Here is a 72,089-nt window from a genome sequence, read left to right on the forward strand (position 1 = left end):
GGGTAAAGAGACTCACCTTATCGAGGAGATGGGTGGCATGTAAATTTAATACATAAAATTGAGCCTCAATCTTCAAACATGATACAACAACCAGGAAACCTCGTTTTGGGGGCTCACAGTCATGTTCCCTCAGAGCCTTGGTGGAGCAGTGGGCTAATGCCTCCTTAAGTAACACCAGCTGCCTGCAATTAGTGCAGGTTCGCATCCCACCAGGCTCAAGGTTGACTCAGCCTTCCATCCTTCCGAGGTAGGTAAAATGAGGACCCAGATTGTTGGGGGCAATTAAGCTGACTTTGTAATAATGCCGCTGGGGTGTGTGTGAAAGCCCTAATAAGCAGGCATATACATAGAATGAAGGCTACTGCTAAGTTTGTAAGCTGCCCTGAGTCTTCGGAGAAGGGCAGGATATAAATGGAATTAAAATAAAATAAAAAATAAAAAAAATTATCTGCTGGAATTTACATCTCAGTGGTGATCGGGAAACAAACCTCTCTGTGTCTCTTTTTATGATTTCTGCTGTTTCTTTTCTTTTTCTTTTGTCTCTCACAGATACCCCTTCAATACATTTTTTTCTTTGTCTTCCTCCACTACTCCGTCACATTCTCTCATTTTGACTCTCTTGGCAAATCCTTCCATTTCTTTTTCTCTACCACCTAATTTATATGTCAATCGCTTCTATTTTGGGCTACTCCCCACTTGGATCTAATCATACCAGAAACATCCCATGGCTCCATCTTTGCTTTTTCATGTCCTCAAGATGTTGCAATCAACTTGTCCTCAGCTCTTCCATGAGATACCCTTAAGTTCTTCCTAATAGTATCACTATTTTCTCCTTAAGCCAAGAGAAGTTTGTTGGTGGTTTCAAGTTATTTCAAATCTGACATGATTTGCTGCCCATCATGTTGACAGTAAAGGGGATCAATCTAGTATCTATTATCATTTCAGAACTGTGCTCACATTCTTCCTTCCCTTACGTTTTTATGCACTTTTCTCTCCTCTTCCCTCCCTTTCCCCTTCCCTTCTTTTCTCTGTCTCCAGCCTTTATGCTTCTCTGTGCTACCTTTCTCCCCTCTTCTCTTACACATATCTTTTCTCTCTTTTGAAAAAAAGCTAGATAGACAATGATTGGGGATTCTGATACTATGTAATTTCTAGGTTTGTACCATTAGGGCATTAAATAATTTACCTGAGCAGAGAAATCTATCAGTTTTGGAAGAGACAGATTCTTCCCTTGATTGGTGTCCAAGAAATCAAGCAGGCTTCCTGTCCAAAAATAAAACAGCAATAAAAATATAAGGACATTTATGGTTGAAATAAATATTCATAAAGGCGGATGTGAGAATACTTTATTATTTAAGTCAGTTTTCAGTTGATATTTGAGTTCAGCTTTAGGCTTTGGTTCTTGCCAAGGGGCGAGAATTATACCACTTAATTAGTGATTTTTTTAAAAAATCAGATTTTAAATGATTTTGTAATGGTTGCATTAATATATTACTAGGTTAGGAATTGACTTCTTAGAATATTTTTCAATTTTCTGATTCTTCAATAAAATTTTGTTCATATATGTGAATAGATTTACTATCAGTGTAGCCTGCCTATGGCAGAGCCTTGGCTTAGGTAATGATATTGTCAACATTACTCAGTCCCTTTTTCGGGAAACAGCTAGAGGAAGTTGAAGGAGAAAGACAAGATGCTTCCCCCAAAATAGGTCTCTGTTAACCACAGAGTTCCTGCACTCAAAATGTTAAGAAAGGTAAGGATGGAAAAACTATAGCCTTTGTGTTGTCTTTGGGCAATTTACTTTGATAGTTGCTTGTATTGTGAACCTTTCCCTGTGAACAGGGAAAATAGACTGCTACAAATATTTGAGGCTCATTAAGCAAACCACAATGCTTGGGGGGGGGGAAACCCCTACAATCAGGTTTGGCCTGCTTAGTTCAGATCTATAGCACTGATAGAGATCCATTAGAACAGGGGTCTTCAAACTTGGCACTTTTATGACTGGTGGACTTCAACTCCCAGAATTCCTCAGCCAGCGTGCCTGGCTGAGGAATTCTGGGAGTTGAAGTCCACCAGTCATAAAAGGGCCAAGTTTGAAGACCCCTGCATTAGAATGATTAATAAGACATACTTACCATTGGTCATGTATTCTGTTACAATATAAATTGGCTGCTGGGTCACCACAGCATACAATCGAACCAGCTTGTTATGCTGAAGTCTCTTCATCAAGTTGGCCTCACCCAAAAAGGCATCGGGGGCCATGCTGCCTTCTTTTAATGTCTTGACTGCAACCTTCACATTGTTCTTGTAGTAACCTGCAAAGGGGGGGGGAAATTAATGACTATTCTATAAAACAGGTTTGTGGGCAAATGGTGGCTTTCAAACCTAAAATCAGCAGCCCCCAGAACACTCCAAATCTGCCCTGCCACCTTTTGGGAGCAAACCATTGAATAAGAGTGTGAAAGTTTCCATAAAGTTTTCATAGGAAACAAAATAAAAACTGGGGAAAGGGAAGGGCTTTTTAAACCATGGAAAGATTTGAAAGTGGACAGGGAATCATAAATTCCCCCAAACACATTTTCCTCATTAAAAATCTTTCTTTTGAATGTATGGCAAGATTTTGGAACTGAGGGTGTGATCATTTATTAGAACAGACTGCCTGTTACTTTAGCATAGCTATATCTATTATGACTGGCTGTGGCTGATCAGAATTTTTCCACCAGCTGCTATCTGGTTCTTTTTTCTTTAAATAAAAATACCACAGATTGAAACTAGACCCTTATTTTATTTGCTTGTTAGATTTATATTAAGAAATTCAAGATGATTTATTTAAGAAACACAAGGCTGGCTCAGAACCATTGTATGAAATGAAGCAACATAAAAACAATACAATAAACAAAGCAATTCAAGCTAATCTTCTTTGTTACTGTCTTCAAGCTTCAATCTCAACTTACCTCAGTGTTGGGGGAAGATCCAATACTTTGGGACCTTCTGGAAGGTTGAGAGGATGGGGCCTGCTGGATTTTTTTTTATTTTAATTCCATTTATATCCCGCCCTTCTCCGAAGACTCAGAGCGGCTTACAAGCTTAGCAGTAGCCTTCATTCTATGTATATGCCTGCTTATTAGGGCTTTCACACACACCCCAAGCGGCATTATTACAAAGTCAGCTTAATTGCCCCCAACAATCTGGGTCCTCATTTTACCTACCTCGGAAGGATGGAAGGCTGAGTCAACCTTGAGCCTGGTGGGATGCGAACCTGCACTAATTGCAGGCAGCTGGTGTTACTTTAGGAGGCATTAGCCCACTGCTCCACCAAGGCTCTTCTCAAGGGGAAGGTGTTATTAGGGCAGGGGCTGCCATGGAAAAAGCATGCTTCCTAGTTCCCACTTGGTGGCAACATTTAAAGGAAGGGACCTGGAGCATGCCTAATTCTGCCTTCATTTCTACTACAATTGATGATGATTCCTCCCTATTTGTCAGGACACAGCCAATGCTAAGCACTTTTTCCCACTGAGGAGCTGAAGGATTCTCCATCCTTCCTTCAGCTCCTGACCACTACACCACTGCAAAATTAACCATCCCCCCATGTCAGTCCCTGTTCTACTCGGTTGCCTCTCATTCAAGTAACCTTAATTTCCTGGCTTTCTTCAAGGAAGGATTTGGATGACAAATCCTAACATATGTAATATGTATCTTGGTGGTCCTTGAATACTGTTGGAAGAAAATGACTAAAACACTTCAACACTGGAACAGCTAAAGTGATTTGAGGCTATCCTGTATATGGGTTGGGGAAGAGGACAGAACATCATGGGGACACAGTAGGGAGGAAGAAAAGGTTTCCGAAGGCTTATTTGTTCCATAGGTAATTGCCAGAGGTGTCCACCAGTGTGGTGGTAGTAAAAAATGTAAAAATTGTTTCTGTGATTATAAAATCAAAGCCCTGCCCCCTTTTAAGAACACATACAGAAAAGGGGTTTGGTTTCAATTATACAGATGCTTCTGATTTTTTTTAACTCCCTTCCCTCCTGCATGGATATCTTTGTTACTTACAGTGGGAAGAGGTTCTAAAATTACTCAGATTTAAAAGAAAGTACACATCCAAAACAGGCCTTAAATAAGACTCTCAGGGAGTAACATTAGAAGAGAATTATCTATCTTCTCTGTAAGCTTTCTGGTTTTATTTATTTATTTATTTATTTACTTTTGGGACTTATATGCCGCCCTATCTCCCGAAGGACTCAGGCCGGCTAACAACAATAAAAATACAATAATACAAAAGTTAAAAAAAAAGAATTAAACTAGCACCCCCAGTTGTGTAGGTGTGGCTTGTGTACTGTAGAAGGTAGATCAGAAGGGGTCTTGCTTGATCTGATAGCATTATTTTAATGTTCTTAAATGGATTGCATTTAAATATCATTACTTTGCCATTTTTGTAAGCACTTTATAAAGTTGAAACCAAATGAAAGCCTAATATCTTCACACAGGACATTACTTCCTCTTCGCATCTCATGTAGCCTTCAAGTGAAAAGCAAGAGCTCATATATGGAATGGACAGTACCAAACCTTTTTCTTTCTCTTTTAATTAGAGTAGAAGTAAAAGGATAGGAATAAAATACCAATGAGTAAATAAGGGATTTCATAAAATCATGAATGTTATAGTATCAGTCTTACCCATCCACACCTCACCAAACTGGCCTGCTCCTAGTTTCTTGATGAGTTTTATGGAGTCTCGTGGGATTTCCCATTCATCAGCAGCCCAGGGTATTGGTGGAGTCAGAGTCTTGCACGGATATCTTAGCCTCTGGCACAAACCGTTCTCATTAGCTGTGCAGGATGGCACAAAGAGGAAGTAGGACAAACCAGAGATAAATTTTCAAAGAATGAGGTAACAAAAATCACTTGGGCAGTTTCCTATTGTTTTGAGGTTGGAAAAGCCACTGCTCTCCCCAAATTAAGGAGGAAGAGAACTTCCAGATCCCTTTTCTGAAGTTAGAGAAAGAATCAAGATAAGCAGAGATTTTCACATTTTGCTGCATCACCTTGCCCACTAAAGCTTTTGATCCTTTCATAATGTTAACAGTAGAACCCTGATACCAAAACTTTATGCAATGGGGTAAATGCGTGAAATGCATGGAATCATCATCATCGATCACTTGGTTCAGGGAACAGGAATTATTCAAATCAGCTGCTCTGTGCAGGTAGGATTTGTATGTGAAAAATACTAATGCAAACGGACAGTTTCTCAGTCTTGTCCTCATTGCAGCCTTCGCAACTAAGAAACAATATCTTTGGGACAGCATTGATGGGTTTCCATTTCCTCTCCCTTTGAGAGAAGTGGAAGGGAAATAGCCAAGTAAGTTTTGGGAGTACAGGACAAAAATAATCTGGTATCTGAAAAAAGAGAAATCTAATGCAGAATTCAATACAAGATGAAAACTCTTCTTGGACTATAATTCTACACATCGGCTTTTACTGAATATAAAGTGTGGGTTTCTCTTAAAATAAGAAGTTAACATTTAAGTCTTGGTTTGATTTGCTAAACAAGGATAGGTTCCTTATATTAGTCAGAAATCAGTGCTATTTCCTGTTCTTAGTTCATATTATATTGATGACTTAATTAGGTAGATCTAAACTACAGTCAGCTTTTTTAATGAATTTTATTTTATGTGCTATTTATCTTTTTCTGTTTTATTTTTCTTGATTGTACTTTTAAATATCTAATAAAAATCAATTTAAAAAACAATAACATCCATACTTTTTCATATGCTTACATTGGCCATCTCAACTCTTGGATCCTTATTATTTTTGGACAATCTGAACTGGCTTGTGTTGCAAACTGTTCTGCTTTCTTCATATGTTACAAAGAACCCACAGAACTTAAACTAAATTGTTCTGCTTCTATGGAACAGTCTCCGCTTTATGTCTTATTATGTATGAACCTGACAGGTTTCAGAAGTATTCTTACTGGAATAATGCTTGACAAGCTTTTGCATAGAAGGAAATGTAATCCAGGGGCAGATGTAGTATCCACCTTGGTCCATAGTGGAGATTTTGTAATGCTTAACAATATCCTCTTGAGAGGTGATGTCTCTAACAGAAAGTGAAAATGCACCTGGAACAAGAAAAAAGGGGATTATTTATTAGTGCTTAAATTGTGCTATCAGAAGGAACAGTCTATCATAGAGGGGGTTATTCCAACTTATACTTCCAGGGCAGAAAATCTCAGAATTCTCATTAGCTGCAGCTTTCTGGGAAGTGAAAGGTCACCTTACCTGAAAGGTGCCAGACTGGAGAAAAGTATTTTTGAATTATCAGCAACATCTGAATACAGTGTCTGATTTCATGTGACTAGAGAAAAGTACTGAATAACAAAAAGGAGACTAGATAACCCTAACCCATCCAAATATGCATATATCTATAAAAAGGTAAAGTTTCCCCCGCACATGCGTGCTAGTCGTTTCCGACTCTAGGGGCCGGTGCTCATCTCCGTTTCAAAGCCGAAGAGCCAGCGCTTGTCCGAGGACATCTCCGTGGTCATGTGGCCGGCATGACTAGACGCCAAAGGTGCACGGAACGCTGTTACCTTCCCACCGTAGTGGTCCCTATTTTTCTACTTGCATTTTTACGTGCTTTCGAACTGCTAGGTTGGCAGAAGCTGGGACGAGTAACAGGCGCTCACTCTGTTACGCGGCACTCGGGATTCGACCCGCCAAACTGCCGACCTTCCGATCGACAAGCTCAGCGTCCTAACCCACTGAGCCACCGCGTCCCTGCATATATCTATATCTATATCTATATCTATATCTATATCTATATCTATATCTATATCTATATCTATATCTATATCTATATCTATATCTATATCTATATCTATATCTATATCTATATCTATATCTATCTATATCTATATCTATATCTATATCTATATCTATATCTATATCTATATCTATATCTATATCTATATCTATATCTACTGTATATCTATCTATCTATCTATCTATCTATCTATCTATCTATCTATCTATCTATCTATCTATCTATCTATCTATCTATCTATCTCCTCAGTTGTGTCATTTAATGTGAATATTCAATTAATCCCTGCTGGTCTGGGATGGATGGAGGCACAGATTCCCTCTATTCCTGACCATTTCAATTTCAGCTCTCTTTGCAAAGCAAAATATTCTATGGTCAATCAATCAATGTATCAATCAATCAGAATAGAGCTGAAAGGGATCTTGGAGGTGTTCTAGTCCAACCCCTGTTCAAGCAGAAAACCCTATACCATTTCAGACAAGTGACTGTCCAGTCTCTTCTTAAAAATCTCCAGTAATGAAGCATCCACAACTTCTGAAGGCAAGCTGTTCCACTGATTAATGGTCCTTACAGTTAGGAAGTTTCTCCTTAATTCCAGATTCCTTCTCTCCTTGATTAGTTTTCATCCATTTTTTTTTGCCTGGCGCTCTGGTGCTTTGGAAAATAAGTTGTCTCCCTCCTCTTTGTGGCAATCTCTCAAATACTGGAATACTGCTATCACATCTCCCCCAGTCCTTCTTTTCTCTAGACTAGCCAAACCTGAGTGAGGGTTTTTTTTCCCTTGAAGTTGTGGGAAGAGATTAACTATGGTAGGCCAAAAGCAGCCAGATTTGAAGTAATCAGCTCACAAAAGCTTATGCCACATAATAAAAATTATAACTTGAAAAAGAGGCCAATTCTGAATGTGCATTTCCCCTCCCTGCACTTATCCACAATCAAGCCTGAGATGCTTCTCAAATTCCATTTCCTGCTTTGGGCTGAGATTTCTTTTATCTGACTGTTGCCAGGGCTGTGACTCTTCCTCTTCTTCAAGGTTATTCTCATAGATCATTTTATAATTTCTACAGTACCCACATCAAGAGTTTTGGGCCAGATCTCTCTCTCTCCTCCTACCATCCTGTCAATACTGCCTGGAAGAAGGGAGGAGAACCACCAAAGCAAGAATGCCCATTGTTCCTTACTCTCATAGGTGGTCCTGAATGATACTATAATGGAAGGCATCAAAACCACTAACCAATCAGAGAAAGCTAAGACAGTTGCATCATTCTTGAGCTGGTTCCCCAGAAGTTACCAACAAGGATGATCAACACAGTTTTGGTATTGTTTTCCTGTCTAAAACCAAACTAAAAAGGATTTAGATAATTTCCTTCAGAGCTATCTGGACCCACAGCCAAACCATCTTCTCAACAACCTTTCCTAGAAAGAAAAGATTGGAGATTGGATGAAAATTATTTCAAACTCTTGGGTCCAGTGACAATATCATGAGGAGGGATGTACCATCACCTTCAAAAAAGGTGGGACCACCGACTCTGCTATATTACCGTATATCACCTCCTGGATGGCTTGCACGAGTCAGGAGAAGCAAAATTGAATAAACAGTTGCTTGGGGTTTTGTGTCCAACTCTTCAAGAAAGAGAGCTAATCACCCCAGCTAATCACACAAGTTCAGTTACCTCAACAGCACTTGACCAGTTCCAGTCTCTAACTCTAGGAGAATCCGAGTGACTTACCCTCAGATAGCTAGAATAATTCTCATAAAAACTCTGCAAATGATCTTGCCACCTGCCCTTCTCCAGTCACCTTTAAACAATCTCTAGACTGCTATCTGTGGGCAAGATCCAAATGAAAGAAAATAACATCTTTTTCTGGTTTTTATTACTATGATATACCCCTAATCTGGGCAACTCATGTAAATTTTACCTTTATATACAAAACAATTTTACAACTTCTTACCTGGAACACTTTCACTTTCCCTTATCAAAAATGAGCCTACACTGTTGCCAGGCATCATTAATAAACGTTCAGCATCTTTTCTGTTAAGGCCTTTAAAAAACCATCTGAAAAAGAATGCAAATTTTTATAGAATGATTCCAACTTTTTTTTCACACTTGGCAACTTCAGACTTGGCTCGGGTATTTTGGGAGTTGACATTCACACATCTCAAAAGTGTCAAATTTGAAAAACATTGACCTTGATCAATAATTTTTAAAATAAGCCTGGAAATCCAGAAAATTGCAAATTATAATTGGTTTTCCCTAGCTTTTCACTACGTTTTATAGTGAAAATGTTTAAAAATGTTATTTAATGCTATGTAACCTTAACAATTTATTTTTTATATGTTTTGTACTGGAAATTTTTCAAACTTAATAGGCAATTGCACTAGTTTGTTCAGAAGAATATATTAAATTTCTCCTGAAAATTCTCCATTTCTTTAATTAACAGCTTCCTCTTTGCTTTCATTTTTATTTCACTTTTGTTTCCCTGTGTTTGTCCTTTAAATCTGCAGTCGCACAGCCCAAACACATTTTTCTGAGATAAGCTCTATTAAGCTGAGTGAAGATGCATACAGTAAATAAGCTGACTATGTAATAATGCCACTTGGGGGTGTGTGAAAGCCCTAATAAGCAGGCATATACATAGAATGAAGGCTATTGCTAAGCACATTGGTTTGTGCTTTAGATTGTAAGCCGCCCTGAGTCTTCGGAGAAGGGCAGGATATAAATGGGATTAAAAAAAATATACATACGATTGCTTTTGTTAATTGGCCCCTGTCCCTTATAGGGTCAGCCACATTCCTGAATCAGCCATTAATAATACAGAGATTGTGGGTGAAACTTTAATTTCTTCCTTGCAACATCATAACATCACAAAAATGTCAAGAGCTTTCCATCTCTCAGCTTCCTGGCTTTCTCAAACTTACTCTTCTTGTTCCAGGCTGTTGATGTAGACCACAAAATTGCTAGGAATGTAGCCCTGCTTTCCAGTAGTAAGGGATTTTGCTAACCACCATTCCCCATCACTGTGAACAAAATACAAATGTAAAAAAATATATGAACAAATGAACAAATAAACAAAGTAGCTTGAATAAAGAATTAAATTTTGTTTAGTCCATGACATATAGGAAAGAAGCCTTATGATTCCTTACTATAGGACAGAGGCCTGCGAGTGGCTATTATGGCACTGTGGCTGACTAGCACTGGGAGGAATGAACAGATACCTGAAACCTCTTTTTGAACATTACCCTAGTGGCAATAGCAATAGAACTTAGACTTTTATATTGCTTCGCAGTGCTTTACAGCTGTCTCTAAGCAGTTTACAGAGTCAGCATATTGCCCCCAACAATCTGGGCCCTCATTTTACCGAAGGATGGAAGGATGAGTCAACCTTGAGCTGGTGAGAATCGAACTGCTGGCAGTCAGCAGAATTAGCCTGCAATACTGCATTCTATTCACTGTGCCACCATGGCTCTTGCCTCAAAAAATTAGTAAAAGACTCCTAAAAGTTCCTCTCCGAGGAAACCTTTAGTTAAAGGCAAAAGATTTATGCAATCTGAAGAGAAACCAGACTATGTCCCAGGTCAGATGCAAATGAGCAAAACAAGCATAATTCAGGAGTTTTCTATCTGTTCTGTATTTGAGAAGTATTTTTCTGCACTGATGGAAAAAAAGGAATATTGGGGCATGATGGAATCAGTTGAAAGCCGGTAAGTTCACCTACCTGCAGAGGACTTCAAACTTCTCTCCTACGGTCAAAGGCAGATCACGATCACTCATAGAGATAAAATCATATTGTGCAATTACACATTGCTTGCCTATAGCGTGAGAAAAACAGAAATATTGATTGGGTCTAGAGTGGAAAGTGGTAGTAAGATACTACCACTCAGCAATCTTGCAGAGAAGTCACATTCTGTAAAAAAAGGGGCACTGAATAAACACCATAATCCCATACTCTTGGACTGCAGAGCTATCTGCATTCTCCCGGATTCTCTCCTCCCCCCACCTTTTTTTTGTCTATTCCAATGTGACACCAGAGAGCACAGAGCATGTACAGTATGTGTATGGAAATTCTCAGTCATCCAGGACATAGTCATCCCAAAGGTGCTTTTTTTTTGCTTCCTCAAAAGGCAAATGGACTTTCTTGGTTTTTTTTTCTCATGAAAATGTTTCACTTCTGATTCAAGAACATCAGAACTGAAGAAGCTTTTTGGATGAGAAGTGAAATGTTTTCAAAGGGAAAAAAAAATCAAGAAAGTCCTGTTATCTTTTAAAGCACCTTTGGCACATATGTGTGTCTTTGCTGTAGATTTTGCATCACACTGTAAATTATCACAGAAAAGGGGATTAGGAAATATAACACTGAGAAACAGTTAAGATGTAAGAGAGATTCCAGTCATATGGGGCAGCTACAAAAAATGGCCTGAAGAATTCTAGGCAAATGATAATTAGCCTTGAGATACAGCACACCAGGTATAAAAAGTACAACAGAATCAGTCTAATGCAAGGGGCTTCAAACTTGGCCCTTTTATGACTTGTGGACTTCAACTCCCAAAATTCCTCAGCCAGGCATGCTGACTGAGGTATTCTGAGAGTTGAAGTCCACAAGTCATGAAGGGGCCATAGTTCCCCCATGCTGGCTGAGGAATTCTGGGAGTTGAAGTCCGCAAGTCATGAAGGGCCATAGTTCCCCCATGCTGGTTGAGGAATTCTGGGAGTTGAAGTCCCCAAGTCATGAAGGGCCATAGTTCCCCCAAGCTGGCTGAGGAATTCTGGGAGTTGAAGTCCACACGTCATAAAAGGGCCAAGTTTGAAGACCCCTGGTCTAATGCTTACTAAAATGGCTTCTCCTTGTGCTTTTGCCTTCCTCAACCAGATGGTCTCTATGTTGGGGATTATTAAGATCATCTCATTTATGTTCTGCTTTCTATTGTCATTTTTTTGTCTTATATTTATTAAGAATTCTACATAAAGTAAGAGACAAATCTAAAGAAGGAAGGAAGGAAGGAAGGAAGGAAGGAAAAAAGAAAGAAAGAAAGAAAGAAAGAAAGAAAGAAAGAAAGAAAGAAAGAAAGAAAGAAAGAAAGAAAGAAACCCAAAGTTATGCAATATGATTTTTTTTATTGTCTCTTCAACCAATAATTGCAGTCTTCTAATCCATCCTCCTCTTGAATGAGTGAGTTACATTCTCACCCAACATGAGATGAGATGGTGACAGCCACATCATCATTTAGTTCGTTATTGTTCAATAAAGACTTGATCCCATTAACCTTGATTTCCCTCCAATGCCTGCTCCCCAGTAAAAGAGAAAAAAAGTGTTTTTATAATTTGAGCTTGCTGGTTAATTAATGGATGGGGAACAAAATATTTTTCTAAATATAGGCATTCATGAGACAGATACTTGTAAATTTCACTTGCCTGACCTTTTCAAATAAAAACACTTGCGAGCTTCTCCTTTTCAATGCAAGCTCACACGTCTCTGGAACAATATATAGTTCTGTGAGAACAGAGCTGGGTATTTCTTCTTTGGGATTTAGGAACACAATCAGAATCATTTTGCAAGTCAAAATATTGAATAGGGGAAGAAGAAAATTTGATTTTACGCTCGCCAGCATTTTGCAAACAAAAGTAAAAGTACAGATATTTTTCCCTATGAGAAACTAATGTCTACACTCTTTCTCTCCTTAATCCATAGTACATGTTGCTAATGGTGTTTTTCACTTGTTGTCTGTTGGTTGTATATTCAGTTTCTCTAGTAAACCATTTATTATACTTTTCCATCTTTCAGAAGTTTATTTCACATGAAGCCAAAGTCTGGAATTATTTTCATATTGGAGCAAATAGCCACAATTCAAATGCATTGCTCTTAACTTTGCTTTTAACTCTGGTTTATCTTTATTTATTTATTTATTTTTATTCCACTTTTTATGTTTTATTGTAAACCACCCAGAGTCATTTAAGTAAGATGAGCAATGTAGAAGTGCATAGATATATTAACGAGTAAAATTGTTCTTATTTCTCTCTTTTATTTAAATATCATTACGTGTTATTTTATTTGTGCAACTGTTGTTGACGTCATTAAGCATCATCTGGTAAGAATCCACGATAGATATTCAGAAATAAAGACACAAATCCTTTTTACCTTCACCAAGCTGGTCAGCAGAAGTGATGGGTAAATTCTTGCCCTTTGGAAGAAATAAAAAGAGAAGCCAAGCATTACTTAATTGCATTGAAATTGGATGTCAAGGATACATTTGTATATAATTCTATTACCAAATGTTGTCTGGGAGCAAAATTCAGCCTACCGAGAATTTATTCATTCCAGTTAATAGCAGAAGCCATCTGTTTATCTGGAGAGAGCAAACTGGGCCCCTTTGGAGTTGACTGAATTATAGTTTCCAAGATCCCTCATTTCTGACCAGGTTATGAGAAACTGATGGAAGTTGATGTTTAATATCAAGTGGAAGATTACAGTTTCTTCCCTCTTGAAATATTACATTATGCTGAAATTTAGCCAGAATCAGCAAGCAACCATATTGAACAATTTTTTTTTTGCATTACTTACCAGTAAGCAAGTATGAGAAGATATAGGTAGACCTCATCTTACAGCCAAAATTGAGCCCCAAATTTCCAAGCAAAACATTTGTTAAGTGAATTTTGCCCCATTTTATGACCTTTCTTGCCACCATTGTTAAGTGAATCACTGCAGTTGTTGAATTAATAACATAGTTGTTAAGTAAATATGGCTTCCTCATTGATTTTGCTTATCAGAAGGTGGCAAAAGGTGATCACATCACCCCAGGATATTGCAATCATCATAAATATGAGTTAGTTGCCAAGCATCTGAATTTTGATTACATGACCATGGGGATGCTGCAATTGTTGTAAGTGTGAAAAATGGTCATAAGTCACTTTTCCAGTGTCATTGCACTTAGAACAGTCATTAAATGAACTATTGTAAGTTGAGGACAACCAGTATTATTAAAATATATTAATTTAATTCATTAGTCTTAGCTGCAGGGCCAATGGTGAGGGAAGATAGGTATATCTGAACACTTGGACATTTTCTCTCTGTGTTTCAGATCTTCCTGGCTACAATTTGCTTTAATTCCAGAGCTGTTCAGAAATAACAGACATTTTAATCAACAGTCTGGACTCACATTTTTACCATCATAGTGTGACACTGATATCCTGATTTTTGCATACTGTGTTGAAATTGTGAGTCCAGTTACTGTATCTTGAATGCCGACTGAAGCTGAAGGAACAGTAATAAAAAATTGATCTGATTGAAAATTTGGCTGCTGTTGATTACCATTTGACAGAGGCTAATTTCTTTCCTGCCTCATGGGCTTCCTGGAGGCACCTGTTTGATTATTATGACCAAGCTGCTGGATTAGATGAAACTTTGATCAAGTCCAGCAGGGACCATGCCTGAAATGAATGCTAAATGATAGCTGAATAATTGAGAAGTATAATGAGAAATCTTTCTAGAGATGGATGGAGATTAAGGTTGGTAGCCAGATGGGAAATTCTTTTTGGAAACTGGACTCAGTCTCTCGAACAATGCATCTGATTGCTAGAATACCTTGCCTGGGTGCAGAATTTAAGTTCTTAAATTACACTTTCTTGAAGATTAAAACTTACCGGTGGTGCAGGGGGTGGAGCTTTCCTTTTCAGAGCTCTCTGAGGTTTATTTAGAGAATTATTCCTTTCTTTCCTGCTTCTCAGGTTTCTGCTTTCACATATTCCCATCCTGTCTCTGAAATAAATGCAAGTCAGACTGGCTTTAAATATTAGCAATGTGATTTTATGTCAACTCAGATGGGATCATTTCACGGATGCCTTTGATTATACTTATGGTCTGAGTATTCTTCAGGATTGGAATGTCCCTCAATATTTTAAACATGGATTAGATGACAAGACACCATTAATTTAGCAATACTATTTCAGCCCTGCATAAAAGTGGCCCCAAAGCTGTGAAATAACCCTGTTGGGTTTGCAGCTCTTTAGCTAAGTTTGAGGAATGACTGAAAATGTTCAGGTATCAATTTTTGTGTGGCCTGTTCAGTTAAAGGTTATGAGCCTAGATGAGCTGTGATATGATGACAACAACAATATGACAACAACCGTACATAATCTGCTTTTTAATATAAAGTTTTTAAGACGAGACTGGACAGCCATTTGTCTGAAATGGTATAGGGTTTCATGCCTGAGCAGGAGGTTGGACTAGAAGACCTCCAAGGTCCCTTCAATAATAATAATAATAATAATAATAATAATAATAATAATAATAATAATAATAATAATAATAACAACAACAACAACAACAACAACAATAACAACAACAACAGCAATAACAATAACAATAATAATAATAATAATAATAATAATAATAATAACAATAACAACAACAACAACAACTACAACAACTACAACTACTACTACTAGTAGTAGTAGTACTACTATTGATCATTGCACAGTCAGCCAGATCCTCAGACTGGATTTGGCATTTTTGTCTACCTATTGAGTCCTTAGCAAGGACCTGGGATAGGCAGATGTGGATGTTTGATGGTTTTACAGATATCGTCACAGGATGGAAGCTGTTCCTAGTAAGGCCACCTTTTGCAATTGACTGATGGCGAATTTGTCAATGCCAGTTGTGTTCAAAAGGTGCTCCAGTTGTTTTGGGATTGCACCCAAGGTGCCTATTACTATTGGTATTACCCTTGCTTGCCTTTGCCACAGTTGTTCTATTTCTATTTGTAGGTCTTTGCATTTTGTTATCTTCTCCAGTTCTTTCTCATCTGTTCTGCTGTCTCCAGGCTCTGCCACATCCACTATCCAGACTTTTTTGTCTTTCTTATCGACAGTAGTTAAGTCTGGGGTGTTATGGGAGATGCTTGTCTGTTTGAATTCTAAAGTCCCAGAGCAATTTAACTTTATCATTTTCTATGACTTTCTCTATTTTATGATCCCACCACTTCTTGCTTGCAGGCAAATGATATTTCTTGCAGATTTCCCAATGCATCATTGTTGCTACTTTGTCATGCCACTGGTTGTAGTCAGTCTACTCGTTTGTCCTTAAGGCTTGGCCTTGTGCAGCCAAAATTAGTCCCTCGGTCTCTTTCTTCAACTTTCCTGCTCTTAGCCATTGCCAGGTCTTGTTATTATCTGCTTTCCCAGCTATTTTTTTTTAATGTACTGGCCGTGTAGTGCTTTGCTTCCCATGCCTCCATTCTGTTCTTCACTTGGTCTTTCTTGCAGGCCAGTTTGTTGTTGTTATTGTTGTTTTTGTTGTTGTTATTATTATGGCACTCCAATTTGTCAGCTGGAGAGCTGGTAGCCCGGGTTTGAGACCCAGAGTTCCAAGCAAAGGGGTGAGCTCTTGTTACTTGCCTCAGCTCCTGCCCACCCAGCAGTTCAAAAGTATGAAAATGCAAGGAGATTAATAGGTACCATTTCAAGGAAGTGGTAACAGCATTGGAAATTGTCTTTGGACAAAACTGGCTCCCTCAGCCAAAAAACAGAGATAAGCACCGTGCCCCTAGGTCGTACACAACTGAAAATGAAACATTTTCTTTCTTTTAAAACTTGTTTTAGTTACTGAACACATGTTCATTTGTTTGTATTCAAATGTGTTCTTTTTTAGCTGAAAGAAAAGATTCTAAAATGTCAGAATTTTAGATTTAAACAAAGTGAATGTTCCGATCTTGCTCTTTTTCCCCCCTTTTGCTATGAAATGTTCTAAGGTACTAATTATCAAATGTAGAGAAATGGCCCGAGCCCATTACATATTACCTACTAACTTCCAGATACCATTCATGTCCATTATAAAAATTTTAAATGATTAATTCAATTTAATAACATAATATTAATTTAATGCTTTATATAAATAAAACTATTTAATAAATTTAAACAATTTAATACATTTATGTTATGTTTAATAACTAAGCATGGATCTGAAATAAAGAAATACCAATTCATTTAGAACATAACTCTTCTTCAACTCTGTGCTTTTTAATGATATGTTGACGGCAAGTACAAATATTGAAAGCTCCATTGTGTGCTACTCAAATGTTGTGAAATATCAATTGACATATACTGCAATTAGATGTTCAAGTCAAGTATTAAGAATAAAAAGCTAATATTATTGACTGTCCAACTGAGAGTAGTAAATATCATTTGCTTAGTGGTAAATTATTGTGCAATCTATAGAACCTGTTGTTGTTGTTAGTTGCGAAGTCGTGTCCGACCCATCGCGACCCTATGGACAACGTTCCTCCAGGCTTTCCTGTCCTCTACCATCTTCTGGAGTCCATTTAAGCTCACGCCTACTGTTTCAGTAACTCCATCCAGCCACCTCATTCTCTGTCGTCCCCTTCTTCTATTGCCCTCAATCTTTCCCAGCATTAGGCTCTTCTCCAGTGAGTCCTTCCTCCTCATTAGGTGGCCAAAGTATTTGAGTTTTAGCTTCAGGATCTGGCCTTCTAAAGAGCAGTCAGGGTTGATCTCCTCTAGGACTGACCGGTTTGATCGCAGGAGTCTTCTCCAGCACCAGAGTTCAAAGGCCTCAATTCTTTTGCGCTCAGCCTATAGAACCTATGAACTGTCTAAAGATCTATGATTTATTGCTGATTGCTGATCAGGTGAGTCTGTTATCGGCCATATCCTTTTAAAACAGAGGAATACAACTCCATGTAGATTTTATTCATAATAAAAAAATATATGTTGGGATAAGAAGGAAAGTACGACTTTAAGTTATAATTGTCAAAGGATAAGCTCTCTCTGTGATGGCTGAGAATGATCTGAAGGCAAAATCAGTCATATCAGAATGGTTACTAGGGCATATTTATATCATTGTTAGGGGATGTGAAGAAGAACTCTAAGAAAAGGTTGGAGGCAAAAAATTAACACAAAACAACCAGACAAAACCAGTAACATTCTCTTAAGGTAAGTTAGAGATTCAGGATTCTGAACTTAGCTGTACCAAACAGATAGAAAAAGAAATAATTTTAAAGAAAAAAAAGCTAACAAATGGGCAACATTGATGGAGGGGACAATTTACACTATATTTTTTGCCCCAGGAAATGTTCTCGTGTGAGATTCATTTCTTATATATGAAATATTAACAGATCTTAAGATTTTTTTTTATTTTCATCACTTGATCTTTATCGTGGATGTATAAACATTGAAATGTTTCCTATTTTGAGATAAATGGCTTTATCATTCTTTCATGCTAGTTTAGATGGTAAACTAAATTTCTTTCACATCTTTATCATTTTATATATAATTGAAAATTAATATGTTAGGAACATTTTATAATCTTTTAATATTTTGATAAAGCAAAACAAAAAATGACTCAAAAGATCAATATTTTTTCACATTATTTTGTTTCTTTCTGTGCTTGCAAAACTATATCCTTTATGATATCTCTGTGGTCTCATTTTAATACCAAAAACTATTTGGTATTATTGATCAACAGGGTCCTCTCACTGCTTATTCCCATATAAGCTCAAACAAAAATCAACGGGCTATTTACATAGTTTATTTATATTTCTTCTGGTCCACTAAATTGGATATGCAGTTTTAAACAGCATGCATATTTTTGCCATAATTTCCTCTCAGATAAATGCACTGTTTTGTGCTACTTTCCTAGTAATCCATAATACTCTGTACAGATTTTGTCTGTAAGCACCATTATTTGGAGAATTGCATCTTGTAACTGAAGTCCAATTTTCAAAAAAGTTACCAAGGTTTGATTCATGAATTGATTTGAGAGTCGGAAAATAATTTTTGTAGACATATGAATTTAGCAATTTCATTTTTCCCCCCTAACAAGCAGCGTTAGCTCAGGATTGAGTCCAAGAGTATTCAGTGGGACCCCTCCCTTTACCTGGTCTAGCAATACTTCATCACAGCCACTGCTGGCTTTCAACAGCTGTTTATATTCTGTTCAATGGCTATCTCTACTTGGGATCAATCCACCACTGTTCAGAAAATTTATAAAGGAAAATAGACGCATCTATTATTTCTCCTTCAAGCAAAATAAAAAAGCATCTTGTGCAAACTTGACAGGCCTAAAAGATCAACAAAAGAAGTGCCTGAACAAATGTACTCAAGCCTATTCAATTCATAGGGACTTAAATACTGTATAGACAAAATACTTAGATAGGATCACCACTTTAGGGCTAATATTTATATTAGCTATTTTCAAAGCTCTGGAAAAAGGGGGATAATGTAGTCTAACACTCAGGTGAATTAAAAAGGGTGAATGAATGTTTCTCTAGTCATCCAAGAATAAAAATTAACTCGGATAAGTCATAACTCTTCTATAGAATGGAGTAACTTCTACTCTTAATTCTATAGCCCTTCTCTGTTTTTTTAAAAATAAACAAGAGAGTATCATTTCTTCAGCATTCAGTGCAAAACATCTGCAGCTTCAGTAATTTTATTCGACAAGCAAATTAATAGATCTCGTAATACAAGAGTAATAAAAATGCTAAATGTTATTATATTTGTTATATTGTCTATCATATCATATCATCATAGTAAGCATCCCATAAAGTTAAATGGTTAACAAATTTAACCTCAGGACTTAAATATATCATAAATTTCACATTTAAAGAAAAACTTCTGAGGGTGTGCCTCCATTTCTGTATATAAAATACATAAAAGCAATTGCTGGGGACCATATTTGTGTGACCATTAAAAATATTTATTTACTTATTTATTAAATTTATATGCCACCCATCTCACTCTGCAAAGCAGTAAATTGCAAATAAGTGGCTGGGGTTCATGATAATTGCTAAATTTGTCTGTGACTGCCAACAATTTTGAGGAACAATCATTCATCAGTTATTACATGGAGACTATAAGTCAACATTATATATAATTTATCCTGAATTTTTTTCATAAAGTTAGCAGTCTCTAATACACACTTAAGACAATCTTTGACGTGACTGCATACTTATAAAATATCAAAAGAAAGAGAAAATGGATGAAAATTGAGAATGCTAAATCATGTTGAACAAGAGGAGGAGTGAATATAAGTTTGGATACATTTTCTCCTAGTTATGGTTAACATCTGTTAAAACTATTCCCACTTTACAGATGGGAAATTAAGTTTAGGTGAGTGGCTTACACTTAACCCCTGGGCAGATTTCTGAACACTAAATCAAGAGCTGAACTGACTCTATTGTCCAATGTTCAGTTCTATGGATCACATTCAATGCCCTCAAATACAGTCCCAATGGTTAATATTTAATTCAGTTTTTCTCACCTTAGAGTTCCTTGTGCGTGGCTCAAAACATATTTCATGAAATTCCAGAAATCCTCCAGAACTGCTAAAAGCAAAAACAGACCAGGTCTTTTTTCTAATGGTCTACTTGATAAGAACACATGCAACTAAAGAAATGCTCTAATAAAGTAACTCTGCTTTGTCAGTTGACTTCTGTTAGTGGTTTCCTGCCGACACCATCAGAATAACAAAGTGGGAAAGAGTTGCTGCTGTCTAGAGCCTTAAGACCAGCAAATCAACTAAATAGCATATTTTGAGCTAATCTTAGACTTGTGGCTACTTCAGTGGAAAATAAAGTGTCCTTAGGAAGAAAACCAAGAGGACAAAAATGAGCTGTTTTTTATGTTTACAAGCCAAATTCTGTTCCCCTAATTGCAAATATTTTTTTCTTCCAAAATTGCATTCAATAAATCATTTTTATCTGTTCCTGCCTCTATAAAAGAAATTACATTGTGGTAAAATACAATAAATAGACAAACAAAAGAAGTTTCACCCATAAGGAAAGTATACTTTGCCCTCAGAAAATGAGAGAAGCAAATTCCATTTTGTAGTAAAATGTCTAACAAAGTCTTAACAGTTGGATATTCCAGCTGAAGAACCATGTCCCAAACTTTTTATGTGAACCTTGCCCCATTTGGTCTCATCCTGATATGCTAGACTACACCTCTTCATTCTCTTGGCCACTCCCAGGAAATGTTTAGAGGATATAGTCCAAGACATTTTCCTGCCACGTTAGGGAAATAGGGCCAGACTTATAGAATGAGAATGGATGTAGACTGAATAACAATGAAGCCATGTGTTCTAAATAAATCCATCTGTCAACAGCATGGCAATAACATTTTGAAGCAGCAGCTGTTATTTTCAAATAGTTTTCAAAAGCAGCTCCATATAAAAGGTATGTAGTAATCAGGCTAGGTGTGCCTGCAGAAGGAAAGGAATACAACAGGAAAAATGCCAATACTACTTCTCCACTTCAAAGAAAAAATTATTTTGTCGTCTTCTAGGGCACCATTTCTTTTTGTCCTCTTTCTTGGGTCTACTGCCTTATCCAGAGGACTGATAATGATATGGAGCACCAATGGAGAAGAGTCTGAGTTACCTGGGAAAGTGCTGGAGAGAGGGATGGTGTATAAGAAAGAGGAGCACACAGGAGGAACTGTAAGGAGGGGCTTGCAGGAAAGCAGCATGGATGAAAGAAGGGGTGCACAGAAAAGAGCTGAAGAAAAAGGTAAAAGGGGTAATTGCAACAGCCCAGCAACCCATGATTCCCAGCTGTGAAATCCAGCAATGCCAGAAGTCAGAAAAGTCCAGCAATACTGGCAGTGAAGAGATGCCAACCAGTCACCATCCCCAAAATGTTTCCCTTCCCCTTTCCTAGTTCCCAGCATCAGTCCCTTGCTTGCACGCTCCAACCTTTGGAAGCAGGGAGAAAAGTCGTTCTTTCATTCTTTGCCCGAATCCCAGGTGCCTCCAACCAACCTTGCTTTTTCCTTCCTGCTGGGCTGTTCTGAGTGTTTCTGTTTCTACAGAGCTCTTTTCTGTCACTGTTTCTCCTGGTTTGATGCTGCTGCTGCTGCTGCTGCAGAAACTTTGAGCCTTGGTTGGTACAGTTGGCTGCTGAGTTGAGATTATTGTACTGCTCTGGTCTCTTTGGTGAGGTTGGGGTTGGCTGGGCAGGTTGGGTGGGAGTTGGCACTGCTGAACTGGTTTTGTCCTTTTTTTTTCCTTTTGGGTCTATAAGGCTGTCCCTGTTCAGGTTCGTTATATTGACGGCCGGCGTCAACTTCCCTCCGTCCAGTGCGCTCCCACAGAGAGGGCCTCCTCAGGGTGCCTCCGATCAAAGAATGTCGATTGGTGGCCCCCAGGGGGAGGGCGTTCTCTGTGGGCGCGCCAGACCTGTGGAACCACTTGCCGGTCGAGCTCAGGATGGCCCCCGACCTTCGCTCCTTCCGGCGGGATCTAAAAACTTATTTATTTGAACAATCCGGCCTGGTTTGATGGGTTAGGGTCGGGGTTTTAACATGGTTTTTAATTATTGTTTATATTGGGCATAATATTTAATTGTTTTTTAACTTTTGTACTTTGTTTTTATATTTATTGCCCTGTACACCGCCCTGAGTCCTTCGGGAGAAGGGCGGTATAAAAATTTAATAAATATAAATATATAAATATAAATATTGTTTGTGGTTGCCATTGGTCAGAAGAATGAAGTATTGACCATTGTTCTTTTCTTCCCCTTCCTCACCTAAGACCCAAGAGTTAAATTAATTACCCATTCAAGTATTTTTTTTAAACCACTCTTTATGTTAAGAGAAAACAGGATAGCATGCAAAGGGAGAAACAATGTAAGGCATGTTAAAAGGTAAAGGTAAAGGTTCCCCCGCACACGCGTGCTAGTCATTTCCGACTCTAGGGGCCGGTGCTCATCTCCGTTTCAAAGCTGAAGAGCCAGCGCTTGTCCGAGGATGTCTCCGTGGTCATGTGGCCGGCATGACTAGACGCCAAAGGCGCACGGAACGCTGCTACCTTCCCACCGGAGTGGTCCCTATTTTTCTACTTGCATTTTTACGTGCTTTTGAACTGCTAGGTTGGCAGAAGCTGGGACAAGTAACAGGCGCTCACTCTGTTATGCGGCACTCGGGATTTGACCCGCCAAACTGCCGACCTTCTGATCGACAAGCTCATAAACAACATCTCAGGGTAGTAAAAACAGTAGAGCAGACTTTAGCAATGTTTCTCAACCTTGGCAGCTTGAAATGTATGCACTTCAAGTCTCAGAAGTCTCCAAGATATGTGTACTTCAAATTTTAGAATTTCCTAACCAGTATGCTGGGATCCACATAGTGAGAAGCGCTCGACTAAAGCCATTCTTTCTTAGCAAACCAACAAAGAAAGGAAGAATTTAGTATTCCATGAAAGATTTATCTGGAATATGGGTTTGCATCTTCTTAATCAAATCAGTACCAATTGAAGTTTAACTCAACGTTCCCAACCCAGATCAGTTTCTTATGTGAATGGTCTTATGTGCTTATTTCTTTGGATTATATTCTGCTTTTCTTTTCCTGTTGAAAAATCTCAATCATAGCATAAACCTAGCAAGCAAACAAAAAACCCACAAAAGACATAAGCAAGAATAACAATGAATGATAAAAATGAAATCAGTGATCAATGTCATAGTCTAAACTATGATTCTCAATCTCAGCAATTTTAAGATGTGTGAATTCCCAGAATTCCCCATCCAGCATGATTGTTAGAAATTCTAAGAGCTGAAGTCCACATATCTTCAAGTTGCCAAAATTGAGAAATGCTGAACTATAGTAACATCACCACCAACTGAGCTATCCAGAGAATGTTCTTAAGTAGGGTGTCACCTTTCTCTTCCTTCTATGTAAGTAACTCAGAGGGTTGATTGGAAGTGAATTCACTCAGAGCCTTTGGGTGAATACTTACTTACAGCTGAGTGCTAGTGAGCTGCTAATTGTTCCTACCTCACATGTTTTTACCTGATTCTTTGCCAACTGAGTCTGCCAGGAGGCTACTCTACTTTGTGGCACACTGCAAAGGGTTATCTTGAGAGTTTCATACATTGCGAGTGTATATTGTATCAATAGAAGAACAGGCGTCTCCTAATATTGTCTCCCAGGCCCCAAAGCTACAGATGAAGCAGTAAACATCTATACTTGTCCAGTGGAAGGCAGTCATGTTCTCCAGTAGAGAGCTTGCCCGCCCCCTTTTTAAAGAGCGTGAGAAACTCAGTCGGCATTCTTAAATTCCAGTCTTTCAACCTCCTGTTTTAGTTGCCTTTTAAAATTTGTCTAACCACAGCAACCTAAAGGTCAGAAATGGAACATCCTGACAGATTGAAATGCTTTTTATCCATTAAATTCCCATATTAAATGCCATCCAGTCATGTCAGGTCGCTCCTAAATAAACTGCAGAAGAGCATTTTTCATGTTTCATGAATGTTATGCTCTCACATAAATACAGCATCAAAATAGAAAAATCCCTCCCATATATCAGCAAAGTATGCAAATTAAATAAGCCAGCTTATTTCCTGCAATTTGTTTAGACTATTTGACATGCAATAGATTTATTGTCAACATATCCAAAAGACCATTAGAAGATTTACAAAATTGGTCAGTCTGTCACAGCTCAGCTTGATTCAGAAATGGGCTCATCCAGACAGTCTTGGTTTCCATATGAGGAAACTTTAGAAAGAGTTAAATTACTAGCCATCAAGCCAAATTCTTTGACTAGCAGCAGTTCTTGGAGGTTTCAGCTTTTTGTCAATATCTGCTACCTGGAAATACCAAGGGATTGGCATATGGGTCCTGTTGACATAATCCATGTTGTTTAATGGTTGTAGGAACTGATTATGCCAGTCATTATGTGGGTTACTTTTAAATGTTAAGTTATAGACACTATAAATTCCAGGAATAATAATTACTTCCCTCCTTGCCCCTGTCTTGGTAAATTACCCTCTCTAATTTCCCCCATTTTGTTTTTTGATGAAGCATTGCCTTGTTAACATATTTTGTGTTACATTTCTAGGTTGACAAGAGAAAATGAACAAGAACATTAGAAAAGGATTATCATACAGGGGACTTGTTCTATGTTTTTCTAGAAAGAAGACTAAGGGATAAAAATCTCAAGGAAGTAGATTTCTGTTAAACAATAAGGAAAACTTCAAACTTTGACAGTGAAATAGGCTGTCTTTGGAGGCTCTGGGATTTCCCTTCTAAGCAGAAGCTGAACGCTCATTGAATGGGGATACTATAGTTCAGCTTGTTCAAAGTTGGTATCGTGTGATATATTGGATTACAATAGTACAAATTCCACCTGTTTTCAGTTACATAAACATTATGCAGGTTGGTTGAAGATGACAACAATTTAATACACATATATAGATAGTTCTCGGCTTATAACTGTTCACTTATTAACTGTTTGAAGTTATAAGACTGAAAAAAGTGACTTATGACCATTCAGCTGCTTGAAAACTGGTTCATCTTTATGACGCTTGCAGTGTGACCTTCTGACAAGCAAAGTCAATGGGAACGCCTGTAGTGGTTCACTTAACAAATGTGGCAAGAAAAGTCATTAAATGGGGCAAAATTCACTTAACAAATTTCTCACTTAGCAACATAAATTTTGGGCTCAATTGTACAAGCATTGGGTTGCAGAATGTATTGTGGTGGAATCTTGCACTGCAGATCTCAAACTGAGTAGAGATCTGGACTCAATTATCCCCAAGTCCCTTTCTTAAATGTAATGTTCTCTGACTGTGTTATTACTTTTCAAGACCTTTCCTCAGGATTTCTGTGACTTAATATCTTGTATCAGATAAAGATACTTATTAGTGCATATACATAAGTTAGTCGTTCAGGCTTGAAGAAGACATGCTATTTTGCAGTTCTTCTGAGGACATGGAGTTGGCTCTGCAGTCCAAGTCTTGTAATATTTTATTGATTTTCTATTTTTACAAATCATAAGTGCTTAGTAAACAATGTGTTGTCTGGGTTCATGTTTTAGTTGAAGATACATATTGAACTCCTAATCTCTGCCCCTTTTTCCTGGCCAGTGATAACCTGTATCCCTTATTTAAAATTAAGAGTTGAGAAAACAGGTTATTGGTTCAATAAGGTGGCCTCAACTACAAATATAATTGAGATATGAGGTGGATAGAAAAGATTTTATAAACTGGAATTATTTTTTATTAAATATAATATTAGAAAAATATGATGAGGAAGTATATACTGAATGTTGTATGTATTAATAGCAGTAAGAATTGTATTTGCTTAGTGTTTGAAAAATGAAGAAATATTACCTGAAGAAGAGAGGATCAAGAAAACATTGGAATGTGTAGAAATGGACAGAACAATATTGAAGGACAAAGAAAAAGAAGACACAGAATAATTTTAAGGGATGCAGTCCAAGTGTTGAAGCACAGAGTCTAGTACAATGGGACCATTTGAAGTCCATTGCTGTAGTAACTGTGGGTGTTATTTTGTGCTGCTACTCACAGTTTTTGGCAGCACTTTTCTTCGAATCAGGAGGAGGCATCATAGTGAGGGCTCACCAGTGGGTTCTGTCAGCAGCCACAGCTTGCAGTTCCCTTGGCTGAATGTCGCAGTGGAGTGGGGTCTCTCTTCACAAGTATCTGTGTAGCACTTACATGGTTGACCTCAAGATCTCTTTCCAGATTCCATGCACTATAGAACAACTGGAAAGGCATATGGCAGTCATCCATTCTGGTGACATGTCCCACCTATTTTATTTGGACACAGATAATCAGGGACTCAGTGTTGGTGGACCCTGCATGATTTAAGACCTCCAGGTTGGAGACATGGTCTTGCCAATGAACGCAGAGGACAGAGGAGAGAGTGCACATGTGAAATTTCTCCAGTTGTTTTATGTACCTTTGGTCCAGAGACCAGGACTCACATACATATAGGAGGGAAGGGACAACCACTGCTCTGTAGACTTTTATCTTTGTGGAGATACAAAAGTTGTGTTCATTGAGGAGTCTAGTATACAGCCATGCCAGTGCCTAGCTGGCCTTGCTGATCCTGGAGTTTATTTCTTTGTCCAAAGGCCCATTACTCAAGATGAAGCTTCCTAAGTATTTGAAACTGTTTACATTTGTCATCCAGGTATTTCCAACAATGATTTTTGGTATTTTGCATGGACTGGTGAAGAACTTCCGTCTTGTTCAGGCTGATAATCAGAAGAGCATAGACGTTTCTGAGAATTCATTCAGCATTAATTGTAGATTGCTATTTTTATGTGCCAGGAGTGCATAATCATCAGCAAAGAGAGTTTCTTAAATGACTGTGTGGAGGCATTTTGTGCATTCAAGCAACAAAAGTAAAAAAAATGCCTTCCAATCAGTACCTGATGTACACTTTCTCTTTCAGACATTGGACAGGACTTGATAATGTGTAAGCAAAAAACCAACTGAATAGAACTGAACTAGTATACACAACCCTGTTTTACTCATTGTAATGTAGCTGATGTACACTGTTGTAAAGAACCTGTTCTGTCATTCCATCAGAGAACAGTTGAATCAACTTCATGAATTTCCTTGGGCATCCATAACATGTCAGGGTAGCCCTGCTCTCTTGGCAGAAGAGACCTTAATCCAGTGGCATGGAGAACCATTACGTCTGGAGAACATTCCTGTAGCAGTGGATGATCAGGAAGTCTAAGTGTCTTATCATGCTATTAGTGCTCCACAGTGCCTGCTGGGCCTGCCTTCTTGATTGTTAGACTCTTGATCAATCTCCTCCACTCAATCTGCCAGGCCCCGACTTTACACCCTGAGACAGACAAATTCTCTACCTCACCAAGGATGAAAGACCCATCAGCTACCTTCACCTGGTTTGGCCCATCTGCCGAGATGGTTTACTGGGATATGGCTGCTGCACATGTTACAGTTATTTGGAGCTACAGGTGGTTGCTGAGAGCCAGGTGGGGACAAAAAACAAACAAGCAGCCCTTAAAAGGACACTGCAGGCCCTAAAACAGAGGTGCTACCCCTCCCTAAATATCCCATACATTAAATGCCAGTTAGTGAACTGCCTACCCTTTCATGCAAAATGCAACTGATAACCTATATGTTACCTTGTTGGGAGCATTTGCCCATATATTTTTTTGGCATATCTTTAACCCAAAGTGTAAATACTATCCCAGTTTCAAAACTGTTAAAAGAACAGCTACAGTATTGCAGATCAAATGAATGTAACTACAGCATCCCGAAACCAAATAACTCTTGAGTATGGTTAGGGACTAGTTGAATTGAAGCTTGACACAGAAATTCAAATGTGACAGAATCTACTGTATTTATCCAAGTAGTGTTGGAGGTATGCAGACTGTCCAGGGAGAACTTTTTCTGCCTTTTGACACCTGAAAGTTCATTTGTGGGAAGCAAAATGAAATCTGGCGGAGTTTAGGACCCAGCCTTGCTCAAAGCATCTTCTTTTTCAGGTCTTTCCAGGGTGATGTCTTAGTGGGAGGTAGCATCCAGGGCTAAGTGACTGGCATGAATGAGAGAAGAGAGAGACAGTAACTCTAGAGTGAAAAGCCTGAAACTGGAATAGTACTGTGGTATCTAAGCAACCGGCTTGACGCAATCACATACACACACACACACACACACACGAAGGGGGGGAGAGAAGTCCCTTTGAAAAAAAAACACACACACATTTTTCAAAGCTGAGGCAGACACAGATTGTGAAGGTGGAGAGGAAGACAAGGAGGTAAAATAGGACCACAGCTGCAGCTGGGCAGAGGTTCATGTTGGAGAAAGAACAAGATGCAGACCAAGATATGAAGGCATGATCTCAGATTTTAATGGGGAAAACCCTCCCTGCCCCAGAAAACCTGGTGAGTTCCCTTTATTTTCATCCCATTCACCCACCCACAAAGAAAGTGGCAAATCAAGAGATTTCTACGAAAGCTGCTAGCATTGAGTCTAAGAGTATTCATACACACAGTCATGGATACTCCAGAGTTCTCTTCCCAGGTGGAGATTTTGCCATTTCTGCATCATGTTGTGGCGGGCAAATCACCATGTTTTATGACAGCAAAGCTGTAATTTTAAGGACAGCTCCAAAAGTTCCATTTAAATAGCACACATTGCATTTCCACAAATTAGGGTGGAGAGCTCTCTATTTTAGACAGTGTTTCTTGTCTCCTCCTGTTTTTGTGTTGTATTATTAGTTTTCCAGTAAATGGCATTCTTTGGATAGTGTGAAACCAAAAATAAAAATATACGAGCAACAATAATAAATTGCTGCAAATGGAATGCAAACAATATCAAAGGGAGAGAATGCTGAAAGCATCCTCTATTAAATAGCAACGTACACACACACACACACACACACACACACACACACACACACACACACACCCCAGAGTAAGGTAGCAGCAAAGGATATTTGTGAGAAGTACAACAGCACTTCTGAGTGCCCCCCAAAAGCTTTAAAGAATGTGTGGTGAACTAAGATTTTTTTTTTAGATTGAAAATTGAGTGCTATTATAAAGATGGTAGTTTACATTAAAAGGACAATGGAAAATGAGTTAAGATTAAATGCAACTCAATTCTAGGGTATTTGAATTGAGGAGTGTCCTTTGGGAAAAAGAGATGCTTTTAATGGGATATCAGGCTGATTTCACAGGGGGGGGTGGCTCTTCATCCCTTCAGCCACAAATGTTATTATGTGAGGAACTCACAGTTTAACTTACTGAAGTATCTTTCATAGGTATCTCTATGGATGGCTCCTAGCTAGCCCTAATGTTGAGAAGGCATTCTGCAGCCCTTCTATCTCTCTTTTTCTCTCTTCCTTTCTTTGCATTTATACCCCACCTTTTTTCAAGAGTCCAAGATGGCGTGAATGGGGAATCTTCCCTCACTTTATTGCTATAACCAACACTGTTGGTCTGTGTGTGCATATCAAAACAGAAATGATATGGTGAAACATATGAGAGGAATTCCAAACAGATTTTTTTTTTCTGAAATGGCAAATAAAAGCATCTACTGAAATCTTCTTGTGTCTATGCTCCTCTCATAAAAGCCAGGAACAACTTTGGAATAATAAACCTGTGGCTGCAGGTGTGTGTCAAGTGATTATTATTAAGAGAGTGAGAGTTTTGATATATATTATGCATATTAAATGGTTGAATGGAGTAGTAAGAAATATTTAGAATAAACAGAACAGAACGGAACGGAACGGAACGGAACAGAACAGAACAGAACAGAACAGAATAGAATAACAAAGTTGGAAAGGACTTTAGAGGTCTTCTAATCCAATCCCTTGCTCATCCATTTCAGATAAATGGTTATCCGATTTAAGGACAATTCCATCTCTGGTGTAATCTCACCATTTTGTTAGGTAGACTTCTCATTTTGTAAAGGCTTTTCTTGAAATATTTAAGTTCTAGTTCCTTTACACTTTTTATTATTGGGGGGGTGCTCCTCAACCATCTCCATTTGTTTGCAGTTTACTTCCTCATAAGAAAAATAACAAGAACAGCTTATGAAAAGAAGTTCAATAGCAATAGATGATTATAATCTCAGCATAATAGAAAATCGGTCTGTTTTCAAACCTCCCCCCCTCGTGTATCATAATGATGATTCCACTGATGGACAAGAAAGAAAGCAGAAAAATGAGATGAAGTGAAGCAGAGATTTTCTGGTAGCACCTATATGACGTAAACTGGCATAATGGCAAAGTGATCAGATTTTGTTGGCTTTGTCTCTATTGTACTTCTTTTTTAAAATGTGTTGCATGATTAATAAAAGCTAGTGAATTATGAAAAAATAATTGGTTGACTACAGTATTTGGAGAGCAGCACTTAATCAAAGTTTTTTTGTTGGTGATGATGGTGCAAACATTGTGTCTTTAATATGTGTGTACACACATGAACTCACACATATTCATAAAAGTGAAGATTCTCTGGCTCAATGGTATTTTGGAAAGGGAGAGTTACTCTGTTCTTTCACAATATGGTCCGTGTCCACTGGGGATGTGAGAGAACCTTGTTGCCTATTCTCAACCACCCAATTCCTGTATCCAAATGGTGAGCTGAAAACATGAATAAGTTTTATGGTAAGATATAGTAGTAGGAGAAGGAAATGGCAACCCACTCCAGTATCTTTGCCATGAAAACCCTATGGACAGTACCAAAAGGCAAAACGATATGACGCTGGAAGATGAGCCCCTCAGGTCGGAAGGCGCCCAATATGCTACTGGGGAAGAGCAGAGGGCTAGTACTAGTAGCGCCAGAAAGAATGAAGCGACTGGGCCAAAGCCGAAAGGACGCTCAGCTGTGGACATGTCTGGTGGTGAAAGGAAAGTCCGATGCTGTAAAGATTTTTTCTCCATAGGAACCTGGAATGTAAGATCCATGAATCAAGGAAAGCTGGACGTGGTCAAACAAGAGATGACAAGACTGAACATCGACATCTTAGGTATCAGCGAACTAAAATGGACAGGAATGGGTGAATTTAATTCAGATGACCATCAGGTATACTACTCCGGGCAAGAATCCCTCAGAAGAAATGGAGTAGCCTTCATAGTCAATAAAAGAGTAGGAAAAGCAATACTGGGATACAATCCTCAAAATGACAGAATGATCTCAGTTCGAATCCAAGGCAAACCATTCAATATCACAGTAGTCCAAGTCTATGCCCCAACCACCAGTGCTGAAGAGGATGAAATTGACCGGTTCTATGAAGCCCTACAGCACCTTATAGAAGTAACACCAAAAAATGATGTCCTTATCATCATGGGGGATTGGAATGCTAAAGTAGGAAGCCAAAAAATAACTGGAATAACAGGCAAGTTTGGCCTTGGAGTACAAAATGAAGCAGGGCACAGGCTGATAGAATTTTGTCAAGAGAATACGATGGTCATAGCAAACACTCTTTTCCAACAACCCAAGAGACGGCTCTACACATGGACATCACCAGACGGTCAACACAGAAATCAGATTGACTATATGCTCTGCAGCCAAAGATGGAGAAGCTCTATACAGTCGGTAAAAACAAGACCAGGAGCTGACTGTGGCTCAGACCATGAGCTTCTCCTTGCAAAGTTTAGGCTTAAACTGAAGAAAGTAGGGAAAAGCACTAGGCCAGTCAGGTATGAATTAAATCATATCCCTGTTGAATATACAGTAGAGGTGACAAATAGATTTAAGGAATTAGATCTGATAGACAGAGTGCCTGAAGAACTATGGACAGAGGTTCGCGACATTGTACAACAGGTAGCAACCAAAACTATCCCAAAGAAAAAGAAATGCAAGAAAGCAAAATGGCTGTCTGAGGAAGCTTTGCAAATAGCTGAGGAAAGGAGGGAAGCGAAAGGCAAGGGAGAAAAACATAGATATGCCCAATTGAATGCAGAATTCCAGAGAATAGCTAGAAGAGATAAGAATGCCTTCTTAAATGAACAGTGCAAAGAAATAGAAGAAAACAATAGAATAGGGAGGACCAGAGATCTTTTCAAGAAAATTGGAGAGATGAAGAGAACGTTTCATGCAAAAATGGGCATGATAAAGGACCAAAATGGCAGGGACCTAACAGAGGCAGAAGAGATTAAGAAGAGGTGGCAAAATTACACAGAAGAACTATACAAGAATGAGCTTAACGTCCCAGATAATCACAATGATGTGGTCACTGACCTCGAGCCAGACATCCTAGAATGTGAGGTGAAGTGGGCCTTAGAAAAGCTGAGCAACAACAAAGCTAGTGGAGGTGACAGTATTCCAGCTGAGCTATTCAAAATCTTAAAAGACAGTGCAGTAAAAGTGCTACACTCAATTTGCCAGCAAATTTGGAAAACTCAACAGTGGCCACAGGATTGGAAAAGATCAGTTTACATTCCAATTCCAAAGAAAGGCAGTGCCAAAGAATGTTCAAACTATCGCACCATTGCACTCATTTCTCATGCTAGTAAAGTCATGCTTAAAATCCTACAAGCTAGACTTCAGCAGTATGTGGATCGAGAACTACCAGAAGTACAGGCAGGATTTCGAAGAGGCAGAGGAACTAGAGATCAAATTGCCAACATACGCTGGATCATGGAGAAAGCTAGGGAGTTCCAGAAAAACATCTACTTCTGCTTCATTGACTATGCTAAAGCCTTTGATTGTGTGGATCATAACAAACTGTGGCAAGTTCTTAAAGAGATGGGAGTACCAGACCATCTTATTTGTCTCTTGAGAAACCTATATGCGGGTCAAGAAGCAACAGTGAGAACTGGACACGGAACCACTGATTGGTTCAAAATTGGGAAAGGAGTCCGGCAAGGCTGTATACTGTCGCCCTGCCTATTTAACTTATATGCAGAGCACATCATGAGAAAGGCAGGGCTAGATGAATCAAAAGTTGGAATTAAGATTGCCGGAAGAAATATCAACAACCTAAGATACGCAGATGATACCACTCTAATGGCAGAAAGTGAAGAAGAACTAAAGAGCCTCTTGTTGCGGGTGAAGAAGGAGAGTGCAAAATTTGGGTTGAAACTTAACATTAAGAAAACCAAGATCATGGCAACTGGCCCTCTCAATTCCTGGCAAATAGATGGGGAAGAAATGGAGGTAGTGACAGATTTTGTTTTCCTGGGCTCCAAGATCACTGCAGATGGGGACTGTAGCCAAGAAATTAAAAGACGCTTGCTCCTGGGGAGGAAAGCCATGGCAAATCTAGACAGCACACTAAAAAGCAGAGACATCACCCTGTCAACAAAAGTGCGTATAGTCAAGGCTATGGTCTTCCCAGTTGCAATGTATGGCAGTGAAAGTTGGACCATAAGAAAGGCTGAGCGCCAAAGAATTGAGGCCTTTGAACTATGGTGCTGGAGAAGACTCCTGCGAGTCCCTTGGACTGCAAGGCGATCAAACCGGTCAGTCCTAGAGGAGATCAATCCTGACTGCTCTTTAGAAGGCCAGATCCTGAAGCTAAAACTCAAATACTTTGGCCACCTAATGAGAAGGAAGGACTCACTGGAGAAGAGCCTAATGCTGGGAAAGATTGAGGGCAAGAGAAGAAGGGGACGACAGAGAATGAGGTGGCTGGATGGAGTCACTGAAGCAGTAGGCGTGAGCTTAAATGGACTCCAGAAGATGGTAGAAGACAGGAAGGCCTGGAGGAATGTTGTCCATAGGGTCGCGATGGGTCGGACACGACTTCGCAGCTAACAACAACAACAATAGTAGTACAAACAACAAATCAGAGCCTGTACTCTAATGGCACCCCCTGATCTCTTTTATATAACGCTAATTGTTCTCCCTTTGAAGAATTTTTTATTCTTAGATTTGTTTACTATTCAGCCATCCATAACTTCTTGTGCTTACCTATGTCTTGAAACTTAGACATTCTTGTAATTGTGACACATTTGAAGGGCACCAATGTAGAGGAGGCAATTTTAGAGTAAGTACTAAACCATCTAAGATCTCATCAATCCGTGGTATCTTAAAAGTATCAAATAATTACTAATTGGAAAGACCACTGGAGAACCCCTGCTAACTGAAGTAGATGCAAAGGTACTAGATAGACCAACAATTTGAATCACCATAAAGTACTTTCAAAACTGTTCATTTAAATTACCTTATATACTCATAGATAAGCCAAGAATTTTAGATTCCAAAATACTCCCCCCCAAATTGGGTTCAGGCTACCTGTGGATACACTTATCTGTGAGTATATACAGTAGGAAGGGCTTACATGTCTTCTATTATCCTTTCCCACCTCCTCCTCAATATTAGAGTACAGGCTCACATTTGTTGTTTGTACTACTATATCTTGCCATAAAACTTATTCATGTATTATATGGATGAACTGATGATACAGCTATTTGTCTTTGTCCAAAGAAGATTGTCTATTTCAGTATCTGTAATCAAAAATTATACTTCTTGGAAAGGTTTCTGGCTGGAATAGAGGTGGAACACTTGAGTCACAATATACAACAAGGCGGTTGTACACTACACTACAAGGTGGTTTCATGTGTTCTTCATGACCCAATACTTCTCTGGGGCAAGCAGAGAAGATCACTAATGGTGGGATCTATCTTTCAAGGTAGTTAAGGTTTTATTGGGGATTCCTGAGAAACTTTCCAAGGCTTTCATGTTTCCTTGGAAAATAGAGCTAAATGGAACATTCTGGATATAAGAAAACTGGATGATATAAAGGAAACAGCTCTGTGCCTATCATGATATCCCCTGGCTGTGTTTAGATGGTCTCATAAAATCAAATCTCAATGTAATATGTTGTGTAACTTTATCCCCCTCCCTCAAATGGTAACCAGAATGTGAGGTATGTTTACTTTTTACACTAAAAATAACATCTTTTTGCATTTTTAAAGCTAACAAATTTCTAATTGTATACCCTGCTGGTAGCTTATGATGCACTACTTATATATTTATTTCCCACCTTTATTATTTTCAGAAATAACTCAAGACAACAAAAATACCTAATATACTACTTCTTCCTTCCATTTGCCCCACAACAGCAACCTTGTGAGGTGGTTGGGCTGAGAGAGAGAGTGACTGGCCCAAGGTCACCCATCCAGCTTTCATGCCTAAGGCGGAACTAGAACCAGGACTTTTTTTGTCAAAGAACGCTCAGAATAGAGTTCCGGCACCTTTTTTGGATGGAACCTTGTAGGGTAGACATGTCAAACACAAGGCCCGGAGGCCAGATCCGGCCCGCGAAGTGGTTTCATGCGGCCCGTGAAGCCATCCTGGAAAAAGTGAGGGAATGGCCCCCACTGCCTTGGCCCTGGCCCAGAGACCCTCCTTCTGCCAGAGACCCTCAGATCTGTCCCACTCCTGCCCGGGCCCCCATAGGCACCCTTGATGTGAACGATGTAGAGCTGGCCACGCCCACCCAGTAAGCCATACACACTAGCCACGCCCACCCAGTAGGCCACGCCCACCCAGGCCACGCCCACCCGGCCCCCTGAGAGCAACCGCAATGCTGATGTGGCCCTCAATGAAATTGAGTTTGACACCCCTGTTGTAGGGTAGTCAAGGCGGGTTGTATGACATGTGTGAGTTCCAGCACCTTTTTCTTTTACAAAAAAAAGCACTGACTAGAACTCATAGTCTCCTGGCTTCTATCCTGCTGCCTTAAGCACTAGACCAAACTGACTCTTATAAATAGTTATGAGTTGTAATAGCAGTAGTATTTGTATTTGTAGCCCAACTTTCCTTTAACACACTTCAGGGACAGTTCCGGTGTTTACCCCTCTCTTTGCCCTCCTGTTTCCTCAGAACAACCACATCTTCCTGAACCAGAGTGAGAGACGGACTCTTCCACCCCAATGAATCTCATTAAGCTATGTAACAGTGTAGAGTTGAATGTGAATTTTGTTAGCTTCAGTGCTTTCCCCACCATACAAAGTCCTGGATTTTTGGGGGAGGAGATAACAATTTTTAACCATAAACTATGCATGCATGAGTAAATTGAAAAAAAGCAATGATAGTCAAACAATTAAAAGCCAGGTCAGATCTACCCACAGGCCTAAAGTAAGCATAGTTAAAATGTGCACACATTTAGTATTTATTGGAATAAGTTTCTATATTTATGTACTCCTTTGTGAGCTTTTGTCCATATATCCATTTTTTTGAGAAGGAATTTATAGATGTTTCAGTATGAAGTTTTGGGCAGAAAAAAGCCAATCATCAATTTTTCAGCTATTATCTGTAAGGTGTAGAAGCTCTCCTATTTGGCCTTGACTTCATTGTAATGAAATGAATTTCTCCTTCTCCCATTGATAGCTTTGTTGCAAATATTCAGCATAAATTGTCTGACTATTCACCAAATAGCTGTGTCACTTTTTTTCCAAGTTTGATTTGTAGCAATAGATAATTGTTTCGTATGTAGCAGCACATCTGATTATTTTCATGCAGCTGTGCTTAGAATCTGTGTGGTGACATGAAACGCTATCAGATATTATATTATATTACCATAAAAACGTGATGGATGGCATAACCCTGTAGGATATTTCATTGTATCTCTTATGGTTAAGGTGCTGGCCTCGAAACCAGGAGACTATGAGTTCTAGTTCCACCTGAAGCATGAAAACTGGATGGATGATCTTGGACCAGTCAGCCCAATCCTCCTCACTGGGTTGCTCTTGTGGGGAAAATAGGAGGAGAAAGGAGTATATTAGGTATGTTTGCCATCCTGAGTTATTCCTGAAAATAATAAAGATGGGAAATAAATATATGAATAGTGCAAGTTATCACCAAGATATATGATCAGAAATTTGTACTAAAAGATTTTGTTATTTTTAAGTGGGACTGGGAACAGTTGAGGGGGGTACATTTACACAACATAATAGAGATTTGGTTTTATGGCTTCAGGACATCATTCAAAATATGTGACATGCAGTAGGGTTTATATATTTCCCATCTGATAATATTAAGTGGCAGCATATGGAACAAAATAGTTTTAATACTTGCCAAAACCAAAACAATATGTAATATTAACTTTAAAATAAAATTCCATATTAAAAACTGGATATTACCTTTTAAATATTGCATTTAAGATTTCTAACAAGTAAAGTAGGTAGCAATTTTGCTGCAAATAATGGTTGATTTGTTCTTTTGGAGAACAGTTTGTGAGAGTGTGTATATGTGTAGAGGGAGAGATTTTATGTCACTGCATTGCAGGCCACTCTTGCCCCAATCTTTGCATCTATGTATTTACTTCCTTTTGTAGGGTAGAGCAAGTGGCACCATACCGCAACTGGAGCTCCTCCCAGGATACTTATGTACCTCTCCCTGCTACTTCAAACATCTCCTCAAAATTCCAGTATTCGGGAGGTGTTTGTCTTAGCCCCTTAAGACCTCCTTCCCTAGAGAAACTGGTTGGTGTGAGCAAATAAGCTGCATTCTTGTTTTCTCTTGGTGTACTTTTGCTCCACTTTCCTTATCTTGTTTTAAAACTTTCTCCTGAGATAAATTTTGAATGGAAAATATCCTAAGAAAGGAATCTTTCTCTTCATGGTTGCCTTATAAACCACTTCTACAGCAAGAACACTATGTGCATACAAATGAATAAATGAAGAATATTGTGTGTTTGATTGACTTAAAATTGACAGCCAAGCAGTAGAGAAAAAAGCTGTTCCTTCTAAACATCACTTGTGCACTTGCTGCATGGGGTCTCAGCTTCCTTAGCAGCTATTTTGCTCACAAAGAGTTTTTCTTACAGTCTTCTTCCAGCAACAGAGACATCAGGAGCTCCTGAGATATGGCAACCAAGAGGTTGTTAAGATGATCCCTAAAGGCATCTCTTCCCTGATGTTACCTTGCCCACTTTCTTTCTTGCAGCCTCCAATGTTACGCACAGCTGAAAAGTTACCCATCTCTAATCTAGTAGGTGGCTCAAGAAGCATCAGCATATTTTCAAATAGTTTTGGGCATTTCCCACAATGTGCCAAAGCTTGTTAGGACATGATGGGAAATTTAAATGGTAGGGTGATGACACAGACTGGAGGAACTACAGATTTTGTTTTTAAACTTTATTTCTTATATATTTATTTTACATTATGGTTGGCCACCTAGTCAACCACATGTTTAAGCTAGATTTGGCATTTTTATCCATCTATCAGGTTCTTCCCAAGGATCTGGGATAGGCAGATGTTTTTTGATGGTGTCAAAGGTGTTGACACACGATGTAAGCTGTTCCAAATTAAGCTGCCTTTTGTAATTGACTGATGGTGGTTTAGTCAATCCCAATGGAATTCAGATGGTGGTCCAGGCACTTTTTTTGTGCAGTTAAACTTTGAACATTTGCTAAACAAATAGTTGTAAATCAAGGACTACCTGTACATGCATATACACACATGCATTTCTTTCAATTCCAGGTGGTGAACATACCTAATACTCTTGCCTCCTATTTTCTACACAACAACTCTGTGAAGTGAGTTGGACTGAGAGTAACTAGCCCAAAGTCACCCAGTCAGCTTTCATGGCTAAAGGAGATCTAGGACTCGCTGTCTTTTGATTTTTAAACCAGCTTTTTAATCCCTACACCAAACAGGCTATAATAAAAGAGTGACTCACAGCAGCATTGGAAGAGGGCCAGTAATCCCAGACAAGGCCCATGTGAAGGTGACGTTGGTCTTGGTAAATGATGATTGCATACAGACTCTAAAGTCAATCTTCCCCTAGACACCACTGGCAATTATGGTGTAATGTAACTTGTAGCCCAAGACATTACATGGTCACTAGGTTGGGATGTGCAGCCTCAGTGTTATATGTTTATTAGAATTTTATCTGTTTACAGAATAATAATAATAATAATAATAATAATAATAATAATAATAATAATAATAATAATAATAATAATAATAATAATAATAATAATAATAAGAAGAAGAAGAAGAAGAAGAAGAAGAAGAAGAAGAAGAAGAAGAAGAAGAAGAAGAAGAAGAAGAAGAAGAAGAAGAAGAAGAAGAAGAAGAAGAAGAAGAAGTTGGAAGGGACCTTGGAGGTCATCTAGTCCAACCCCCTGCTCAGGCAGGAAACCCTATACCATTTCAGACAAATGGCTGTCCAGTCTCTTCTTAAAAACTTCCAGTGTTGGAGCATTCACCACTTCTGGAGGCAGGTTGTTCCACTGGTTAATTGTTCTAACTGTCAGGAAGTTTCTCCTTAGTTCTAGGTTGCTTCTCTCCTTGACTAGTTTCCATCCATTGCTTCTTGTCTTGCTTTCAGGTGCTTTGGAGAATAGCTTGACTCCCTCTTCTTTGTGGCAGCCCCTGAGATATTGGAACACTGCTATCATGTCACCCCTCACCCTTCTCTTCGTTAAACTACACATACCCAATTCCAGCAACCATTCCCTATATGTTTTAGCCTCCAGTCCCCCAATCTTCTTTGTTGCTCTTCTCTGTACCCTTTCTAGAGTCTCGACATCTTTTTTACATCGTGGTGACCAAAACTGGATGCAGTATTCCAGGTGTGGCCTTACCACAGCATTGTAAAGTGGTATTAGTACTTCACTTGATCTTGATTCTATCCCTCTGTTAATGCAGCCTAGCACTGTGTTGGCTTTTTTGGCAGCTGCAGCATACTGCTGGCTCATATTGAAGTGATTGTCTACTAGGACTCTGAGATCGCTCTCACAGTTACTACTATTGAGCAAGGTACCACCTATACTATACCTGTGCATTTGATTTTTCCTGCCTAAATGTAGAACTTTACTTTTTTCACCATTGAATTTCATTTTGTTAGATAGTGCCCAGTGTTCGAGTCTGTCCAGATCCTCCTGTATTTTAAGCCTATCTTCTGGAGTATTGGCTATTCCTGCCAGCTTGGTGTCGTCTGCAAATTTGATGAGTTCCCCATCTATCCCCTCATCCAAATTGTTAATGAAGATGCAGAATGAAGGAGAGAGAAAAACCTCTTGGCCCATTACCAGTTCTTGAGATTCCACACTACATTTCCTTTTCCCTCTAATCTCTAAAGCAGACATGTCAAGCTCGCGATGTCACATGACGTCATGCAACGTATCAGAGCTTTTTTGCCATTGCCGGCAATGGGGTGGGCATGGTTTCCTGATGATGTGTCTGGCCCACGGGCCGGCAGTTTGACACCCCTGCTCTAAAGCAACATTGATAAATGTAAAGTTACCTAATAGGTGGCCTCTGAGCTGTAGTTTTATTATCAACATCACAGTCTAAATCAGGGGTCTCCTACCTTGGCAGCTGAGGAATTCTGGGAGATGAAGTCCACAAGTCTTAAAGTTGCCAAGGTTGAGGACCCCTGGTCTAAATACTATGCTGGGCCTGGGGAATTCTGGGACTTTAAGTCTACATATGGAGAAGCACTGGACTAAAGTCATTCTTTCTTAGCAAACGCACAAGGAAAGTAAGGAAGAATTCAGTATTCCAAGAAAGATTTATCTGAAATATAGGTTTGTACATATCTAATCAAATCAATACTAACTGAAGTCAACTTTCTCAACCCAGGCTAAATCATCTTATTCTTAGTCTATCATTCAGTGCTCAGGCAAGTGAGAGGGGAGTTGTATTATATCCTGCTTTTCTTTTCCTGTAGAAACATCTCAAACATAACGCAAACCAAGCAAACAAACGAAAGCTCACAAAAGAAGCAGGTAAGAATAACAGCAGAGCAATACGAATGATAAAAACAGAACCATGAAAATGCAAATAGCAAAACTTCTGCTGCAATTCTTGCCTTCTGGAATAATGTCTCCTCATGCCCCAATGTTCCTCAGGAAATTGTTGAAGCAATTGTTCTCCCAGGCCTTGGGGACAGATGGGTCATGGAGACCATTTTTGCTTTTGCTTTGCTTTCTTTTTGGACTTTTCTCTCAGGTCAGTTACATTTTCTTCAAATTGTTTTTTCATTGTAAGAGAAACAGAGTAGTTCTGGAGTTGCGTGGCCTTGGGTGTGTGATCTATTGCAGTTGGGCAGTTAATACATTTAAACAAACAAATAAAAACAATAACCTGATTACCTAGATCTCATTCCTCCTACTTATTCTTGCCATCCATGATGTGTACAACTGTACAGATAAAATACTACATTTTACGGAATTCAACAATCCACCTTGTTTTTCCTTTTGGATAATATCACATTTTATAGGTCACAACATTCTTTTGGTGACCTTCAAAGTTACAATGGCACTGAAAAAGTGACTTATGACCGTTGCAGCATCCCCATGGTCATGTGATCAAAATTCAGATGCTTGGCAACTGACTTGTAGTTATGACTGTTGCAGTGAACCATGGTCATGTGATCACCTTTTGTTACCTTCCCTTTTGTGGGAGGCCAGATTCATTAACAACCAAATTACTAATTAAACAACAGCAGTGATTCATTTAACAATGATGGCAAGAAAGGTTGTAAAATGGGGCAAAATTCATTTAATTTAATTTAATTTAATAATTTGATTTCTATACTGCCCTTCTCCCGAAGGACTCAGGGCGGTGAACAGGGCAATACACAATAAAAATCAAATACAAAAATTAAAAAAACCATTAAACATCATGCCCATAAAATCAATACATATTAAGTTAAAACTAGTTTTAAAAACCCAACCCCATCCCGTCAGACCAGGCCAGCTTGTTCGAAAAAGAATGTTTTAAGATCGCGCCGGAAGGAGCGAAGGTTAACAACTGTCTCACTTAGAAACAGAAAATGTTGGATTAATTGTGGCAGTAGATCGAGAGACTACCTGTACTCAAAAGATCTAGAAGAAATGCAAACACATTCTGTATGGCAATGCTTAGGCTTATAGCATGGCTATACTTCAGAAATTCCAATCAAGTCCCTTAAGGGGGAAGATTTCTCTAGGGTGAGGAAAGAAATTATCGGCATGGAACTTGGAACTATTCCAGCCACTATTTTTTCTTCTTTATTAGCCAGAGAACATTGTGAGATCTGCCAAAATGAATTCTGCCAACAAGAAATTCCATTATGTACTTCTAATCAACAGCTGAGGCAACCACACCTTGTAAATGTCTGTTCTTTATAGGTATATTTCTCTGAGTGTTTCCTGATTAGTAGATGCTTTTTCTTTTCAACTTTGTGTAGATAGCTCATTATGTAAGGAGAGATCCTTCAAGATATAAAGGAATGCTACATGCTTAAGTACATACCCAAGTGCCCCTCTAGGATAATTTTATAAACAAAATTAACAGATGGTCTGGGAAATGTTACATGAACAAAACAGTTAAAATCTCAGGTGATCTCAGGCTTCTATAGAAAGACAATTAGGAATTGTATCTGGATAATTTACAAACAGTATTATCCTCCATTCCACTCAGTAGAAGAGAGGGTGGAAGGTAGGTTGCATTTTCTACATCCTGCTTAGCCACATATTTATTTATTTAGAACATTTATATACCCTGAATCAAGAGACCCTTAGGAGTTTCATAGAAAATTAAATCTAAAAAACAGTGGGCACAAGAATACATTCACCCAGGCTTTAATTAACTGTCATTAAAAGATTATTACAACCAGTGCTTTTTTTGTAAAAGAAAAAGGTGCCAGAACTCACACATGTCATACAACCCACTTTGCCTACCCTACAAGGTTCCATCCAAAAAAGGTGCTGGAACTCCGTTCTGGGCGTTCTATGAGGAAAAAAGCCCTGATTACAACTATTCTGCAACACAGAAACGTTAAGTCCAAAATACTTGACAAAAGAAGTGTTAAAAGTTCACTCATTTCAAAACTAACCAGGGGTGCTTTTTAACTGTGCAAGATCTCTTATGTTTTGTATGCAGTTGTAGGCAGAGGCTTGTCCTCCGAGCCCTACAGTTCTATGAAATTTCTAATTTGCCTGCAGTATTCTGGTACATCTTCAAAAAAGCTAACCTTAATTGTGGCTGCTCTTTGAGATGAGGGGCAACCTGGCTCTGAACAGGCTCTGAACATGAGGATGACTTTTATGCTTGGCTTGAGATCCTTAGTATGGTACTTTTCTGGAAAACAGCAGAAGAGCAAGAAAGCTTCTGGTGCCATCCAGCAGAACTCTGTTTATGCTTTTCTGAAAAGAAAAAGACAAAATAATAATAATAATAAAGACGGAAATAAAGTTTCTTCTTCTAACATTGACCATCTAATTGTTAGGTTCAGATGAAATCCTTCGATAGGAGGACAGGGAGAGGGACAGGTCAAAAGATTATTTCTTAAGATACAAAACTTCCCTTTACATAGAAATCTGTCAGCAAGAAGTATTGTAGCTTTAACTTTCTCCATGCGCAACAGGTAGTCTCCACTTAATGACTGCCCCGTTTAGTAACAGCACTGAAAAAGTAACTTTATGACTGGTCCTCACATTTTCAACCATTGCAGTCAGTCCCTGTGATCCCAAGGTCACCAGCTGCGTACTTTACAAGTGGCTTGTGATAAACCGAGTCATTGCAGAAGCTGGCAGTAAAATGGTCACCTGATGTCTCACTTAACCATGGCAGCAGAAGTGAGGTTGTAAGTCTGTCATGGTCATGTGATGTTTTGCTTAATGACCGTATCACTTAGCAATAAAATTGCCAGTCCCAAATACAGTCATTAAACGAGGACTACCTTCTACTGTATCTATAAGTGAGTGTTTAAATGACAGAAAAATTGAAACCTTTATAATGAAATTATCAATCTCATAATCACTTTATCACATTATCCTTTTGAACTCTAGTAGCCCTTGGACTTAGAGCTACCAGATACCAGAACAGGTAAAGGACAATGAGAAAGAAGGACAAATGGTGGGGACTGGAAGGAGGGGACATTAATTGTTTAACTTTCTTAGCATCTGCAACAAAAATTCCAGGGAAAACCAGAAGAAAGGAGAAGGAGAATGTACTGACATCTATATAAATGTAAAATTACTTTTCCCAGCATCAGAAAGACTGTTTTTTCAATTGCAGGAATGTGCTAGAGCCAGTTAGGAGGCAAAAGCCTTCAGTGTGTAACTGAGTAAGGCTTTGTTAGGAGGGCTCTAATCAACTAATTAAGGTCACAGAATGGAGCTTGTTAATTTTCAGTTAGCACATTAGGAGAGCACTGCACCATGGAGAAAAGCTGCATAGTAAGAGATACTTGAAAAGACTGACAATGTTTGATTTTAAGACTATGCCTGCTGGACAGAGGACACGAAGACAAAAAGGAGGACATATCCTCCTTTTGCCAAATGTCTGGTAAATTTATAAAGAATAATTAATTGTTACGTTCCCAAACACAGACTGAAAGTGCCACAGCAAAGCAAACAGGAAGTAGTATGATTTTTTAAAAAAATGCTTTAGTCAAAGCAGTTTAATTTACACATATCAGCATGTTCAGGTGCTCTCAAACTGTCAACCAATTAGCTTACCCAGTAATGCCTGCAGCATCTTTTTCTTGGTGCTTTCAAGATTCCTTACCCTACTAGGCATTATTTTTTAAGGTTCCTTAATTACCAAATAAGTGATTAAATAAGAAGCAGGTGTTCCACAAAGCCAAGCTTCTAGTATCCCTCTGATTTATGGAAATGACTCTGGGCCCCACAGGCATTCTTTGAAAAAAAAGCATAGCAAGTCTTTCTTTAGAAATATAGTATGTCAACCTATCTCCCCAATGGAGGATTAGGGAGCATTTAATACTACATCATCATCATCATCATCCACTTGGAAAACTAGAAGGGGTAGCTGGAAGTAATTTCATCAGTTTCCTGTCTCATGAATAAATTTCAAAAGTGAAGACTTCTTGAATGGGCATCTCCTACCTAAGATTTTGTGAAACACCCTCAACAGACTCTAAATTTCACACTTTTCATATCTGGCGATATCCCCAAATATTGCCTGTCCCTTCCTTGACTGATTGCTTGATATGGAAGCAGGTAAACCCTGTTGTAGCTGCTGAATCTTTTGAGTCTGGTTGCTATATGCCTGGATTTCTTGAAGAGAATTCCAGCTGTTTTCATACTTTCCTAAAAAAAAAATCAGCACAACGCTGGACAGGTCTCTTTTACCACTATTTCAGAGAATAAATGAAGGAGAATGAGAGAAACATTTCCTCCTTCTGCATGAACAACCATTTTTATTAGCAGAGCTGGTTGATTCATTCCCCTAGATTAAACAGATCTTCCTAATGTAAGGACAAAAGGGCCATTGTAACCATGGAGACAGATATCCTTTGGTCAAGGCTTGACATCAGCACTATTGTAGTTTTTTTATTTTTTTATCCTGCCTTTATTATATTTAAAAATAACTCCAAGAAGCAAACATATCTAATACTCCTTTCTCCTTCTCTTTTTCCCCACAACAACAATCCTGTGAGGTTTTGATGCAATGAGTGGCCTAATTTTTCATTAAGGAGAAGTTTTAGAGATTTCTTGTTCCTTTGCTCTTAGGGTGGGTTATAAATATCTACAAAGACAAAGAAATATTTGTTCTTCTAGGAATCACAACGGCATAACTAAAGAAGTCTGGAAACATGTTCATGCATGGAGTAAAGATTCTGGAAAACCATCAGGGAGAACAAAGTTTTGACAGGCTACATTTCTATGTGTGTATTTACAGATAATCATTAAATTGTGCCAACTCTTACTTGCATTTTAAATGTTACAACTTCACCCTGTGGCTGGGTTTGCTCAAATCACTAGATTAAGTTAAAATGGTTGACTACTTTGCTGTTCAACATGTGGTAACTAGGCCATTGTCTTAAACAACAATAAGCTTTATTTTGTTTTTTTTGGCAGAGCTTGTGAACTGAAAGTAGCAGTTGTATTTTTTCCCCCTTCTGTTCAATCATGTTCAGTTCTCAGAGATTGTCTGGGCAAGTCTCTGAGGTTTTCCTGGCAAGGTCTTTCATAAGTGGTTTGCCATTGCCTCCTTCCTAGGGCTGAAAGAAAATGGTTGACTCAACCCAGCTAGCTGGCTTTGTGTCTAAGGTGGGACTAGAATTCACAGACTCTAGTCTGATGCCTTAACCACTAAATCAAACTCTCTCTCTCTGTGTTTTGTTAATTCAGGTTTAAAAGTTGTGCAAACCTAGCTATCTCTGACTACCAGATCTCTACCTATAATATATGCTTTTCTATTCTCAGAAGAAATGGAACTTAGTTTTATAAAAAATTGTTCAGGATTGCATGAACCTCAATGACTAAGAGATGAACTCTAATGGTGGAGCAAAGGTTACATCAAGCCCCGCATCTGTTTCTAGGTGATAGCATTGTCTGATATTTTAAAATAAACAAATCCATATGCTAAATCACCTTTGTCTTATCTCTTAGCCAAACTACCTGACACAGAATAATACTATGGAGAACATTAAGTATGCTGCTGTGAGCTTCTCAGGAGGGAACATAACCTGTAAATGCAACAAGAAAGGAAAAGATGGAACAGATCCTCATAACTTAGGGGTTTTTCCCACTTTTAAAATGAGGTCATCCTTGGGTTGGCAGAAAAATAAACAAGCAATGAAATTTACTATATTCTTCCTGCATCTATCTCAACCATGGCCTGGGGAGGAGATGAAGACTTAACAGGGACGTTGCAGAAAAAAAAGATGTTCCCAGGGCATGTGTGTCCCATGCTTAGGGGAAAATGGGAAAACACCATAAACTAGCTTTTTATCTTGGAAAAGATAATTGAAATGAATTTGCATCAGTTTATGGAGTTTATAGGTGTAAATTCCTCTAGCCATTTTCTACTAATCCAGATCACTAGATTTGGGGTGCAAAACTTTGGGTAACCATTAGATGATACATAATAGAGGTTTCTGTATCTTTTTATTGACATGCAGTGGTCTTTTGCAGCCAGACCAGATAGCCCATGCTTCCTTCATAGACAACGGGTGGCAATACCTAAGAGATTTTATACATTTTGCAGTTGCTCTTGGCTGGAACCAGAAAGAAGGGGGAAACACTAAAAGCACTTTGGCTAAGGACAACTTATAGTTATCTCAGTCATGGTCTGGAGATGAGGTAAAGATTTCATGGGAACCTTGCAGAAAAAAGATGTTGCTGGGACATGTGTGTCCCATGCTTAGGGGAAGTGGGGAAACATCTTTTCAGGTTAAAATATGCCCGGACACTGGTACATGCATTATTTGTATGATGCCTAATTTGACCCTCCATAAAGGAAGCTTCTGAAGTGAAGCATCTTTTCCATCCTTACTACCTCACTCTTTTCTTCTCATATTGCAAAGAATAATGGTGAAAAGTTCAGAACATGTTAAGCACAATATAACAATCAGAGTTTATTAATTGTGTATCACCCCACCATTGCATTTTTTCTTTATGTCTGACTTCATCCTTAATAATCCACTTTATGGCCTGAAGCATAGTTCTTGACAGGTCTCATTGCAGCAAAATGTTTCTCTGCAAAGCTAAAAGCTTGTTTGCTCTTGCCCCAGAACATCACCAGATAGCTGTGCGACATCTCTTAGCTAGATGTTTTTTTAGGCTGAAGTATTCAACTTCCATTTCTTCTCAAGTCAAGCCATAGAAGGAAGTTCTGATTGCATGTTTGTTCTTTTTTAATGGTTCCTGGCTGAATCAAACAATATGTCTTTGTTTTTCTGCTCAGATGGTTGGATGAAAGGAGCGTCTTGAATTGGGAGGGGTGGAAGAAACTGCTGTGTGCCCAGGAAGTTCTGAGGAGCAAACCTTTATTTGAATGGTCCTGCCTGCATCTGGGACTCTACTGCAAAACTTTCAGTGGATGTTTCTGATTATCCAGCAGAAAGGATGGCATCCATGCCAAAAATCCAGATAGAAGAAATGCTGGATAGTGTGGATGATAAGGCTGAAGGTGGTCCTCCATTTGATGATCATCTGCGGAATCTGAAAGCCCTGACAGAGAAACTGAGGCTGGAAACAAGGAGGCCTTCGTATTTGGAGTGGAAAGCTCAGCTGGAAGGACTGGCTTGGAAGAGCCAGCCCAAACTTCCTGAGGAAGACATGGAGGGCCAAGAGAAGAAAGCGACAGAGGAAAATATTTCTTTGAGAGAAGTGCAGGTTCATATCAATGGAAGCTCTTCCAGACAGCCAATTTTGCTTGTCCCGGAGAAAGTGTGTGGCTTTGGAAGCATTGATGAAGCATTAAATTGGCTCAGGAAAGAGTTGGTAAGTAATTTCCTACTGTTTTTTTTTTAAAAAAATCTTTATTACCAGAACCTCTATGCATGTTTTAGGATTACAGCTGAAAAGACAAAAGTGAGATCTATTCCTGGCAATAATGATTTTTTAAAAAACTTTCTTTTCCTCTTTCTCCTAGTTCTGCTTCTCTTTCCAATTCCTTCCCCAAAAGCACAAGGCAGCTTGCTATATGCTTTCACAAGGTTTCTGGAAGATTAATAGATCCTGACTTCAACAAGACATTGAGCAGGAGAATCATAATTGTGAGGCAGACATGGCAGCATTAATGTAGCTGCCCTATAGACTTGCTTGACTTTCAGACAGTTTGAACGAGGGATATATTATAATGGACCATTGTGGCTTACTTATCTGATGCAGCTTGTTATTCACATTCAAGAAGCAAGAGCAGGATACACACCTGCCTATGCCTTGCTTAGATTCTGTTTTTAGAAAATGAGAAAGTGGGGAAAGATATCATTTAGACTCATTTGAAACAGTCAAGGAAAAACTTAATTTTGTTAAGGCATATTTCTTTTTTGCCTCATTATCTGAGTATTGCTTTCAATCACTTGGTGAGCCATATAGCAACAAGGTTAGGCATGTGATGCTCCAAATAGGTGAATTAGTAGATTGCATCCCATGATAAACTTCCCTACCTTACATGGGGAGGAGAAATCTGTTCGTGTGACTTAAATAAAATCACCCAGTGCCAAGAGGGAGCAGCTGTTTCTACCTGATCAAAAATATCTTCCACATCTTCAGAAGTATTATTTCTCCAGATCCTATAGATGATAACACCTACCATAATATACAGGACCATTTCATCATCAGATTGGAAGTAGAGATTGTGATTAAAATGCTACCTTCCCTTGTTGTGATGGAAATGTTTATAGAGCCATGAGCTCAACTGGGGGGGGGGGAGAGAGACAAAAAGAATAAGCAAAATACGTTTTGAATTTCTACATATAGCCTATACAGTTATTCCACGTAGCAAGATGAGAGATGATTCTGTAAAGCTAAAAGGAAGCACTAATCCTGGAATCAATGAGATAGAAAAAAAACAGGGCCACATCTAAGACTTATTTTTAAATATAGTTTCAAAGGCCTTTTTCTTTTTCTTTTTTTTAAAGTAGTGGTTCCAATAAAGGAGAATATTTGTAGCTCAGGGTTGAAATGAGGGGTCCTTGGTGCTCTCTGAGCTCGGTTGTTTTTTGCAGACATTTCATTACCCAAACTATGATGACGTTACCTAGTCTGGGTAATGAAACATCTGCAAGACAACAACCAAGCTCAGAGAGCACCAAGGACCCCTCAAAGTAGTGATTACTATCCAGAAGGAGTGAAAAGTTATAATAGAGCCTTGTCAAATTACATAGGTAAAGGTTCCCCCGCACATGCGTGCTAGTCGTTTCCGACTCTAGGGGCCGGTGCTCATCTCTGTTTCAAAGCCGAAGAGCCGGTGCTTGTCTGAGGACATCTCCATGGTCATGTGGCCGGCATGACTAGACACCAAAGGCGCACAGAACGCTGTTACCTTCCCACCATAGTGGTCCCTATTTTTCTACTTGCATTTTTACGTGCTTTCGAACTGCTAGGTTGGCAGAAGCTGGGACTAGTAACAGGCGCTCACTCTGCTACGTGGCACTCGGGATTTGACCCACCAAACCGCCGATCTTCTGATCGACAAGCTCAGCGTCCTAACCCACTGAGCCACCGTGTCCCTATGTCAAATTACATAGACCCTAGTAAAATGAGAGAGAGAGAAAAGGGAAAGGGAAGGAAAGACATGTTTTTTCTTCCCTTCAAACTTGAATCCTCTTATCTAAATCAAACTACAGAAAGGAATTCTTACAGTATATAAAGTGCCATGCAATCCTACATGCTTCCTGCAGTCTCATGGTGAGCAAGGGCTTATTCGTTACCAAGGATTACACTGTTGTTTCAAAATGGGGATATGGTCATCAGGCAGATAGCTTTAAAAGCTGGCTGGGGAAGAATTAATGGAAGAAAGTTAATTCCTTTAAGTCATGGGAGCGAAGTAGAATTTAGAGTTCAAAAGATGTGCATTTTTGAATACCAGATGCTGCAGGGAAAACCTAGGAGAAGGATTTTTATCCTAGGTTTTTTTTCCTGATGGTCCTCCTAAAAGCACATTGCTAAGCACATTGGTTTGTGCTTAAATTGTAAGCCGCCCTGAGTCTTCGGAGAAGGGCGGGATATAAATGGGATTAAAAAAAACCATTTGGGAATGTAATGTTGTGCTGCTGAGTTAGAACTGGAGAGCCTGAAGTTCAGATTTATCCACAATTATGAAAGTTCACTGGGTTCATTGGGTGACTTAAGGTCAGACACCCTCTTAGTATAAAATTGACCTAAAGAATTGTGTGAAAAAGTTGGAGGAACATTATGTGCAATGTGTGAAGCTGTTGGATGACAGGCAAGCTATCAATCTAGCAAATTTATGAATAAAATTAACTATACTGGCCAATCATTGTTTCAGTTTAGCAATAAATTCTTCTTATTTAAACTTGTTACAGTAAGTGTGCGTTAAGGGGGGGGAAACCATGATAAGCATGATAAAGAAAAAACAACACAAAAAATCATTGAAGCTCATTCTCCATTTTATTTTCATGCAGTTTGATTGGGTAGTGTTTTCCACATGCTGTTTCTGGAAGGAGGAAAGCTTCTTCTATTCAATAGAATTTTTATTGGGGGAAGGGGGTATCCAGACATCATAATTTTCAACATGAAATCTTCCCATGCTTTTTCATCATTGCTTCCACGCTTTTCTTACTAAAGAAAGATGGAATAGTTTATACAATAGCTTTTGACTGAATGAATACCAGGAACTATCTGTCAGAAGCACTCCAAGTCACACAGAGGATAAGTTGATCTGGGAAAAATGGTGACGAGGAAAAAGAATGTAGAAGAAACACGGGGATGCATTCATTCATTCTTCTTCTTCTTCTTACATCCTCTTCATTTAAGGAATCTTTCTTAGAAACCCAGAAAGAGATTGGAGAAGATTTTATGCTTTAGCCAACTTCAGAGATCAACAATGTGTACGTATCCCTGTGAAATTGGAACCATTATTTTTCTATTCCTGGATATTTTTAAATTCCCTAAAGAATATTTTACTATGCAAGAAGCTTGCTAGTTATCCAGGCTACCAGAAACTAAACATAAGTACTGAATATGGGATGAGATCCAGCCATGCCATCTTTCTCCTCATTGTCCAAGTAATTTTTCTGTCAACCATCCCAAGCTTTCTCTTGTGCCCTTTATCAGCAAAATACCAGCCTCTTCCCTCCCACTTTCAACCTCTCCATTTTTATTTTACTAGAGTACAAAAAAGTCTTCTCACCCTGAAGGCAGAAAATTCTTGAAGGCAAGAAGCTTTATCTCCCTGGGAAAAGTTTGATGCTATTGGACTACAGCTGGTGAAAAACTGATCCTTATAAGAAAAAAGGAGGGAGGGGGGGGGATCAGTACAGTAAAAAAAAATCTAAAAATAAAAACCATGTTGTAAAGCCACAAAGACACAGAAGTGGCCTGACAATATGGATTAACTTTGATCTAATCTGACATTCTGCTTTTACCAACAACCACTTAGAAAGAAAAAAAGGATAGCTACCAAGCATTTAGCATTTCAAGAAAGATTGCCTTTGAAATGTGATCCTATGTAATCATATTTATTATTTGTTAAATCTCCAAGCCAGTCATCAGACTCTTTAGCAGCTGTCTAAAACGAAAAGTGATTCTTTTCAAGGAAGATTTTCACCAAGTTCTCCTTAACAAGATTTATTAAGATGAATAGCTTCGGGTTATACTCCAGCAACTGAAATATTTTCAGTTTAGAATCAATATATTTCCATGTATGCTAATAGGGAGAGTTTCTTTCTCCCCCCCCCCCAATAGCCTGCTTGTAATCTGCTGTGTAATCAGGTCCCTTCACTGACAATAGGGAAGATTGCAACTGGCTATTTATAAAACAGTCTCCAGAATATTTATCAATTATTTATTGGTCAATTTGAGGTATTATCCATCTCACCCTCAGAGTAACCGGACAGTGTATAGTAAATTTATCTTTTTTTATCAGGAAAGGGGCACCCATTGTTTGATTTTTTTTAAAAAAAAACTATTTAAAAACAATCTTACAATTTCAGGGTACAAATGACCTTTCCCTGTCTTGAGAATCTGTCCAAATTTTTCTGCAATGGATTTTTTTCATTAATAGAAGAAGAAAATTTATTTATTTATTTATTTATTTATTTATTTATTTATTTATTTATTTAACCTTTATCCCACCTTTAAAGGTGGGTTGGGGTGTGAGAGAGTAACTGGTCCAAACTCACCCGGGCGGTTTTCATGCCCTAAGGCAGGATTAGAACTCCTGATTTATAGGCAGCACCTTTCACGCTATGCCAAACTGGTTTTATATTGGTTAAATACATAGATTTTAATCCTATTAATTTTATCTATTCACTGTTATTTAATTTTAATCAAACCAATACAATCAAATTTGTACTAGCCCCACCCACCGCAAAGACCATTTGCATTTCTTGTTCTGAGGCGTTTGCATTCGTTGTGTCTTAATTGATTCGGATGGGAGATCTTTGGAATTTGTTCATGAGACACATTTTGTTTATCTCTGCCATCCTCTGCAGGTTTTGCCAACAGTTTCCCAGAGCAAGAGCAGGCAAAGGCAAAACATTAGGGAGAGATTCCTCAGGCACCAATAAATATTATTATTCTGCTGGCCTGACACTTTTTGAAAAAATATATCTTTACTGATGGAATTTAATGTGCATTGTTCAAATAGTTTCAGAGACAGCATTTGGGAAATGCATACAAATTGCCTTCAGTAAAGGAATATTTTCTAAAAGCTTCTCCAAAGTTTCAGTCATGGAGAAAAGAGCCCAATTATGTGAATGAGGCAACAGGAACATCAATTAAATCCAACAATAACTATCTTTGGTGGCCACTAGGTGGCAGACCTCCAACAGAGATAAATGGTACACTTGTAAACCAAATGTTATGTGTAGGCAATATTGCAATCATCATTATCCAGAGTTTTATTAAGGTTTTTGAGTAGCGTAGAACATTGTGGAAGGGTGAGGATTGGTTTTGTTATTAGTTAATTAAATCATGCATTAAGATATAGCTAAATATTTATAGGTTCTTGTCTGTGTGATTAGATAGTGCAGAAAATAGAATATCTTTCAGATTATATACTTTATATAGGAGCAGCAGTGTATGTAGGGAGGGTTACAGATGTTAAAATAGTCACAGCAAAGCAATCAAAGCCTCATCCCTCGGTATGACCATGTGACACAACACAGGTAGTCTTCAACGTAAACTATTCATTTAATGAACTTACAACAGCACTGACCAGTTTTCATACTTAAGACATTAGTTACATGATAAAAATTCAGGTGCTTGGCAACTGGCATGTATTTATGACAGTTGCACTGTCCCGGGGTCATGTCTGTAACTTTCCCAACCAGCTTCTGACAAACAAAGTCAATGGGAGAAGTCAGATTCACTAAACAACTGCATGATGCACTTAATCAGTGCAGCAATTCATTTAACAACTGTGGCAAAAAAAATCATAAAATGGGGAACAACTCAATTAACAAGCGCCTTGCTTAGCAACAAAATTTGGGACTTAATTGCAGTCATAAGTTGAGGACTGCCTGTACAAAAAACAGTCTAGCTTTGGCCATGTTGCTGCAATTGCCATCTTAGTTTTTTGTATTCCCAACCCCCCCCCCCACACACACACACATATACACATGTAGAAAGTGTGGAGGTAGTCCTCAACTTGTAATGGGAGCCTGCCCATTACAATTGTAACTTGTGGCAAGCATGAAATAGGTCACACACAAGAACATGTCAGGGACAAAGGCTTTCCTAGACTTATACATAAGGAATTTTAACTATGGCAGCATTGACGATGAATAAGCCATCTTATTTTCAATGCAATCTCTTTGCATCTTTGCGTCTCCTCCTGATTTGATGATCCTCTGCCACCACGTCACGCCTTTCCTGCTTTTGTGTTCCAGATGGAAATGCGTCTCCAGGATCAGCAGCTGGCTCGACAGCTCATGCGCCTGCGCAGTGATATCAACAAACTCAAGATCGAGCAGACCTGCCATCTCCACCGGCGGATGCTGAATGATGCCACCTATGAGCTGGAAGAGAGGGATGAGCTCTCTGATCTCCTCTGCGATTGCCCCCTCACGTCCTCCTTCAGCCTCTCCACCCCACTCAAGCTCATTGGTGTGACAAAAATGAACATCAATTCCCGCCGCTTCTCACTTTGTTAAAATGGGAGGAATGGGCACAGGAAGTGCATGGGATGGGAGATATCTTCAAGACCCAGGAGAAGAAGCTCCCATTGTCTGGTTGGGAGATAGGCACAACAAGAGAGAAGAGAGAGTAAAGGGGTTCTTCCATTGATCTAATAGGAGTGGGCTGTGGTGCCAGTCAAGATAGTGTCCAGAAGAATTTGCAGACAGGTGTAGAATAAGAACAATGAGGCTACCCAGGACAGGAACTAGACCACATCAAAGTCTAACTCATACAGGCAGAAGCATCCCCTCTCTTCAGTGATTAGAACAAACTTATCCCAAACCATGTGTTGACCTGGAGGCTCCCTAACTGAGAACAATACAGGAGAAATATAGCTGAAAACCATTAGGGAAGCCTTTTAGGCCCATTCAAATTGAATAATAAGAGAGATGAAGAATTCATGTTGCTACAAGGAAGAAAGACCACTCCGTGGTGGAGGGGAGCAAGCCAGAAAGTATTATGTATTATCTATAAAAGCATTTCAGTTTAGTTTTTGTCAGTGTGATGCAGCAGGTAATATGTAGATACAGTTGTTTAGGGAGATTCTCAGCCATCCAGGTCATCGTTGTCCCAAAGGTGCTGTTCAAAAGGCAACTGGACTTTCTTGGTTTTTTTCCTTGAGAATGTTTTGCTTCTCATCCAAGAAGCATCTTCAGAACTCCAGAACTGAAGAAGCTTCTTGCATGAGAAGCAATACTTTTTTAAGAAAAAAAAACACCCCAGGAAAGTCCAGTTGCCTTTTGTAGATACAGTTGTTGGTTTGCTTCTATGACCAACTAAGATCTTCTTGTTATGAGCCATGATTTCTAGATTGTGCTAATCTGGGACAATTCTGTACTGCAGTTTAAGTGGCTGGTGTCCCATGATACTGTTTCTGAGACCGTCTTCAGATTTCAGTGTCAAGCCCTGTGGGCTTGCCATTTCAGGGAAGGGAAAGGGAGGGGACTTGGCAATGGGGTTTTTCTGGTGTTCAGTCCAGACTGGCTATTGCAAGATCTGATCAGCTGTTTCTCTGTTGTTGTTGTTTTTGCTCTTCTCAAGTCTTATGGTCTAATCAGTTAGGTAAAAATTAGGCATTAGTAGACATCACCGTCCTAGAATCTGATGAAGCCAAGCTGCTGACTTTTAAGCATGTCAGTTGAAAATATCTATAAATATAAGTTTAAGTGCATACATTAGGATATTCCAGAAAGAGTGAGATCAGAGTAAGCAAAAATGAAATATATTTTGCACAGTTTATTTCCATGACTTAGTACAGTTCATTTCCTCAGGATATGAGGTGAGAAACAATAATTCTCCAACCTTGAGAAATGGAACCATCTTTTCCAGGATTCAAACACAAATCTGCAGGTACTAGGGACAAACAGGAGGAATCACATTTGAGCCCTCTTTGTATGCTTCTGAGAAGTAGCTGATGGGCCACTGTGGAAAGCCAAAAGTCGGCTGCATAGCATTTCGATCTGATGTAGCAGTTTAGTTATTTCATCTTATAAATGCACATCCTGCTCTTCTCTACTAGTTGTACCAAACAGGCTAAGTTGCTTCAGTTTTTCAGTCATTTCTGATTCTTTGTGATCTGAAGGACATAATACTGCCAGGACTAACTGAAATAATAAAAATAAAAGGACATTTATTCATAGATCAACAGCAAGAAGAAAACTACAGAATAAAATGTCAGTTAAAGTAACAGGGGAAAAAAGACATGGTTGGAAGAGGATTTTTAAAGCCAGAAGGAATGCAAAAGTTCTTCAGCTACCACCAAAAATGTATAAGATATCAATAATTTATACAAGACGCTTGTGCATTGCTCTCCAGACTGGTGCTCTTTATATGTGTTGAATGTATCTCCCATTATTACAGCTAACATGGCCAAATTAGAGACCCCCAAGTTTGATTTTCTTTGTTCATGAAGCGTAAAGAAAAAACGTGGTGGCACAGTGGTTAGAATGCAGTATTGCAGGCTCATTTTGCTGACTGCCAACATTTCGATTTCCACTGGCTTAAGGTTGACTCAGCCTTCCATCCTTCCGAGGTCAGTAAAATGAAGACCCAGATGGTTGGGGGCAATATGCTGATTCTGCAAACCGCTTAGAGAGGGCTGTGAAGCATTATGAAGTGGTTATATAAGTTCTATTGCTATTAATATAAGTTAGCCATCTCTCAGTTCTCAAAAGGTCATACCAACGTATTGATTTGTTCCCATTCTACTCCTCATGAAATCACAAAAAAGCTTGACACAAAAGTAGAAAGAGTGGCATTTAAGCTACTTTTCCAGATAGAGAATGTCAGAATCAGGGGATGCTACAAAGATCTCTTCCCAGGTTTTCTGTTTTATATCATGGACCACTAGGCTGTCTTCTCATTAAGGTTGCAGTACATAATTGGACTCCAACTAGGCACAGATACATTCCGGGTTTTGTCCAATTTAGAAAGTTATACCTCAAAAACTTATATAAGCAGTCACTTTAAAAAAATTCAAGAGTTTGTACATGACTTTGTAGGCCAGCTTCTGAATGGTTGCCTGCAGGCACCTCCTCACTGTGAATCCATGTTTAAAGCAGGAAAACAACATCTGTTTATCAAAAAATAAAAGGGGTGATTCTGTTGGAGCTGAACTGAAAGAGAAAGTTCATTCTGCTTATTCACACAGTTCCTAACACATCTGCACTCACAACAACTCTTCAGCTTAAGCAGAAAATGTGCAGGAATAGGAAACTCGGATCTTTTCATTCCTTCCTGAAGAAGTCAACTATCCGGGCATGCACATTTAATATTATGCATACTAATATTTGCATATGCTGCCTCCTGTAGCCCATATCCATTTCCTCTTGAAACCTTCAGAGGTTGTTCTATCCCTGAGATATAAAAAGAATATTTTATCCATTGGCATATTAATGGGATCCATTTTGTTTCAATGATACTGTCCTTTTCTATTCAAATAAATGATTTAATTCTTTTGGTATTCATTGGAGGTGTTTGTTTTTTTGTTTTTGGAAGAGGTTGGAAGAAAAGGAAAAAAAACAAGTGGAACATTCAATAAAGTGTTTAAACATATTTAATCTTCTTTTCTGCAAATTCAACATACCAAGACGTCCTAATAGTGTGTCTGACTGTTGTAATAAGAAACAACTTGTGCAGATGTTGTTAAGACATGGTCCAATCAGTAAACAGAAGTAGTTTAGAACTGCATGGCAAAAATTTTCGGGAAAGTTACAGAGTTTGTCTTGTTGTTGTTGTTAGTTGCGAAGTCGTGTCCGACCCATCGCGACCCTATGGACAATGTTCCTCCAGGCCTTCCTGTCCTCTACCATCTTCTGGAGTCCAGTTAAGCTCACGCCTACTGCTTCAGTGACTCCATCCAGCCACCTCATTCTCTGTCGTCCCCTTCTTCTATTGCCCTCAATCTTTCCCAGCATTAGGCTCTTCTCCAGTGAGTCCTTCCTCCTCATTAGGTGGCCAAAGTATTTGAGTTTTAAGAGTTTGTCTAGATAGGTCTAATTATATTAGGATCCTGTCCAGGACATTCAGTATATCCAAATCCTCATCCTCATCATCTTAATCTATTCAAATCAGTTTCACAAAGTTGAAAACATTTCTGGCCTTTCTCTGATTGTGTAAATATCATGGTCCCATAAGTAGAATTGTAGCAGTGTACCTTTGATAGGACTATCAGATCCAGGCTGCAGAATTCTTTTTCTTTGCTGTATTCTCATGACCATCCAGTTACTGCAGTTTATGAAAGCACTGGTTGGGCATTATACAGGCAGGTACCTTTGCCCAATGACAGGTGCTTGGTCTCTTATACAAGCAATTTATTGCCAAGCCAAAAAGGGCCCTGAAAGGCAAGTTCCTTCTGACTGGAGGGACATCACTTGCCTGCAGTAGCCTAAAATGGCCACTAGGAGGAGAATGGAACTCATCTCTGGTCACATCAGCTGTCATTTCCAAGAGCTCTGTTAGCAAATATCCACAGCCAAAATTGTGTCAGGAGAAGAAGGAAGATGTTACTTTAAAACTGGAACAGCTAACATTGCCTCAACAGTTTGCTAGCAATGAGACAGAGACAAGAGCCTTGGTGGAGCAGTGGGCTAATGCCTCCTTAAGTAACACCAGCTGCCTGCAATTAGTGCAGGTTCGCATCCCACCAGGCTCAAGGTTGACTCAGCCTTCCATCCTTCCGAGGTAGGTAAAATGAGGACCCAGATTGTTGGGGGCAATAAGCTGACTTTGTAATAATGCCGCCTGAGATGGGGCCGAAAGCCCTAATAAGCAGGCATATACATAGAATGAAGGCTACTGCTAAGCTTGTAAGCCGCCCTGAGTCTTCGGAGAAGGGCGGGATATAAATGTAATAAAAAATAAAAATAAAAATAAATAAATAAATAAATATCACAAGAACATGTTATTAAAAAACTGTTACCAGGACAAGCTCATGCTGTAGTTAGAGGGATGTGAGAAAGAGGGTTAAAGAACATGTTCTGGCAAGAGACAATTTATTATTTTACTTAAAAAGGAAAACACAAATGCAAGAGTCCAAAACTGGATGGGGACTCCAATATACAGGCAATAAAGTCTTTAAATCCTCACCCCCATCCCAGTTATTTCAATCTGCTGTTACACCAAAGGAAAATAAGTCAAATGAGTATAAATAATCCTAAATTATTCTCCAAGGAGATAAAAGGATAAGTGGCAACAGTGTATTTGGTGTCTGCCAGAATGAAATTTTCTTCATTTACTCCTTTTTTATTTGCAATTGTGTTAGACCAGCAAAACATTGCTGCAGCCTGGATGGGCTTTCCACATTTGACAAACTAATTCTGTAGATTTCTGTTTAGACTTATGTTAAAGTCCAAGAACTTGCTTCTAGGACCGTGGAAGATATATAAAATGTGCAGCTGCTTCGTATTTTCATTGTAATAATTGCCATGTTTGAGAGAGAGAGAGAGAGAGAGAGTCAGAGTGCCCAGATGCTCTTTTTTGAAATAAAGCTTCTCTACACTTATGCAAAAAGGGACGCGGTGGCTCAGTGGGTTAGGACACTGAGCTTGTCGATCAGAAGGTCAGCAGTTTGGCGGGTCAAATCCCGAGTGCCGCTTAACAGAGTGAGCGCCTGTTACTTGTCCCAGCTTCTGCCAACCTAGCAGTTCGAAAGCACGTAAAAATGCAAGTAGAAAAATAAGGACCACTATGGTGGGAAGGTAACAGTGTTCCGTGTGCCTTTGGCGTCTAGTCATGCTGGCCATATGACCACGGAGACGTCCTTGGACAAGTGCTGGCTCTTCAGCTTTGAAACAGAGATGAGCACCAGCCCCTAGAGTCAGAAACGACTAGCACGCATGTGCGGGGGAAACTTTACCTTTACCTTTTACACTTATGCAAGGCCTGTCTTTGGAGAAGACTTCCTGCTGGGCAAGATGAAACAAGCAGGAACTTGGCATCCTCTACTTGATAAGTGATCAATGAGCCAAAGGCAGCTTTGGGATGTGCCAGTAGCAAAGCTCCACCTCCAGCAATTCCAAGATCCAGGGAGTGGGCAGATGATCAAAAAGATTTTCGATGGTGGTGTTTAAGAGATTACTGCTTAGCAAGGGCTGTGCAAAAAAACTGTTATGATGTATCAGCAAGTTTTAGCCAGGGGCAATTTTATTTCAATTGTCTGGAAATTTCTAGCTTGTCTTTCGGAAACTGGGCAAAAACTGCAAGACTTTAGAATACAAATGGCAATTGTCATGATGAAAAGTCTCCTCCTTCCCCCACCCCCTTAATTTTAGTATATAAGAGGTAAGCAGGTCAGGGAGGAGGATAAATGCTCTTTCAGATAAAATGCACCTCTAAGATGGAATGAAGCTGAGCCTCCTGCTAATCACATGATGCTGTAATGCAGTCCTTACCACACCATTTCCCTGCACATCCCAATAGCATTCATGATTGATCTTCAACAAGATGGATCCAAGTAGAACTCTCAGCATGATTGCCCTGAGGTAGCACAGATGGAACATTTTTACATGCAGACCGAAGGTATTTTTTTAGATGACTCTAGGAACCAACCCATTTGGTGAATCTGATCTCTAACTGCTAAGGAATGAAGAATAAATACAGTAACTCTGCTTTCCAAGCTTTTGATCTTCCCAGTAGAAAATCAAGGTCTGTACTGCAGATCAGTATCCATTTGATATTACCGGTAAGTTTGTTCAGAAGCCAGAAAGGTATGCTTCAAGTGCTAAGCCAAACTTTTCATTTGGTGCCTCTGCAGTAACGAAACTAGATCAATTAGTTGGAAAGAAACAAAGCAGATAGAGAGATTTTCCAATTTAGAGATGATTAGAAAGAGCAATATATTGTGAGAAATAAAATTTTCAACTCCAAGGGTGTTGGAAAACAAAACAACTTTTATTAAAGCTTTTGCAAAAGCCTGTGTACCCTTCTATATGCAAATAAAGGGCCACACTGAATGAATTTCTGCACAGGTTTTTATACTCTGTGCATCATGCCACATCCTTCCAAATGAAACCCAGTTGATAGGTTTCAATTGGTCACATGCTTTTCTGACAGCCTAACAACCATTACAATTATGAAACCCTCCAATTATTAGATCAAAAGCCTCTTTTGTTCCTGTCTTATCTTCTCTTCCTTTTCTGTGGCATGATTTGTAACATCCTGCTAACTAAGGGTATAGCTTTATCTACAAGGTGAACTGTTACCCAAACTGGATAATTGCAATTATAAAAGATTTATTTCTTCCCTTGTTTATCTGTAAGAGTGCTTGCTTTTCATCTAAAAGCCAAGTGTGTAACAGAGTTCATGCTTTGGTTAAAGATGGCTGCCCTTTGGTTCATTAAAATACTAATTCTAGGAAGTTTTTATAAAAAATAAACCTTATATAAATTGAATAATATGTTATTCATAAGCTATATGCTATTCTACAATAGTGTGCACTATTCTAAAAATAGAATAGTGTATATAGTTTCTCTCTATTCCTCCAGCTTATTACATCTCCTTTCTTCAAATTATGTTAGCTAAGTGTCTCAATATGCCTATTCCTTTAAGCAAAAATGGAAAATTACAACATGTACATTTCTTGTGTATCTCACAATATCATACAGTCCCAGGAAAAGGAGTAGTTGGCTTAAAGAATTCTAAACATTTCTGCACTCGTATGTGCTCTGAAACACCACCAAATCAGCAAATTTGCATAGCCCTAACACGCATGTGCGGGGGGAACCTTTACCTTTACCTTTTTAACATTTTACAAATGTAACATTTTTCTGAACTTTTCATATCTGTGCCAACTTAGCACCTTTGAAACATTTTGTATCTAAATTGGCATGCAGCTATATTGACTAGGTGGCAATATTTATTTTATTACTTAGTATGATAGCAAGGGATAGCAATTTTATCTTTGTATCAGATATCTTGCTTGTATTGTTGCTCTCCATAAAGCTTTATTATCGTTGTGTGCCACTTAGCTGAACTGCTATGCATAAACTAACTTACATTAATTTGTAAAATCTGAGTGTAAAAAGTGTTTTATTCAAGCTAACTGCCTTTTTTGTCTATATTATTTGTTTATTCATGCATATTTAGAGACCACCTAGCTCCTTAGCAACTCCTGGGCAGCTTACAAATAAAAAACGAGCAATGTATAGAGATACATATAAAAAGTGACTCTGACCAACTAGGGGTAAAATAAACAAAGACATATATTGCCATGAAGAATATTATAGAGAAGTGGCATGTTAGTATATGGTAACAAAAAAAGAGCCTGATACACCTTTTCCGGCAGAAAATTTTATTAAAAGGCTAATGGTTTTTTAATTTTATTAAAAAGGCTAATGGTTTTGTGAGCTGCAGTTCACTTTATCAGATGCACAGGAACAGGAAGCAGCTCCAAACAAAAGGCTCCAGAAGGAGCTTCCGGTTGAGCTCCGGATGGCGCCCGACCTTCGCTCCTTCCGGCGCGATCTAAAGACGTATCTTTTTGAACAAGCTGGCCTGGCCTGATGGGAGGGGGTTGGGTTTTTATTACTTTTAAATGCGTTTTAATCTATTTAAGAGTTCTGGGCACTTGTTTAATCTTTTTTAATTTTTGTATTCTGTCTTTTTAACATGTATTGCCCTGTTCACCGCCCTGAGTCCTTCGGGAGAAGGACGGTATACAAATAAAATTAATAATAATAATAATAATAATAATAATAATAATAATAATAATAATAATAATAATAATAATAATAATAATAATAATAATAATAATAATAATAATAAAAATAAAAATAAAAAAAACCCACTCCCTACATGTGCTCTCTCTCTTTTTCTGCCTGCCATCTTCCTGTCTGGTTCTCCTCTTCAATAAACTACAACCTTCTTCCTAAGGCAGTCGCCATGTTTGGACTGAACCACGATGAAGACTTTTCTTCCAACAATTCCTTATGATAAAGCAGCTTTCCTTAACCTAAGTCCCTTTTGAGCTTTCATCTCCTATGTTCTTGAACTAGCATGATCCATATGTGTTGGAATCCCATCATTTTTTTTTTTTGCATCTTATTCATTTATTTGAGCACATTTGTATAGTTTTCCATCTCAAATACCTAATTCTGAGTGGTGAAAAATAGTTTCAAAAACAATATCAAAACCTGAACCAATTAAAATAATGTAAAACAAGGAAAACAGCAGAAGCAGCAGAAACAGCAGTAGCAGCAACTAAGCACAATACTTCCATAGATTGTTCCATAAGTTGCAGGGATCCAGTTCAGGGAAGCTGTATGAAGAAAGGATTAAAGTTCATGTCAAAGATGCACAATCTGAGACCCCACAAGAGTACATAGGTTTTCCCAAAAAAATCCCAGAGCCTCTCCAAACATTTCAACAGATCAGGATTATTATTTTTTTAAAAAAAATCAACTGAAAAGATGATTAAGTAAATAACAAGTAATCATATTAACTGTATTTCATGAATTACAGCTGTAGTTACATTGCAAAGTTTGTGCTGTACATTAAATATATTTAATCAAGTTTAATTTCTGTCCTGACCCAGTCTTTGTTATTCTTGGACCTACGTGCTGGCCCAATAGGTCACCAAGAGGCCATGTACAGCTCTCATTCCTCCACTCCCAAAAACAAACTATGCACTTTTGAGTCAGTTTTGATTCCTGACAACTGTCTGGACTTAACCCTGCAGTTTTCTTGGCAATGTTTTTTCCCCCAGAAGTGATTTGTTATTATCTCCTTCCTAGGATTGAGAGATAGTGACTAGCCTAAGGCTACCTAGCTGGATTTGTGCCTAAGGTGGGACTAGAACTCACACTCTCCCAGTTCCTGTCTTGACACTTTTAATCACTACATCAAATTGGCTCTGAAGGTTACCTAGCTGGATTTGTGCCTAAGATGGGACTAGAACTCACACTCTCCCAGTTCCTGTCTTGACACTTTTAATCACTACATCAAACTGGCTCTGAAGGTTTGGACCCTGACATTTAGGCTGCTAATGCCCTTATGCTATCAAAATGTTATATGTATTTCGAGTTGTTCTGGATTATTTGTTTTGGTAACATTGCCTGTGTTTACAACCGCATATATATAAAAATATTAGAATTTGAAGGCTCTAGTCCAATACACTCTTCCCAGTAAGAATCCTTTTACTGGATTCAATAGGCCATATTTTTCAAACATGTTTACCTGGGATTTCTTTGTTATTGCATTTTTATTTTTGTCACCTGAACTAAGTTCTTTTTTTCTCCAATATTATAGCCAGCTACCTTTGGGAAAACTATATTCTCTTCCTCTCACCAGACATTCGGCTTCCATGGACTGGAAAGATCCTTCTAGCAAAGTGATGTTATTTAAGCTAAATTTAGTGAAGACATGTGTTATTTTAGCTAGGGATAAGAAGGGCTTATAAACATTCATAGAATAGAATAGAGCTGGAAGGGACATCACACTCCTTGCTGGCATTCTTGACTATCTTAAAAAATATGCTTCTTGTCCCTGTTGGCAGTAGCACCTGGAAGACACCTGACCTCTTTCAAAACCTCTGTATACTTTCCTAAATTTACATCCCTTATAATTGAATCACCAACCAGAAGTTGGCTTCTCTTTTTGGATGCCTTGCTCTTCTTGCATGACTGATGTGTAATACCAGATTGGACACCCTCCCTCCTCAATTTTAGTTTAAAGCCCTCCTGATGAGTTGGGCCAGTCTTTTTCAGTACATTTTTCCCTGTTTTTGTGAGCCCATCACTTGCCTAGAGTCCTTTTCATAGAAAATGCAGTCCATGATCCAGGAAACCAAAGTTTTCTTGGTGACACCAACCCTTTAGTGTTCATTCTCAAGTCACCTTAACCTTCAGCAAAAATGACCTTCAATGTACTGCTAGGGATAAAGATGATTTTGCAAATCAGAATTTTAAACAAGAAAATGGCTAAGATGATGGATACTTGGGAAAAAATTGGGTTAGAAATGTAAAATTTACGCAAGCACAAAACCTGAGAGAGAATTTTTACAAGATGTTTTATAGATGGCATTTAGATCCTAAAAAGTTAGCATGTATGTATCCAAATCAACCACCTAAGTGTTGGAGATGTGGTAGTGAAGAGGCAACTTATTATCATATATGGTGGACATGTAAAAATGTTAAAGCCTTTTGGATAAAAATATGGTGGATTTTTCAGAAAGTTTTTAAGAAAAAAATAAGATTTACTCCGCAGCTATTCTTATTGGGGATTATTTCGGATTGTACTGTTATAGAAACTAAATTAATGTTACACTTAATAACGGCAGCCAGACTTTTGGTGGAGCAACATTGGAAGAAAGAAGATTTACCTACAATAGAACAATGGATACTTAAAGTAATGGACGTAGCCGAAATGGCAAAAGTTTCAGCATATTTGAAAGAACAGTCACAAGAAAAATATATTTTGGAATGGAAAAGATGGATTGATTATATTCAGAACAAATATGGGACTAAAAAGTTTCAAATAGCATATGAATAATTTTTACAATTATAGAAGTGTTATTATAATTACTTTAGTTTTGTTATAAGGGAATTAAAGGGTGGAAGGTTTGTTAATGTTGTAATAGATATTTAGCATATGTTTGCATAAGATTGCTATATGTAATACCCTGTATTCTGCTTTGGGAAGTCCGGGGGGGGAGGGTTGATGGGGGGTATTATTAAAAATTTTGTAAAACTTTTCAATAAAAAAAGGAAAGAAAATGGCTAAGGCATGTCAGGATAGAAACTGTGACATCACAGTAGATGACAGGGTCTTTAACGTGTTGCCTCCTCCTGTCTAAAGGATTATTCTGGAATGAGGTCTCCATATATTCTATTTTCCTAAAGAAACCTTGGGTGCCTTGTGCAGTGTTTGATAAAGAATAGCCTGCTTTAGGCTTGCTAAATCACATCAAAAAGAGACTGAAATGGTCATTCACTAGCAGCACCTTAACCACCAACCAACTGTCACCTCCTCATGATCGTCTCCTAGGTTGATATTTATTATAATTCTCTTTCTGTCTAAATTACTGCATAAGAATTCCGTTTCTCCCTATCTTCATGTCAGAGACTGGGAGAACTGTGTGGGAAAGTATTTGTCTTCTTTTTGAGAGATACAGACATTTCTTCTTTTACTGTACTATGTGCAGTGGCCAGTCTGTTTTAGTTTGCACTGGGAACATTTTTACAATGCTTTAAGAGAGCAGTCCCTGGCAATCCCAACAGAAAAAACCAGGTGTTCAGGCAGCAAACTGTTTTTCCACCACAAAACTAACTGCAGTGCAAAGCAATCCTCAGTTGCAAAGTGCTGATTCCTAGTGGCAGACCACAGGTATCCATGATGAAGAAACAGTCACACATTGGAGACACACATTGGAGACACAGTGAAGCTTCTATGGCACAACAGGCTTAGCTTTTTGGCCCCAATAACCTGAAATGGAAATTGGAGATAAAATGATTTATTTTTTCTCTTAAAGCAAACATGTTTTCAACCACTCTCAGCCTGGAACTTTCAGCCTCCATCTTCCACATGTTAATTAATACCATAAATGTGTGCCTCTTAAACTCAGATTTTCTTAACTTAGCCTGACAAAATTATTTTATAAGGCATGGTTCCAATTGTATGAAAATTAAACTTCCCTTTAGATCTGTGATTAAGATCAAAACACTTTTTGGAGTTGTGGCAGAAATGTATATGTCAGGGAAACTAACATTCAAATACACTACATTATTTTGGGGGAAGTGTTTGCATACATTTGATATTTAACAAAGATCTCACAAAACATGCATAGTATGTATAAACATATACATAGAATGAAAGAACATGAAACCTGTGATTAGAAAATCAATGGGGGCAATACAGTGGTGGGATTCAAATATGTGAACAACTGGTTCTGTGTGTGGATGTCATTTCCGGAAGTCCATTCTGGGCCTGGGCAACAAAAAATTAACTGGTGTGAACTGGCTGAATCCCACCACAGGGGTAATAGGTAAAGGTCTACCAGTAGAACCCAATTTATCTTCTATCAGCTCCTGATTCTGAATCATGGAATAGTTTTCCAAATTTTCTAGAGTTATGGAACTCTTATGTTAAACCAGGAAGGCTGTTTTTGGGAGAGAAAATCTGATTTACTCTCATATTCCACAGGCCATGTGGAGAGGAATCAAACCAGGTTTTCTGTTCACAGTTCAGTTTCAGTCTCTGGCTTGCTTTCCCTAGTTAGGCACTTCCAAGTGCTGCCCACATTCCTGGCCTGGTTCAACGATGGCTATAATTCTGGAGATTGAGCAAAGAGGTCAATTGAAATAGGCAGAATGTGTGGTGAAAAAACAAAAAGAGTGCTCCCCATTAGATATAGTTTTTCTGCTCAACCCAATTTGAAAATTTGGTCATCATTTTACTAGAAAATAAATGATTGGACCTCAACCTTACAGTATCTGAAGCTACTCTTAAAAATTATATTAAGTCATAAACATAATGTTTTTCTTGTTTGACTTTCAACTTATTGTTTTAATTTGCTTGTATCCCTCAGTTCACAATTACAACTTACCATCTTTAGAAACATCTGAGGTTTCACGTTTGAGAACCTGACTCCTACTGTTTCCCTACCAGTATAGAATACTGCCCTGTCTCCAAACTGCCTTGGCCTACAGTTAAAGGCTGTCTGCTTTGCAAAGATTTCTATGAGTTCTTGCATTTAAAACCAAAATAAAGAAACCATTATTGCTATTTTCAGCATTCAAACTGAAAGGTCGTTGCTAATATGTATTTATAGGCACAACCCTGGTTGCAACAGAACAGAACCAGTTTCAAGAAGGGCAACCAGGATGATCAACTAAGTTGCATGAAAACTGGTGGAAGGACCTGGGCATGTTTAGCCTTGAAAAGATGTGGAAAGGCAGGTCGTCTTTTCAAGGAACTTAATGGGTGACACAGAAAAGAAAATCAAGCCATCTTCTGTCTTACCTCGGAGTGGAGGACATTGAGTAATAAATGTCAGTTAAAGGAGGAAAATGTTGGTTGTAGATTAGGAAAAATTTCCTAACAAAAAGAGAAGTTCAACTGAACAGTAATATAGAAACAATTTCATAATTTAAATATATTCATTCTTTAAAGAGGTAAGAAAAATAAAACTGGATTTTTTTCAGAAACAAAATTAGAAATGGAAGAAAAAAAATAGATATTTACATAGGAAATAGAAGTTGTTGGTTTCCACCAGAAGATGGCATCAAACATTTATTTAGATAGACATTATGAAAACCAGGTCTGTTGCTTAAGTTCCTGAAATCATCTGGAGGGCCAATGGGACAAGACAAGACAAGACACCTTTATTGTCATTTTTCACAGTGGGCACACTGGCAACATTAAAAATGAAATTCTGTTGCCTGCTCTCAAAAGTGTACACATACATAACACACACATAAACACATATAAACATAAAACAGGGCAATTTGAACAGCATCATTAAACCATCCAATTAATCAAGTGCTATGGCTGTTTCTCAAAGTATCCAGCATAATGGAAGGGTGCCAGCTCATGCAAGCCTGGTGGATATTATCTGAAACAATGCAAAAGTACATACTCACAAACTTACTTACCAAACTTACTTATCAATGGCCCACAAAGCACAGAAAAGTAGTAAGCCCAAGAAATGAAACAAAGGAAAGGAAACATTCCATACATTGCTGGCCCTATAAATCATTTCTGAGTACACCATGTCCACTCCCCGCATTCCAAATACCCTTTTGTTTTTTACCCTTATTCTTACCTCTTTCTCCTTTTAAGCTTTTCATCAATTCCCTCCAACTAGATCTATCTTTTTCTTCCCCTTCTTCTCTGCCCTTTCATTCTTCAATAAGGTGGTTGCTTTGGAATTTCATTCATACATACATACATTTTGCCAATGTGATCAAACCAATCATCAGTAGATATCTTTTATTAATCACACATTCATCAGACCTATTCATTCTTGATTCTCTTCTTTCCTGTTTTACCATACAGCCTTCTCAAGCTTTTCAGTTTCCCTGAATTCAGCATGTTTAAATTTCTCCTAGTATACCTAATTCTCTCTTCCAGAAGCACATTGTTATTCAGTCATCCCTCTTTCATTTCATAATTGTTAATTCCTTGGAACAAGCTGCTTAATACTTAGACCTTTGTCCCAGCATTTCAACAACCAGATTTTTCTTCAACCATTTTGACATTTGGCAACATTCTATGAAGATATTGAAATTCATCAATTTTGCTATTTGTAATTTACACTCATTCTGTCATGTTTTCCACCAAATACTTCTATTAGAGACAGAAAATCTTTATTACAATAAGACCAGCAAATTAAATAGTTGGCTGCATTAAAGTATCAACAAGCAGGATGCAGCAAGAGGGATTGTATGAATAAAGAATAGTTGCAGGGTGTCTAGAGAGAACAATAACATGACTAAAACTTAAAAAGTTGCTAACACTTCAGGAAGAATGTTTGAAGTACTTTAGCACTTTGCAGTGAGTACAGGTAGCAAAATACTAAAAATAAAACCTAAGGAATCGGAACAAATAGCTAATTAATTAATAAAAATATTTTTGGCACACAAATTTGAGGCATTAGCAGGACATTCACACTACTGTATTTTTTTTTATTTTGGACTGGTTGCAATAAAATAAAATTTGAAGAAAAAACATGCAGCCCTCAATATTTTTCACTCAAAGGTTCATATTCTCTGTGAACCTTTACTTACACATCTTCTAGTGATGTATATTATTTGTTTCATCTGTGGAGACATCTACTAGCAAGCTATCTTCATTTGTGTGTTTGTATTTGTGTGTGTTTCTGTGTGATGAATCATTTAGTTGTTATTTACAATTTAACTTTATATTTATATTTGCTCATTTTTTTATTAGAGTTTTACAAAAAATTTTTTACAAAACATCCCCAAAACCCCCCCACCCCAACCCCCCCTTCCCAGAGCTGAATACAGGGTCATAAATATAATAATCATATTCTAACTAAAATTATCCATTATAAAATCAACCAAATTCATAATGTGCTTTAACTCCCCTTTAACATTGATACATTCAAATTATTAAAAACATAATAATAATAACTTAAACAAAAATATAATCAATACTAATACTAAAGTTAATAAAAATCTAAAATCTACTCATAAGCTAAATGGAACTTTTTAGTCCCATATTTATTCTGAATATAATCTATCCATCTCCTCCAAACTGAAATATATCTTTCTTGTGAATGATCCTTCAAATAAGCAGAAATCTTAGACATTTCTGCAAGATTCGATACCTTAAGTACCCATTCTTCTATAGAAGGCAAACTATCCTTCTTCCAATATTGTCCCACCAGTAACCATGCTGCTGTTATCAAGTTCAACATTAAATTAATTTCTTTAGTATCACAATCTACAACAATACCCAATAAAAACAATTGTGGAGAAAACTTTATCTTTCTCTTAAAAATCTTTTGAATGTTCCACCAAATTTTAATCCAAAAAGCTTTTATATTTCTGCAAGTCCAAATATATTTACTCATTTAACGTCTGGTTTCTGCATGTAAGGAGTTATTGTTATCAAATAGCTAATTAATTAATAAAAATATTTTTGCACACAAATTTGAGGTGTCGGCAGAACATTTATACTACTTTTATTTTGGACTGGTGCCCTATCTATTTAAATCCACATTCACAAACAAAAATTGAAGAAAAGCATGCAGCCTTCAATATCTTTCATTTAAATATCCATATTCTTTGTGAACCTTTATCTATACATTTTCTAGTGATGTATTTTTGTCCAGTGGTTTCATCAAAGGAAAGATCTATTAGCTGGTCCTCTTCATTTGTTGTTATTCAGATTTATTTGACTATTTGGGATTGAAGAAACTGCCAAACATAGAAAAATCTTCTTTTAGACCTTGGAACCACTTTGCAGAATGCAGGTAATCCTTGACTTTTGAGTCCATTGAGCTGAAAATTTATTTTATGAAGCAAGGGAGTTGCGCCTCATTTTATGACCTTTTGCTACAGTTGTTAAGCTAATCACCGCAGTTGTTAAAGGAATCATGCAGTTATAAAGGAAATTTGTTTTCCCTCATTGACTTTGCTTTTTGGAAGTCAGATGGGAAGGTTACAAAGGGTGATCACATGACCCCAAAACAGTGCAACTGTCATAAATTCATGCCAATTGCCAAGCTCCTTAATTCTGATCACATGATCTTGGGAATGGTGCAATTGTGGTACGGTAAGTCTGAAAAACAATCATAATTCACTTTTTTTCAATGTCATTGTACCTTTGAACCACCACTAAACAAATGGTTGTAAGGCAAGAATCCCTGTACTTCCAGCTTCCTTGGGAAAAAACTGAAATACAAAGAGCTTAGGTGAAGAAATCTCTTTATAAATAAAGATTTAAAATCTAAAGTGTACTTTAGATCTTCATCTTCTAAGTGCATCTGTGTATTGTGAATGGATATTTTAATTTAAATAAGTATTATTATTTACAATAATATGTGATCAAAAGATTGTTTGATCTAACATGGGTAATAAAAAGCTTAGCATTGTTATACAGATATTTCTCCCATTTCATCACCTCAGCCCCACCAAAATGTAATCCAAAACAGAAAAATCTTGGGAAGTGGAGCTCATCTAAATGATTAAATGACTTAGATGAGGGAAATGAAGAGGAACTCATCAAATCTGCAGATGACACCAAACTGACAGTAGTAGCCAACACCCCAGAAAACAAACTCAGGATCCAAAAAGATCTAGACAAACTTGAACAATGAGCCCTATCCAACAAAATGAGTTTCAATGTGGAGAAAAGCAAAGTTTTATATTTAGGCAGGAAAGTACAAGTACAGATTGGGCGAGATCTGGCTCAAAAAAAGGAACTGTGAGAGGGACCTTGGAGTCCTAGCGGATGGTCACTTGACTATGAGCCAGCAGTGTGCAGGAGCAACCAAAAAACCTAATACAATCCTGGGTTGTATACTATAAACAGAGGCACAGAATCAAGATCACGTGAATTATTGGTACCACTT

The 72,089-nt window shown here is 38.3% G+C and overlaps 2 protein-coding genes across 2 annotated transcripts in view; one reads left to right on the forward strand and one right to left on the reverse strand.

The window, feature by feature from the left end:
- The window catches only part of BLK (BLK proto-oncogene, Src family tyrosine kinase), a gene marked incomplete at its 5' end in the record, with an annotated part of 19,125 nt that extends 4,564 nt beyond the window's left edge, over positions 1–14,561 (reverse strand). The window contains 9 exons of the mRNA XM_081312953.1: positions 1,187–1,263; positions 2,136–2,315; positions 4,675–4,827; positions 5,969–6,115; positions 8,770–8,873; positions 9,737–9,835; positions 10,534–10,627; positions 12,952–12,994; positions 14,454–14,561. Of these exons, the coding sequence (XP_081169079.1) occupies positions 1,187–1,263; positions 2,136–2,315; positions 4,675–4,827; positions 5,969–6,115; positions 8,770–8,873; positions 9,737–9,835; positions 10,534–10,627; positions 12,952–12,994; positions 14,454–14,561 (1,005 nt within the window). The remainder of the gene's footprint in view (positions 1–1,186; positions 1,264–2,135; positions 2,316–4,674; positions 4,828–5,968; positions 6,116–8,769; positions 8,874–9,736; positions 9,836–10,533; positions 10,628–12,951; positions 12,995–14,453) is intronic.
- A 33,203-nt stretch (positions 14,562–47,764) lies between these two features.
- Positions 47,765–55,027, forward strand: FAM167A (family with sequence similarity 167 member A). Its single transcript, XM_081314290.1, has 2 exons — positions 47,765–48,190; positions 54,268–55,027. Exons 1-2 carry the CDS (start codon positions 47,813–47,815, stop codon positions 54,529–54,531), a joined length of 642 nt encoding a protein of 213 aa, XP_081170416.1. The 5' UTR covers positions 47,765–47,812; the 3' UTR covers positions 54,532–55,027.
- The last annotated feature ends 17,062 nt before the right edge of the window (positions 55,028–72,089 follow it).

This window comes from Vipera berus, assembly GCF_964194415.1.
Source record: "Vipera berus genome assembly, chromosome: 1".
Taxonomy (NCBI): Eukaryota; Metazoa; Chordata; class Lepidosauria; order Squamata; family Viperidae; genus Vipera; species Vipera berus.

Excerpts from the sequence above, each read along its gene's own strand:
- FAM167A (XM_081314290.1), top strand. The coding sequence starts at position 47,813 with ATGGCATCCATGCCAAAAATCCAGATAGAAGAAATGCTGGATAGTGTG. Across the intron at positions 48,191-54,267 it reads ATTGGCTCAGGAAAGAGTTG|ATGGAAATGCGTCTCCAGGA; the intron begins GTAAGTAATTTC and ends TTTGTGTTCCAG.